The following is a 72089-nucleotide window of genomic DNA, read 5'->3' as shown; positions in this document are numbered from 1 at the left end:
GCAGGAATATACTGAAAGGGGGAGGGGGACAATTGTTTCTGTAGTAATAGGTGAATGCCAAAAAATTCTCCAAAATAGAACATTTTCATCAGGGTTTTTTGCTTCCTTTCTCCTGTGCTAAGTTGCAGTGAGAGAAGTGACTGTAGGATCTGTAAAGCATGGACTTCACTGTAGGAAATGCATCTATTTATCACTTCTAACCAAATCTAGGCGAGCTGTATGGATTTTTTAGTAACACCTAGAAAATAATTTGTTTTGGGAATCTTAAATCTACTAAATGTTTGCTGAATGAAAAAAGAATCCTAGACAGGCAGAAGCATGTGTAACATTTTGCCTCACACTAGGATAATGGCTGCAAATTTCTAGAGCTTCAGCTGTTTAATAAGGCATTCCCTAACTCAGCCCAACAGCCAGAGCCAAGAACAGAAAAAGTGCATGTTCCCGTGATGCTTTCTCCTTTGCTTTCTCAGCCTGTTCCCTCAAAACGCTCTCCTGCTCGCTGGGCTCTAATTTAGCTCAGTGCCCATACTTCTGCAGCATGCACTGGGGCTGAGCAAGGACCTATCTGTAGGAGGCTGTTTGCTCTATGGTTAGAAAATAAGAGAAATCCCATTCTCTCACTACTAGCTATATATAGATTTTTTTTTTTTCCAAACACAGACTAGACTTGTTATATAGCTCATTATCTAGGTTTTTTTTTGCACATAAACCAAGGGCTAGCATTTAATCCTCATTCAGTACTACAAATATTTCAGTTCACTAACCAGAGAAGAAGTTGCTGAATTTAGATAAAGATGGCAATATTTGACATTGTATTTATCTTAACTTGGAAACAACTAGCACTTTCAGGAATGACTAGAAAAGCTATGTTACATCTTGGCTCTTTCATTATCTTTGAAGGCTCTTCAGTGTTTTTGCCTCTCATAGAAGAGGTTTTTTTGTTTTTTTTTTTTTTTTTAATGGTATGTGCTAGGAGGACAGAATCGGCAGCAGCAGTGATGCAGACTATCTGGAGGACCTTGGTCGGTAAGAAAGAGTAGCAGATGGTCTAAGGAAAATAAATTAAAACAACAAAAGTCCTGAACAGGAGATTTTTGTTGTTGTTGTTGACATTTTACTTTTATGTTGTTTATCGACCTTGTCTGGTTAGATTACAATCTCTTCGGCACAGGACCGAAGTCTTATATGTTTATGCAACGTTAGCACAATGGGGGCCCCATCTTGAAAAAGGGTCTTTTGGATGCTGCTGTTACTCAAATAAATAGTGGTAATAATGATGTTTATGTCTGGTTTTAATTGTTGTGAAGGTTCCTTGAGCAAAAAGAGAGGTGTCTGAAATAGAACAGAAAAATTTTAAGTGAAATGAGTAAAATCCTCATGATCTGTTGCATGTTGGTTTTTTTAATTGTGTGTGTTTTGTAGAACTTTTTTGTACAGCTCCATTTTATCCAAGTGTGTATAACTGCATCAGAGTTTTTACAAGGGTTTGTATCAATGCACATTGTGATTTACACTTGGATAGTACAGTTGATGACTACCAGAAGTTTTTTTGATTTATATAATCCTGGCCTTGCAGCCTTGTAATTTACTTGCTGTCTGTTTTGCAGTGCAGGTGAGTGATACAAACTCTGCACACAGAGTCATTTGGTTTTTCCTTCTCTACAAGTCATTGAAGCACATCTGTGTGGGTTGCCACCCACTCCCCTGCATGCATCCCTGCTCATTTTTCCTCTGAGGCACCGATTTGTAGTAGCCTTGTTTCTTCTCGGATTTCAGTGTTACAAATGGAATTGAGGGGCAGGGTAAATAGGGATGAACTTGGTTACGTATGGTATGCTGTGAAAAACGCAGCTTGTTTGTGTCTAGAAATTGGGTCAGATTTTAATTGCATTGTCAGGTAGTTAGTGCTTAAACAGTTTGCTTCTCAGTGTAAAAGGGAACAAAAATGGATCTGCTATTATCTTTTTCTAGCACTTATAAAAATATAGTATGTGTGTGTAAATGTAAAGTGCAATAGGTCTAGAAAGCCCTACAAACCTTTAACTCCTTGCAAGTGCTCTCAGTTTTCTTGACAAAATGAGCTGTGGGGTTTTTTTTGTTTTTGTTTGGTTTTGGGTTTTTTTGGTTTTTGTTTGGTTTTGGGGTTTTTTTGGTTTTTTTTAAACAAAGTATGCTGTGGCATATCTACAGCGAACCTCTTTCTCATCTGAGTGTTGCTATTCTGAATAGACAGACAAGTTTGCTTCACCTGAGGCAGAAAATAACCTTTTTGATATATTTTGAGTAACATCTGTAGGAGTCTAGCAGATTTAGGAGCCGAAGTTAAAGTCCATGATCACTTGACAGTGCTACCTCATTCTTCTGCCTCTGACTGCCTTCCACAGCCTGAGTCACGCTTTTGCCCTCATCTTTACCCACAGAGGTTGTATAAGTGAAACCGTGTCTGTTTTACTTGCTGTACTGCACTGGGTCCTCGGATTTGGCTCTCTTCTTAACGGCGATTCAGGTGAAGGATATGATGGCAAAGGATTTATTGTTTCTGTGGTTATATAATAGAATATTCAGTTATAATAATTTCAATTCAGCTAATATATTAACTGAGTTAATTTGGTTAAAGTCAGTGGAAAGGCAGCTTCCCTGGTGTCTTTGAGGGGGAATAATCTTACCAGGAGATGCACGTGGATTGACTGAGAAGTCTGTGGTTTGTCTGGTGGAAAGCAGCCCTCAGCAGTGGCGTGGAACCTGCGGGATATGCAATAATCGTCCGAAGACATAGTACTTAGAAATTGGGTGTTCTTCATCAGCAGTAGGGGTTAAGTGTCCGTTACTGGCTTGTTCTTTTTCTGTGGTTTGAAGAAGTTTTTGTTTTGGATTTTTTTTGAGTGGTCTGTATGAGCCAGGATTTCCCAGAAAACCACTGGCCTTCATCTCCATAACATATCCAAACATCTAAATTCTATCCCTATGGCTATTAAGATTAATTAAACCACAAAAATCATGTCAAATGTCCTTCCCTCTGTAATGCGAGCTTTGCCTAGGCTAAGTGTAACTCAAAAAGAATTTTAAAATGAAAATAATATTTTCCTTCTGCTGATAGTGTTTGCATGTTTTAAGACAAACTGTTGCAGTAAACTGATTTGGAATAGGAGAAAAATCAAAAGATACGAACTAGGTCTTGACTTGGTGCTGGGCTGATATAAAGCAGGTGGTGTGAGATTGATCACAATGTTACAGCTACAGAAGCAAATTTGCTTATCGATAGCTGGGCTTCAGTTTTTATTCATAGCTATAAGACATGTGGATCCCCATAGCCATTGCTTGAATGAAATTTGCCGATAGTGGAGACTTTCACTTAGCTAGTCAAGCCCACCCTAATCTTGAAAATTTTTAAATGATCTCCTTAAGGTTTAAGTATTTTCCACATACATAAAGGAAAAACCCAGCAGGGGACGGATGGGACCGCGTTCATCTTTTCTTTCTTAACTCCTTTTAAAGTACCTCGCAGCCTTCCTGCATACATGTGTGACAGTTATTAGAAAAAATAAAATGTATAATGGATATAAAAATAGCCCATGTGATGAAGGTGGCTTTGGATCCCAGCTGGCTTTGTATTTTGTTTCTTTTTGCAGCTCTTGTTACCTTTTCTCAGTTTTGACTCCTCTACTTTTTAATAGTTATAGTGTTAAAGTGAATTTTAAGATAAAACGAAAATTTAGGAAATGGAAAAACATAGACAATCCTGTTCCCAGATAGCAAATGATGATCTTAATAATTCAGGATTCTCTTCGCTCCCCATGGATTTAAAGGTGAATCGGCAACGTGCAAAATTAGTTGCAGCTACAATTGATTTCTTTGTACAAATACTTGGTATGCATAAATACATGAGAAATTAAACAGCTGGCACAGGGCCCCTGGTTTTGTGCAAATCTTAAGGCTAGGAGGATGATTATTTTTACGAGAATAAAAGAGCTAGCTGTAGAAGGAAGTTCTGTAAAAGGCGTTATTAGGAGGAGTGTGCTCCTGCAAGCTGATGGAAAGTGATGTGATTTTTATACCAAGAGGAAAGATGAGCAGCAATGATTACTGTTTCCCTTCGAGTCTATCTTTCAGACATTTCTAACTATTCCAAATTAATCAGCTATAAAACTGTAAAATAGACTGTTATCCACCGAAATGTGAGCACAGGTCACCTCTTGTTGAGGAGATGGTGTTCTGTAGTCTTTGAGAGAACTGTTTCTATGTAATCCTTTCTCTATTTCTGTATCCTCTCTGTGGCAGAAACCACGAGTCCCCTCTCAGCAGAAGGCCTGAGGCAATTTAGCGTGTATTGCCAGGGTTTCTCCTGCCAGCTCTCCATCTTCAGTGAACCTCTGCAGGATGCTCTTTTTTTCTGCTTTTTCTGCATATAGTGTCAGGCATCTGGAGAGAGAAAGGGAGGAGAACTGTCTTCAAGGCAAATCACAAAACACAAACCGGAAGAAAACTCAGTGGAATAGGCCATATTCTTTAAAAATGTAACTCACCGCAGTGACTTTTGACCTCCTCTGAAATCCCCAACATGGTCTAGTTTTGCCAGAGAAGTCCTGAATTACATCATTTGCAAAAGCTGCAGAGAAGTGTCCCATGCTGATTGTAGTCTATTTGGTTTTTCCATGGCAGAAGAGAAGCCGGAGAGGCCATAGAGGAACCTCGGCATTTCAGCAGGTAGCCACGTGTAAAGCGCGTCTTCCATCTCGGTGAGCTGGCAGTCACAGGGGGACTTGGTCTGGACCCAGTGCAGTTTTACGCAGGGTATCTTATGCCGGTGCACACACCTCCCCCACTGATTGATAAGACATGTTGTTAAGAGAGGTTGTTTCCCCTTTGTTGGCAACTCTTCCATACGAATACAGTCTAAAGATGGAGTAGTATGTTGTATTGCATTTCACAGTGCACTGTTTCTAGTACTAGCAATCAAAGCTAGTCTCTGGATGGGAAATAATAAAATCAAATCCAAGAACTTCTTACTACCATCTCCTGGACGCTCACTTCTCCCAGCATCACTGCTGCACAGGAACTTTTAAGATACAGCTGTGCCAGTGTCCAACCCAGCTTCATACCAATGAATCACTTCATGCTACTTTTTTTTTTTTTTCTTTCTCTGCGTAGACTTCTATATGGGAAAATATTTGCACCAGATCATGTGATGTAATAAAAACTATTAAAATCTAGTATGACTTTTGTACGTATAGTTGCCTATAATGAAAGTTAGGTGTTAATTTGGGAAGGCATACAATAGGGGTATTGTAATTTAGCAGTGGCTGACGTCTCTCAAAACTCAAAGTAGGTTGTACTATAAATATAGTCTCTTGTTTTGCAATTGACATTTTGCTAGTGGGTGGCTAATTGCTAATTTGAAGGGAAATAGACCAGAGATCTAATATTAATAACTAATTAATAGTTATGTGGATATTTTAAGTCTCTTTTTCGTCTTATTTATAGGCATATATTATTCATCTATGCTGTGTATCCTCCTTTGCATATATGTTTAATTCTGAAACTTTTGCTTCAGTAACATTCACGCTTATGTGCCTTTGCAATCAAAAGCTCAAAAGCAAAGTTGGTCGTATTTCTCAAAACCACTTTCTGAGGATGGTGATTTCAAAGTAATGGCACTTAAAGTATTTTAAGAAAAGCCTCCCTCTTGAACCAAGGCCTAAGAGGAAAGCCAGTGGTGCGTTGTCATTATCACCTTAATTTGAGAGTCCTAAATCAGCATCAGTACTGTATGATTTCCTGTGTATACAGTAAAACATAGGGCAATTTTTAGGCCTCCACTGGAAGTGGGTAGCTCATAGACAAACTGAAGAGGAATAAAATAAGAAGGGGCATCTCACAAGAAGCTTGATCCTTTGGGATCAGAGTGAAACATGCATTCAAGTGCATGTCACTTCTCACAGCACACATGTTACTATACCAAAGACGCATTATGTTCTGGTTTGCTCTGATGGGAAAAATTTCCACATAGATTTGTATCTCTCTTACCTATTCACCTTGCCTCCTGCCTTCCCTCTCCCACTCCCACTCCTCTGTAAATTAACGTGTGTGTGATACTTGTCCTTTTAACGATTTATTGCGTGAATTTATAATAAGGCAGGAGGATTACGTGAGAGATGCATTATACTTTGCATGTGCTTGATATTTTTAGATCGTTTTGTCACATATCCAAACATTTTAAATGCATTCCACTAAACTTGATAGAGCAGTGCTGCGATACCCTGGGCTGTGACTGCCGGCTGTGGAATTTGTGTGCGTCGTCTTTGCATCTCGTCCCTTTTGTGTGAGTAACTTTGCCAGGAGCGCTCAACTCATGGGGAACAAAAATTGTTTCCCCACTATCTATAGAGTTTGTTATTCATTTAGCTAGCGTCCTAGGGGGTTTAAGCTGTCTCCTAGAAAGCGTTTGCTCTTGCTGGATTAAAACGCTGCTGGCTGTTATCTGTGAAAGTCACCTGTTAGTAGAAGCATCAGCGGCACCTTTGACCACGTGCTGCATCTTCTGCATTAAGGTCTTCTCAGCATTTGTTGCAAGCGTGAGGAAAAACCCATATCAGTGCATTAAGGTCTTCTCGGCATTTGTTGCAAGCGTGAGGAAAAACCCGTATCAGTGCCAAAGAACTAACAACAAGCAGATGTACTTTTCTGCCTTTTAATACCCTGTACTTTGGAGGGTAGGGTGCTGCAACTGTTTGCTTGCTGTTGGGCATGGTTATTGACGATAGAGGAAGCATAGTGTGGGGCTTTGAGCTTTCATAGCCCTCCTGGCAACTGCCAGTGTCCTTCCAAAGGTGATGAGCTCTTTGTATTTTATCTCTGCTGCCGGTGTCCCCAAAGCTGCGTCTCTGCGCGTGTTTCAGTGTAGTTCACAGTGTCATAGTTGTGAAAGAAACAATTACGGATAGACAGACTCTTTGCAGCAAGCTTCTTGCTTCCATTTTCTTGCAGATATCCAAAGATTTCAATTTTAAGGTGGTGTGGGTTTTTTTTTCTGGCTCTTACGTACTTCACTGTGCACAGTACAGCTGTGGGCAGGGAACCAACCCAGAACAACTTGTTGTGTTAACTGATACAGTGAACTTAGCTGGAGAGATTGGTGTTTCAGGCATTGCTTGGGATCCAGGCCACTTCAAGAAGTGCTTAAGGCTCAGTTATTCTGCATTGATAAAATGCAGCTGGTGGTGTTTGTGCAATTCACAGTGGTCTGAGGAAGAACTGACGCCACTAAAGCATTCGCCTGCTCCGGTGATGAGAGTTGTATGTGAAGGCAGATAACGAGGCCCGTGTTTAAACTCTGCAGGACACTTGAAGCATGATTTCTCTCATTTCACAGTCAGTTTGAGGCATGCTGGGAGTGCCTGTCAGTGGTTTGTTTTGCAGTTTTTGTCCCTGTGTATTTTTCTGACTCTTCTTGCATGACAGTACTTGTTTTTATTTTCAGTTCCATGTGAGTCGGGGAAATATTGTATCTATGCATGTGCATATTGCATGTAGTCCTGTTGATTTGAATGTAATCATGAGAATCTGTCACAAGGTGCACACTTAATCTGCCAAGATTTATAGACAAATCTGAAGATTCTGTAGTAGTTTCAAAAACACCCCCCTCTAATATGTTAAAAATTTACAAAAATTCTCATGCATTTCAAGTGGCAACTTCAATGTTTTCTCCTCTGCTAAGATGCGTATCTGCCTCCGGGTAATCCTACTTGTCCTTGTAATATTTACTTGCTAATCTTTTCTATCAAAAATAGTAAACAGTATTTGTCAAAGTACTAATATAGCAGGCCACAACACTTTAAGCATCTTAAAAATTACCTGTATGCCAATCCTGGTACTGCAATGAAAGCATCAGTCAAATACCATGCTCTGGGAATATTAAGCAATGATTCCTGTACAAAGTTCTCGTGTTTTGAACCGCTGCCGACCTACCAACAAATTCAAGGAACTTCAAGTGCCCCATGCAGGATTGCAGGCAAGGGCAATAGACAGTTGCATGTGTTGGAAGTAAATAAGTTAAGTTCACGAGTAACTGTCACACCTACATAAGTTTTGAGGTATGGGACTTCTTAAAGCCTGGGTTTATTGTTTGATTTGGATGTGTAGACTTGGAATATATTCTTCCATCTCAATGAATTTTTGATCTTTTTTTCTTGAGTCTGTCTCGTGTACCAGAAGTATCTCAATAGGTGCTTCTTCAGCGTTTACAGGTCTTGAGATGGTATTTTCCTACACAAACACGTAACTTTCTGAATAGCACCAAAAATTAGTGTCCTTGTGCAAACATTTTTTTAATCTCATATTATCAAAGGCCCATTGAGTCTGAAAATTAAGTAACGTAACTTTCCGCAAATATGCATATTTTTCAGTGTAATTGGAAGATGTTTTGGATTACTGTCTTTAGGCCTATGCAGCCAAGAAGTCAATTATAGGCACGGTTAGAAAGCGATAGCGTGCATTAGTCAGATTATAACAAGATTCTAATAATGTAAAATTGCTGCACGACAAATTAGTTTGTATAGATTTTGACAGTTGTTGCCTTTAATAAACTAAATTATTAAGCAATACACAGCTGCAATGTTTCCAAAATTGGAGAAAAATAGACACTTATTTCCTTGTCAAAATCTTTTCCATAGAGCAGCACCGTGGGTGTTGGTAAGCATGATTTGAGTTGTTTGGTTGACTTTGTGAATCCATCTGTCCCAAGATGATTTTTGCCTCATGTAAGTAGATGATACACAGATTGCAAGAGCTACTTTAAAGACTTTGTCAGGCACCTTCTTTTTGCTGTTAGTCCTGACAGGTGCCTTCACAGTCTTTTGGGCTGCCGTTTAGTAAATTAAGGTTTGGGGTTTTTTAATGTAATTTATGAATAAATGGTGACTAGATTAATGCCGCCTGTTTATTTTCACTACAAACCTGAGCCAAGAATTTAACTCAAGTCTCCTGAGAGAGTGCCAGAGCTGTCTATGTTGTAACTCCAGATTATCTGTTGAATTGCAACTCTGAAATCCAAGAACCTGTCTTTCCCTCTACTAAAGTGTTACTACAATGCTATAAAATAAAGCAAAATCTACCTAAATTCTAGAAATCAGGCTATTCAATCAGTGGCTTTATTATGCTTTCATATCTGAGCTGTGTTCCAGCTGCAGGTTTGAGAACCACGGTGGCTGCCAAATGACGTTTGTATCTACATTGGCGAGCCTCTTTTAGTGGTACGGACTTTAATTAGATATGGTATAACCTGCTCTCAGTTCAATTTAGGACCAAGTCCCACTATTTTTACAGGCATACCCAAGCAAATTAACGCCCAGTTTGAGGTGTGTGCTCCATCCCAGAAGTGCCACTTGGTATTTATTTGAAAGGAGCCGAGGCTCCCGCAAGACACGGTCACTGCCCGGCAGTTTGGCTCTTCTCTTCTCACAGTCCAAGAGCAGTGAGGGCAGACCTCATTTCTGAGTGTCCTTGGCTGCTGTTGCTTGCAGTGTTTCAGCTCTTGTACTTTTCTTCTGGGAGAACATGGTGGCACTGACTTAATGGGGGTAAATGGAAAGATGAAGGCTGCTTGTTTTCTCTATTTGTGGTGTGGGTGAACCTTTGGTCATGAATTTAAAGGCAGGCACGAAGTATATAGCAGCCTTCTGCTCTGGGAATGGTGACAGTGATGATGGTTGATGCCATAAGATAAGCTGCTAGGGATTATGTGTGGAATGGCAAGGGGCGAGGGGAAGAGAGATCTATTTACTAAATTTTAAAATGGTAAAATTGAGGTTTTTCAGGAATGAGAAAGACAACCAGTTTTACAATGCTTTTGAGTGGCTTACATTTTGAAGGCTGCTTTTTTAGGAAAGAGATGCAAGCCCCAGAGATCATTTTTAATGAGTATGCGAAGCAGTGCCTGTAGCATTTGCAACACCAGTCATGAAACAATGCTAGTGGAGGCAACCTTTAAAAAATGAAATGCTTCTGCCCTCCAGTTTGGTAAAAATCATTCCTGTGTTTGATTTTTTCACTGATAATATACATATAAAATTTAAAGGCTTTAAGCCAAGCAGTTTGAAATATGATCAGGCCAAAGAATTGGAATCTCTCTCAAATAGAAGGAATGAGAATTTCAGTGTCTTGTTTCCAAAATAGTCTGACCAAGTAACTTTATAGAAAAGTAGTGTCCTGTGGTAGACAGTACATAAGCAATCTATGAAAAAACAGCAATATGCATCAGCTCCTTGGAGATATGCTACAAAATATTAAAGGGGGGGAAAAAAAAGGAAAAAGAGGAAGGAAAAAAGCCTGTCTTCCATGCATGAAGAATACTGGGACAATAGGAAGTGCAAGTCACTTTGCTGCAGTTCTTTAATTCCTGTGTTGTTTTCATGTAGTATTTTAAAGACGTCTCATCTGAAGAATGCACTAAAGCTCAAAAACCTGTCTGCTCAATATATGCGCCAGTCAAAGCTCATAGATGTACATACTGCTTCTTCTTGATGTGCCCTCAGCAGCTAGTCAGGTATAAGACTTTCTGAGTACCATCAATGTACTCTGACAATATCCTCTGCACTGGTAATGTATGACTTCTTAAACGGTTCAAAGGGTGAATTATGGAAACAACAGTGGATAAGGAAGAGAAGAAAAGATGCGTGTTCACTTGGGACATTGCCTTGAGGTAGTCAAAGCAGAACATGAATGTTTTACAGATAAAGATCTTAAACTTCTTATTTTCATTTTCAGAACCTGGAATAACTGTTTTGCTAACAAGTAGTGTTTAATAGTACAGTTACACTTGAAGATGCACTACTGCTGAAGCTTTGCTTGTCTGTAGCATTTTAATCCATGTCTGGTTGTCATCTGCCTGGGGAGCTTTATGGAAAATGTTAGTTGTCTGGGCTGTAAGCTTACAGGATAAAATTTTCCTGGGTTTTTTTCACTTGAGTATGGTTATGACCCAAAGATTTTAAACTTTTGTAATGCTCAAACTTCCCTGCATACATTTTTCAGTATCTGAGTAGTCTCACTTGGAGTCCCTTTTGGTGGGATTAGGGCTGTTCATGGTTTTGGAGTCTTACTCTGCGATGAGTGTGTTTTCTCCTGCAATTACTATGTCTGCTGTTATCAAGGAAATACCATTTTTATCATGTTTACTTTGTGATCATAAATATTATTCAGTGAATTGTGATCTTAAACTTTGGGTGTGATAAATGATTTATTGTCAGTTTAACTTCTGATGCTGTTTGGTTGTGTGTAGACTTCTGAATTACAACAAAGTATTTAGCAATCAGTGCAGTCCTACTTGAAAATGAAACAGATTTACTTACATTTCATAGGGCGATTCTAAGAGGCCACCGTGAATTTTTCAACCCAAGACTTTGGTTTTCTCTAAGCTGCCTCTCCTGTTAGTTGTGTTTTGCTCTCAGGTGTGGCAAAAAGGGTTCTGTGATGCTGTTTGCAGAGTCAAAATGGAAAAGCAAATCTTGTTTTTGTAGATGAACTAACCCTTATTTTGTTAACGCATTACTTGGGTTTCAGTTTCTCTGCTGGTGACATTTGTCGGTTGGATGGTCTTTGAAATAGAGGGATTAGAGGGAATAAGTGGTAGCGAGCAGATCAGATGTCTCGGTGGTAACATTTGGGTTTATGCAAATGGAGAGAGAAGCAGACCAGAAATTATGCTGCGCTCATAGGACAGGCTAAAAATAAGGCCTTATTCATGCATTGAGCTTTCTGAAGATCCCAATGCATGCATTGCTTTAAGTTCAAGAGAGACACTTCCATTTTTATTTAATGTCAGTTTATAGTGAATTCTTTTTCTGTACGCACGTATTTCATCGCCTTAGTAGCGGTCTTTGCTATAGTCATACTCATCATACAGAAGGAAAACAACATCAAATACTATTAACAGGTGGTCCAGTGGGGAAGACAGCAGTAAACAATACTTCCTAAAAGTAGATCATTTCTCTCTCCCCGATGGGCCACATTCAATTTATAAAATGCACATCAGTACTTTTTATGAGCACATAATTTACTTTTTTGTCTTTTTTTTCTGTAACTATATGTGATTTAATATCAAAACGAGCAGAAACCCTAGACAGTCGTTCAAAACAAGAAATGTTACTTGTTTGTTAAAAATCCATTTTTTTAAGCGTCTTTTTTTTAAAAAAAAATTGCATTGACTTAAGAAGTCCCAATCTAATAGTAGTAAGGATTTCGGTTAAAAGTCATCAAAGAGAAGAATCTATAATGGTAATTGCTGCCCAAAAGCTTGGGAGGTTTATGAACAAAGCTGTCCTTTTAAGAGGTTAAGTCGGTCTAGTTTGGATAGCTGTATTCCTTTAATTTAGAGAAGTACAAGATGCACTTTTCCCTGTATTTATTTCAGTTAGCAAAATGAAAAAGGTTGTGGAAAAAAACCCACCCATGAAATGGGTAAATAGGACTCCATGCTGATCAAGGAGCACGCCCTAGTGGCAGGTTAATCCAGCCTGGCCTTCTCGGCTGCCCCGTCTTCCAACTTCACTGATATTTATCAACTACTTCGAGAGTGACATTTTCACAGAATCTTTTTAAATTTACCGTTTCTGTTGCTGTCCTGTGCCAAAACAAGTGCAATATGTTTACATGTGGCATCATCACATGTATTGGTGGTAGTGTGATAAAATTTCTGCTCTGTAATTAATTTTGAAATGGGGAAGTAATGTGTATTTTTGTATACGGTTTTAAATGCATAGATATTTTAAGCTGCAGAGCTCACAATGCACAAATTCTTACGGAGCGTGAGCATTTTAGTAAGACACAGTTGTTAAGTTTGCCAGTTAGCGTCACAGAACATGTTGGGTTCTCAAAATCATCCACATTTTTGCAGTGTTTTCTGTTCTTGTCTTCTCCCTGAGGCTGGTAAATCTCTTTAGCCCTTCCCCTCCTGCTCAACCCCCCCTTTTTTTTTTTTTTTAATGAGAATGTAGGTTTGCAGTTTGATTCTTTTCAGATCCTCTGAAGTATGTGTAGGTAGGCATCTTGTAAGAAAGACAAATAAAAGGCTAAGCATGTAACTACGAAGCAATCCACAGCATTACCACAGAATGAAAGTTTGAAGCGTGGATATAGTAAGGGAAATTCTACCCTGTGATTATAGGCGAGCACCCTGTGATGTGCTTCATTTCATCACATCGCTTGGTAGGAATATAATTAAATGTGAAGTTTTTATCCTACATGCTACAAATTCTATTCACATCACTAACTTATATTTAAAAAAAAAAAAGTGCACACATTCTCTCTGTGTAACGTGTAAGTCTTTGCAGCACACGTAATAAATTTTACTCATTAATTAATTTGAAACAGGATAAAATTGTTTCCAGGATAAATATAATTTAGGGGATTGTGATGCAAGTGACTGCAGAATTAACTGGCTGTTAGGATCCATCTGAAAAATTACTGTTGTTGCTTAGTCATTCTTAAAAGACCTGTTAAGTTGGGCAGTGCATTTAATTCTTGCTGTGCGCTTCTCAGCCCTCTCCATCCCATGGCAAATTAGGTAACTGTAAACAGGTTTCCTGTTGTTGTAGGGAGGGTAATGCAATGATGAATTTCTAGTGTTCTGTGTATGTTGTGTTTTTGTGTATGCTCTGTGGGGAACTGTGGAAAGGAAAGGGATTCCTCTTAAAGCAGCTTCTGTTGAGGGCGTGGTGGTACCATGCTCTCCTGTAGGGCGGTCTGGTTCTCTCTCCTGTTTGACGCCGTTTGGGGGGTAATATCAATTATTTACTTGAAACAGAGTTTACTCTAAATGAATGAAAAATGCTTAATGTAAAAGTAAAACGCACAAAGTTCAAAGCATGTAAGTGTTGAAACATTGCTCCCTCTTGTTTGTTCAACCAGCAGGATCAGCATCCCCTTTTAATGACCTTCTGCACTATCATTCACCTTGGAGTTAAAATTTTATAAGTGTGTTAAACTTTGCTTCTGTGGTTTTTTTTAAATTAAATTTTAGCAATATAGCTGATACATACAATTAGGTTTGCAGAAATGATCAAGGCAGTGCATAATAGCCTAGCAGAGAATTAAAATTAGATTAATATAGGACCAGGACCTTTTCACTTATCTTGTGAGCTACTGTCAGTAAGTGTTGTTACAGAGAAGGACCAGGATGCTTTTTAAGCCCAGGGTGGTGGTACTGGAGTGTTTTTCTTAGAAATGTAGTAATGAATAAACTGACTTTTACTATCAGGAAGCTGGTGCTCTCCAAGTGATGCTTTGTAGCATTTATTACTCGCACCTCTAGGTCATAGCATAGTATTTATATCTTCTTATTCTGAAAAGGAGAACTGTTACTATGTAAATATTAATTAAATATTAATTAAACAAATGCTGTGGTTTCCCTATACATGGAGGAGTGTAGTGCCATCAGTGTTCATGGCATTCTCCCTTCTCTTGCCCAGGACTCTTCCCATAGTTTTGGAGACTAATGTCCACTCAGCTGTTGGGGGCTCTGCAGGAAGGCAGGAGGAGAAGTTTATTTGAATCTCTTGGGAGTTTAAAGACGGAAAATGATTGCTGACCAAAATATTCTGTAGTTCCTCAATCAAAACAAGGAAAAAACATTTTCAAGTCTTATTCAGCTTAGTAACAGACTAAATAGCAGAGGGTTTCTTAGACGTCAATGATTATTTTTAAGATGATGGAAAGTCTTAAATGCTATGTGCTGTTTAAGGCATGTGTTGCCTGCCTTGGTTTTAGTCCTTGTTTTAAGGAGGTGTTTGGGAAGTTTCAGTGTTAGTTGTAATGTATTTTGTGAGCCTTTGTGGCTGGAGTTTAGTATCTAGAAAATAGTCTAGAAAATAGTCCTTAATCCCTTAGTTTACGTAAGATCACTCTCTAATCATTTAATCTGTAATGAATATTGGTGGTAGGAATTGCTATGTTGTACAAATATAGGATCAGTAATTGTTTTGAACACAGGTGTGTAATGTACTTAACTCCTAGGGAGTGATTAAGTTTTGAAGTCGCTTGTGGAAATTAACTCCATGAGGGTATTTTAAGGATTCTTTCATATAACATGTTCTTTTTAATTTGTTGGTGTTAAATTCAGATCCAAAATGGTCAATGTTGAAAACACTGGATGGTTTGATCACGGCCTTGTGATTCCTATTTTTTGTCTTGCTATTGAATCATTTTAGTTGTATGCTTTAGCTAACACTAAAATAAGCTACCGCATCAATACTTTGCCGTTTGTAAACTTTAATCTGGATTCTCATAAAGTTCCCCTTTGTCAATATGGGCAGCCAAAAAGAACAGGAATTCCTTTAAAGCTAATGCTCTATTCTGTTGGTAGGGTTTTGTTTTCAACTAAAAGTGAGAAGAGGATAGAGTTGAAACTGTGCCTGTAATTTTTTAAAATAAATTCTATGTAAGTAATCAAAAGATGGTCTTTAATTTTTGTTCATTTATTTTCTTATCTAAGCATATATTGCAATCAGTAGGAAACTCAATGTTGTTTTAATGCTTTCAGTAAAAAGACTGGTAGAAAAAAGATTTGATCCTTTTTTAATCCTTTAAAATAAATATTGATAGAAACTATCATAATATGGTTTGTGTTACAGGTGGTGTAATACCAAGGGCTGTACTGCTGCCACATCACAATTTTGTGGGGTTTCAGAGAGTAGTTCTGGTAAGGACACTCAATGATTTATCTATTTATTTGTTGTAAAAGTGGACTGATAGTTTGGTACAATTTAGTACTAGTAATTGCAGTTACGTGCATTTACAGTATTTGTTAGGTATCAGTTTCTGCAGTCGGCTGAATCTTTACATTAAGTGTTCTTTTATTCAATGGTCTTTAACAGCTCCTTTTGGAGCTGTTATTGTCTCATGTGTAAATCCATATTAATTTCATTAGAGTTGTTATAACACCTCAATTCACAGCATGGAAATATTAATAAATAGACCTTTTGACAAAACACCTTGTAAAAACTATGTTGTCTGCTTGAAGCGTGGAGTCACTATTGCCTTAGTGTGTATCAGTTTTTCAAAAAAAGGGGAAAAGTTATTGTGTTTTGATTATAGTATTTTTTTTTTTCAAGTACTAAAGTCTTGGCTTCCTAAAGGAAAATATGAATATGTGGTTCAGAGGACAAATATCCAGACTGTGTGCTGTTACTAGTCTCTTCTTAAATTCAATGTGCAGTCAGGATTTTGCAATTGTTTTCTTTAAATGTATGTAACTGCAATCCCTCTAGCATTTCTTTTGATTTTGCATACTTTCCTTAAACATATTTTCTTATCTCTTCTCCATGGCTAGAGTTACAAGGGAGATGAGATTACCTTGCTGCTTCTAATAAAGGGAAAACTCATTCTGAACCAGTCTACCAACACCCATGCTTAAGTATTCTGCAGGAGCACAATTGAGTATTTGTTCTTTCAGCAGTAGATAACTGATACCACATTTGTATCTGTAGAATTTTTAATATATGCTGTAATTTAACAAATGTCTTGTGGGTGTAGCAGATGTTCTTTTTTTAAAATCACAACCCCTTAAAGTTTTTTAGCAAGCTCTATTTGTGTACTGTCTTAGGTCTGTAGAGGGCACTCAAAGACAGAGGGAGTTTTGTTAAAACAAACCTTATCTTGCAAGTAGACCCCCACAAGGTAGAGAAGGATATTGCTGACTGTTCTTTATGGCCGTGCTTTTGCAGGGGACTACTGTACTGGCTCTGCTCCAACAAATCACTTAAGCAATTGAAGTCAATGGGACTAGAACATGTTTAAATATTCTTCTGGATTGATCTGTACCTATGTATACTTTCACAAGCTCTTTTTTTTTGTTTTCTAAAAACAAGGTGGGGTACATAAGAACTTCTTAATGGGATTCTCTAGTCAATGTACGAAACTGGTAGTAGGTGTTTCTGTGTTGGAGATATGGGGGGGGTGGGGCTTGCTGGAGAAGGCTCCGGAGGCTGATAAATTAGGGAAGCAAAAGGATGCTATCTGAAGACACAAGTGAACTGGTGTAAAGACTGACGCTATTTTCCCTGCTGTCAATGCATTTAGATTGGTCTGTCTAAAATACTTGGGCATGGTACTATTCACACTGTATGGTTTCCAGCCCTATAGGTACATAATACCTCGAGCACGCACAAATAATGCATGTAGACTCACATTAGAGTTTCTAAATCTTGGAGTGGAAGAAAATAGGCTTTCAGATTTATATGCGAGAAATGGCATTGTGAAGTTTTGAGTAGCATTACTCAAGAATGTTAAGCGGCAATTCTGCAAAGTAAAGACATCACAGCTTTATAAATATTGTAAGAAAAGAAAGATGATAGGAGCTCTTTGGAGTCTGAGAAATACTGAAAATTTTTCAAAATGTTGCGAGCAATTTGTGCAGTACTTATTAAAGTATAATGTCATCTGGAGAAGTCATGGACTTCTTCCTCTCCATCATCTCTTTATTTTCAAATAATGCTTCTATTACTGGAAATGGGTGAGCAGAATTTTTCATGTGTGGAACCAACCTGCTATTCCAGTGTTTGAGGTAAGGTAAAGATAACCTAACATGGTGGGTTTCTGGTTTTGAAAAGCCATCCTATCTAATTTGTTTAAATCTGAACTAGCAGAAGTAGTTACTGTGATTGCTTAATTCTGCAAAAGATAGAGTGGAGGTCATTTGTGGGACAATTTGACGACCATTTCGGTGCAGCTGCCTGTGTAATAGTAGCCTGCAGTTATAAGACATGGTGTATTTCCATCTCTGCTGATGTTTTAACTTGACTAAGCAAAACGGTTTTCTCTGCACGAAGCTATGATCATGTATCCAGCTGCACCAGTAGAGGAGACTGTTTAATTCAAAATAGCACCTTCTAATGGAGGGGGGGATCCTTATCAGACAGATAATGTATCTTCAGGTTTTGAATAGTTTGCTTTAGAGGGGATTAATTCAAAAATTAGTGAGAACAGATGTCTGATGTTGGCCTAAACATTCAGAAAGAAGAGGAAATGTCCTGGGTTTGAACTTTTTATCTTAATTGGATCCTTTGTGACTTTCAGCCCATTTGAAAAGAGTTTCTTCAGTAGGCTCTCCTGCTTCTACTGTACAAAGCCAACAGTTTTAAATTTTAAGGTTTTTATGTGTGTGTGTAGGCACTCATGCAAGCATTTGCATACAGCTTTGAAGGATGCTTGCCTCACAAAACAAAAACTTTATATACAACAGGCTGCTTTGATGTAGCTTTTTTTTATATATATATCCCATGTGCTGTACAGAAAAGCAAAAATAGTGTTCTTTTAAACCATCTTTTAATATTTTTTTTTAAACTCATTGTGTAACCCTCTACAGGTGTGTTCAGGTTGCTTTTACTAGTCAGCCCCTCTGTGCAGTGCCAAATTAGCAAGAAGAACATTTGCTATGCTTTAATCTTCTAAAATCAACAATGCAATTGCTTCTACAGATACAGGTGACTTTACAATGTGTAGGAGCCGTCTGGGGCTGTGTTATGGCAGGCATGTTCATTGGATCTCTGGGAATTTTTCCTTCACAGTAGTATAAATATGCCTCTAGACTTAAACACTGATGAAGTATCAGAATCTGGCATTCATTCAAAGTTGTCCTTAGTCTAGGATAATTTGAGTTAGGTAAAATATTCCCTTTTCAACAGACAAGGAAAAAGCTTGTTTTTATTTTTCAGGGCATTTTGTAAAAGAAAAGACTGCTCTTGATGATTCAGATATTGGAACAGCTCCCAGTAAAAAAAAAAAAAGGATATGTTGCAGGATATGGAAAATCTGGTCAAGGTTGATGACTGTATTGCCTGTCTTTTCTATGTATTATAGGCATATCACCTTAGCATATATGCTCTTCTTAATATTCTGCCAAAAGACCCTTGATACAACTTCATTGGCGGCGGGGGGGAAGCAGATGCTGAGAGCAGGAAGGGGGACCAACCTAATGTCTAGACAACCTTTGGAGGCATGAGTGAGTTTTTCATTAGATGTATATACTTGAAGGGAAAAATCAGTGATATTTCTTATGGAAATTTGGGCATAGCTAATATAGATGGAGACATTCTCTGCCAAAATACATAGCACTAAGGCCTAGACAGTATGGTTTTTGCTCATGACAACTTAACACAGTCAAACTTTGAGATGTGGTACAGAGCAGGGTGTAGAGATGCGGACATTGAATGTCTGCATTGAAGGTGGTTATTGTAGCAGAGGCTTGGAAGACGATCTGGCCCTTTTTGCAGAGTTACTGGGGGTGAGGTGTTTTTGTCAGAGCTACCCGTGTCCCGGCGAATGCCTTGTGTCTGCAGCTCAACTTCTTGTATAGTTGGGTGTCTGGTCCCACAGTGCAAGCTGGGGCGTGGGCTATGCAAGTCACTTCACTGCCTCTCTCCTTCTTTGGTTATTGCCTCGCTGCCTCCTAGACCATGTGTGGCAGAGGCAATGACAGCCGTGAGAGACCAAAGATGATAGAATGGTGGCCCAGGGATGCCCAATCTTTTCTTTCAGTAAAAGTAAAGCAGTACTCTACCCTCATGACCTACACTAACAGCCTTTATAACCTGCCTCTGGACTGCCATTTCCAGAGCTGTCTCAGGCACACATGCCTGCTTGCCCAGCTGCCTTGGCTGCTGTAGCATCTCTGAGATGTTGCTTGGGTTGCTGTTGCTTTATTTCTCTACTACTTCTTAAAAGATTGCATCTGTATTGCAGATTGTTATATAGTGCAGTGAAAGAAGAAATGAGAATTTTACATTGGTTTCACATTTTTGTTATTTTAGGTTGTAAACAGAAAATAGGACAAGTACGTTGATCATGCTGTGTCACAGCCTAAGACAAATGAATCATGGCATGCTGTCTGTGGCTGCAGTTGGTCGTGTTCATGAGTGGCTGTGCCCAGTCTCCTTAGGAGGGCTAAGATCATGGATATTAAACTCTTACTGTAATACTTGATTTAAATTTAACAGATAAGAAGAGCTTTGACTCTTTGAATACCAAAAATAATGTTTGTCAGATAGTGTGTGTTTATTAAAATTATTTCATGGGTTTTGAGAGATGCATCAACTTGGTCTTAGGAAGTACCCAGAAAAGGCAAGTACTTCACATCCTGTTCTTTGTTAGAAGTCAATTCCAACAAGGCTTCTAAGTGATTTAGGTGCTGCTGGAAAATCTAGCTACCTAATTTTGAAGTCTACCTGAAGTTAAATCTTGAGGTGCTAAACTAAGTATGGTTGGTTTCTGATCCACTTCGGTGGTCCTTTTCCTAAAATAAATTTGTAAGCATTAAATTAATTTTAATTAGTACATCTCTCTTTTCTGAGGAATGCTCTGATTTAATAATTTCTTCCTGCTACTTAGTCTTTAATTAAAAAAAGAAAAGCGCCTAGGTGAAGATGCTTTCATACTGCCCTTTTGCACTTGATCTTGTTTGCATTGGTAACTCATTTCTGTCATTTTTTTTTAAGCTCAGACACTGCAATTTGATTATTCTTGAACAAAAATGTCCTACAGTTCTAAGACAGCTTTTAAAGACTCAGAGCTGTGGTTTGCACTAATACTGTTGTTGCATTTGGTTTTATTTGGGAATAAAAGAAAGTGGTGTTGTAGGTGGTATTGGTGGAGTGGTTATGAGGAAAGGATGTCTTGTTTTGCGGATTAGCAATCTAATAAGGCACGGATAGCGGAGGAGTGTGGGAGTAGACATATCTAACGTAGATTCACACGTTGTTTTTTGCATCTATATGACCAATTGCAGAAACATCTTACCTATTATTTTTAGTTTTGCAAAAGGTGGGGTTTTTTTGGTTTTTTAAGGTCCTGAACTCAATGGTTAATTGCCTGCAGATTCCCACAGGCTCATTTCAGGCTGCTTTAGTAAACAGGGCTGGATGTGAAAATGCTTGGGTAAAGGAGAGTTGAGTTTTTAATCTGAAGGTGAACTTTCTTAAGCCTTCTTTAAAACTCTCTATTCATGCATAATGCTGCAGTCAATCATGAGTTACACGTCTTTAAATCTTTTAGGTGAACATCTTGGGGCTAGAAAGAACTTATCAGTTTACATTTAATTTATTCCAGGCTTTAGGATATTTTTCATGGCTGTAGAGAACTTTGAACAGTAAATATGATGAATGTTAGCACATATATTCAATACCAAATTCTGCTGTCCAACTGCAGTTAGATTCTCAACATGTTTAATATCTGAGTTAATAAAGAAAAACATATCTAAAGCACAGTGTATTTCTACTATTAACATTCACAAGTACCAATCTACCTGTTTGCCATCAGTCCACAACTCGTAATATTGGCCTTGTCCCAAGTAGTCAGAAGTAGTCAGGTTTTTTTATTAAAAAAAAAACCAAACCCAACCCCCAAAAAACCCCAAACACAACAACCCCCTGCATTCTTAGTGTAATTAATTCATTGTTTTCCCTATCCGAAGGGCACTGTTTGCTTTTTCTTCATCCCAATTAAAATAAATCTGGCCTCCTCTTCAGTAAGTAGCAGGTTCTGATGTAGTTGCTCTTGATTAATGGCCATTAAAGCTGGAGATGATATCTTTCCTTGTTAACAGTTTATATTTTCCTGACTTAAAATTTTAACAAATTGTAACTGAAGGATCTGCTCTCTGTCCTGTGAGGTTGTTAGGGTTTGGGGTTTTTTTTTCTCTTTCACCTCATTATGGTTCTCTCTCACAGGGGTTTTACGTTTCATCCTTCATTTTTCAGAAACAATGGACTCGGAGCTGTTAGTATTCAACAAAACAGCTGCCTCAGGAAAAAATTGGCAGCTTTCACGCACTCACAAAGAAATTTCAGAAAAATTATTTGTTATCCCCAAACTAGATGCTGCCAGAGTACATAATTCCAAAACTTATTTTCTCATGGGAAAGGCATATAAGACTAGGCTTAACAATGGAGAAATAAGCTGGGTTTATTTGCATTTAGAATAGATCAAACCCTCTTCACCTACTCTGTGAACAGAGCACCTCGTTACTGTCTCTGTTTCCCCTAATCAAATGGCGTGTTTATATCCCCAACACTGTGGAAGTTATGTGCTATGCCTGATAATCCCAGATCTTTTCCAAAATAATGTAGGAGTTGGGGAAGGCGCTCACACATAGAGAGATCACGCTTTCTCCTGGGTCTTCCACTGCAGGAAATGCTTCTCTTGCTCCATTTATGTGGTTAGCATTATTTATATATAGTTCATATATATATATATGTTATATATATATATATGTTATATATATATGTCAGCTTCTATGCTGAAAATAAAACCTGCACTTGGTATTAGCTTTGTAGGTGCTAAAAAAGCTGAGGTGAGAGTGTTCTGACTCATACACCAAGGGCAGGGCAAATGAGTAAGTAGATCCTTTGTTGGAAAAGGTCATGTTCGTGTAGCTGTATGTCCAGACAGATATAAGTGTGTTTGGTTTTAGTTTGGCTTTGGTTGTTCACTGGGAAAGACGAACCAGGCCCCAAAGACCTGCAGGAATTTAGGATAATTACCTGCGTAATGATAGCATTAATAAACCATAAAACCCTACCATGTCACAAAAAAGACCCAATCCAAAACTATGAGCTAGTGGTGGCCTCTAATGAGTGTTTCAAAACTTAGACTAGCAGAATTCATTGCTCTACAGCCGAATGCTGTCGGATCTCCTAGGCAAGGGCTGCTTGGGTCCTCACAGGCTCAGTCTCGCAAGTACCAGGGCACACCACAGAGAAAGATTTGGGGTCTCTTTGTTTTATTTTTGGTTATGGAAAAATTATGGATGTGCAGTACAGAATGGACTTCAGCAAGGAGGTGTCCAACCTTACGCTAATGTGAGTTGTAGATGTCAGCATGGTGCGGAGGGGTGCCGTGAGAAGATGCTGGTTGGCTCTGGCAGGCGTGCTGTTGTCCCCGTTTCTGCACTCGTTCAGATGCTGCTAACTCCCATCTCTGCTGTGCTTTGTTGCTCTGCGTAGGTATAACTCCAAATCACCTCAATTTGTTGTTGTTATGGCAGCATTAAAAAAAACTTCCTAATCAAGAACGAGGGAACCCGCTGCGGTAAATACACTGAAGCGGGTCAAACAAAGTCCTTTCTCCTGCAGGCACTTCAGGACGTGACTCGGGTCACAAGGCTAAACAAACAAGGACAAATAAAATGAACAGGGCTTAGCGGGAATAGAAATCACTGTTGTTGAAGCTGAATTGAATTTTTTTCAACCACCAGAGTTTATTTGTGCAAAATGTTAGCAACTCATGTGTTGTAATGGAAAGGTAGTGAAAGAAGAACGTAGAAAAAGAAATGACTGAAGGAAGTACAGATAAAGTCAGTGCTCTTGAAAGCGGTTGGAGAAATGAATTCAGGAGTGCAGAGTACGTGTAGGCAGTGCGTGTTGAAGAGGTGAAAATCAGGGCAAATGCGTGACCACAGGCTCAAGATTGCATGTCAGATCAAGAGATGAAAGCCAGAAGATGGATCACCAGCTTGGGAAAGATAGCAAGTACAGCAGATAGAAACTGTAAAAGGGTGATGGTATGGGGGAATGGAAGAGGCGTCCATACACCCGTATGAAAAAATCCCCAGTCAAGACAGGAATGCTATTGTAGGAGTGCAGAGATACCTTTCCGCAGATGCTTGTAAGAACTACATATGCTGTTTTATTACCATCAGGTAGCAATATAAATATATTAATCATAACAAATAGAATCTGTGCCAGGCCACATGGTCACTAATCACCATTCCACAGTAAGATTTCCAGAACAAAAAAAACAACCTAACCCCAAAACCCAAAGCCACAGACGGTTGAAAAGCGACTAAGTATGAAAGTCTGCCCAAACTTCGCTAGTTTTTCATTGACAAGTAAGTAGCATTAGTCCAAGCTCAGATTGAAGCTTTTTTTGTAAGCCATCAGTATGCAGGTCAGCAGCAGGAGCATAGTGAAAAACTGTGTCACTGTTAGTGCACCAATATCCATCAGCTCAAGTGATTGATGTAGATGTAATCACTGTCTCTAATAGAAATAAAGTCAGGGTAATGGAACATTGTCACAGGATCAATGTCTCCTGTTTTGAAAATAAACCCCCTCAGCTTTGCCTTTGCATTTATGTACCAGCAGGCAACCACATCATTCAGTTCAATTGACACAGTCCCTTAGAGCCCTGAATGATCTATTGTGGGAACATCAGGAACAGCGTATTGGAAAAAATGGAATGTTCTTGATCAGACTTCCAGGCCACGTTATTCGGTGGGTTTTCCAGCAGTGAAAATGAGAATAAATCAGCTGAGAGCAGAAACTTAGCACAGTATGGAGATCTTTAACTCCATTTAACTGTTTAATTTCTACACATTCTTGATCAAAAAGTTTGAACCGTAGTGCTTGTGCTTATTTTCAGTGGTGCATGGTCACAAATAGAGACATTTTTTGGGCGTTGCCTCTCCCCTACCTTAGTCTCAGCAGAAGCTCTTGATAGGGCTCATTTTGACCAACTCAAGAGTTCTCCTCAATCAGTTACTTTCTCTGAAATTTTTACACTGTTTGATCCAAGCAAGGATTAATGGGTGTGCTCCCCCATTCATCCATAATTAATTTTTTGCTAAGGCTTTAATGCAGCACAGGAGATTAGCAGTCGTATAGTTGCATGCTTAAAACTGGATGCATGCCGAAGAGGTATATTGCATAGAATTTTAAACAGCATAGCAGATAATGCTGCTTCCAGTTTTCATCTTTCTTGCACTTGATTTCAGCAAGCTACTGCTATTCTATGTCTAGATCCAGCGAATATTAGTACACCATTATTGTAGCACTTAGTAAAGCCATTTAACAATTTTACAAAACCTTCTTGAGATAGGGTCTGTAAGTTTGATTGCAAAAGTCTTAATTTATTTAAATTAGGTATTCCTGAAGGATTGTAACTCTGTTTAAAGGGACATCCTTCTAATGGCCTAAGAATGGAAGCTCTGCAGCTTGCTTGGCATTACCACTGTTCCTGTGATGGCCCCTCCAATAGGAAAATTTTCCCTTTTGGGGGACAGATGCCTCTCCCTGGAGTGATGACAAGCTTTGTCTGGTGCTTCCTGCTCCATTGCAGAGTTAGATGTATTTAGTGTACAGAGCCTACAAGGTAGACTCTGCAGGTCATCTTGTGAGGTAATCTATACTGGCCAAACCTATACTACCGCTTCCCCAGGTAAACGTGCTAATTCTGGTCATCAGTCAGAAGCTATGTGTTTCTAATCAGTTATAGAAATGCCGCATTTCCAATTTTGGTGCTCTAGGCATCTGTCCAGCTTGTGTGCAGGTACGACAGTCTAACCCTGAAGGTCATCCCATCAAGCCACGGGTTCTTCTTCTGAAAAATGCCTTTGGTTTGGATAGGTGTTTGATCAAGGAGAATTTCATAATGTTTGGTTATATTTCCTGGTGTTCTCTGCAAATTATTTAAGTATTGGAAGAGGGTGGTGATTTAACTTTTAAACTACTACTTCTGGACAGTTTTCATTTAATCCTAGTTTGCCTGCATCAGTGGACTTGAGCTCTGTGATGAAAAGCCGTCTCCTTGGCTGCCTTCAGGGGAGCGAGACGGGATGTTTGGGCTTGGGATCTTGTGGGGAGTCGGGGAGGGATGGCTTTCATGAAGTAGTCAAAATTGAGGCAGGACTTTCTGCTGGTGGTTTTACTGGCATATGGGTGCATGTTCTGCACAGCTGGGTTTGGCTTTTAAGTTTTGAAGGAATAACATATTTGCTCCTGAAGAAAGATGTATCAGAACTACCTCCATTTCAACAGGGTTGTAATTACCATGCAGGAAAGTTGTGCCTGGAATGAGATGTCTGTTTTCATTGCTCCCCAAACAGCTCCGCAAAAAGTCTTTAAACTGCTAATATACAATAACCTTTTTGCTATTCTGACACAGGAAATAAGGAGAAAAATCTCCCCCAACCACATAATTTCTTCTTATGTTGCACTGTAACAAGGAAAAAAAGAGATTTAAGAACCTAAAAAGTGTTGAATAAAGTGTCAGTACCAGAAATATCCCTGTTTCTTTAGTCAGTCTAGGGATTTACAAAATATGGCTGCCAAGAATCACTGCAAGATGCCCTATAGCTGTCCAGGAAGATGTATTTTTAACTCCAGAAAGCATAGAAGTTTGCAGCTTTGTAGCCATAGCCCTGGAAATGCGATACTGAATATACTGTCACTAGTGTCTTTGCTGTAACATCCGGAATCCCAGTCTCCTGGGTCACGCAGCATATGACTTTGGGGAGGAGATTCATATAGTTCAGTAATTAAATACTACTTTGCCCTAAGCAAAACCAACAAATGGGCTTCATCTGCAGCTTATTTTGTAATAGTACTCAGGACTGTGCTTGGCGTTTCTGGGGACTGAGTACTCTGATAAGTACACAGTAACTGTTATTTTTAGCTAAGGTTTTGGGTGGTTTCGGGGTTTGTGTGTCTGGGGTGTGTGTGTCTCCTTTCCCTTTCAGGGTTGTAATTCTTTTTCTTCAGAAAATTTCAAACTGGCTTTGTCATCTTGTATGCTTCATACTCAAATTGGCACAGAAAGACAGAGACTGTTGCCATAAATTAGGTCACTAAAGCTGAAGTACAGAATACAAATATTTATTGCCTAAGCTAAGGAAAACAATTCAGATGAGGAAAGGAAAAATTATTTTTTTTAGTATTCGGAAATGAAGCTGTATTCTTGAGATTAAAAGCAAAGCAGCAGAGTTAAAAGATGAACATGAGAAGCATCTCTTGTTTTAAATTGCTAGAAGGAAAACTAGCAAAGCTTGATCATATGGGAAATCAGTAAGAAGGTTCATTAGGTAGAATTACAGATAATTTTTTTTTATGCAAGTTCACATTTGACATAGATTATTGAATCTTAAAATAAAAGAAGGGCACATTTAAATAATAGCAATTTAGAGACACAGGTAAAAGTGCAGAAAATGAAATAACTTGCATTTTGAACTATATTACAACAAAGCTTATGCATTTATTTTAAAAAAAATTTACTTTAAATTCAGAAGGTTGGAAAGAATTCTTAATTGCAGGTTGTCAGATAGTAGGAGAACTTTAATAAGGGCTCATTTGTATTGTGCCCAATACAATATTGGACCCCATCTCTCAAGTGAAGATGTGAAAGAGGAAATAAGAGTGTTTAGAGCAATTAGTGGATACAGTTAAAGAAAACTCAAGCTTTTTTTTTCTTCTTTTTAAAGTATGAGAAAATGTTCTTTGATTGCAATTGAAATTGATGTCTAACAAATTCTTACGCAGAACGACATGCAACATTGGTCATACGCTGCATGCTTGACATACAGGCACCACTAATTTATTTTATGAGTTTTCCTTTATGAACCATTTCTAAAGGGCTACACATAACTCTTCTTTGGATGTAGTCTTACTGAGTTCAGCAGCCATTTGGGGTAGACCCACCATGTCTTGGGGAAGAGCCCTTGGGGAACGCTTTAGTAGAACAGCAGTCACCAGCAACAATGTTTTGTGGAGCCCCGGATGAGAACTCCAGTTCTGCAAGCTACTCACACGGTGGATTTTGTATCTGAATGAAGTCCTGCTGAAACTTCACAAATCCAGGAGTTTGCCTGGTCTGAGTGGCTGGATTTCAATAGCCCCCTTTTCACTTTCTTCAGCACCTCTGAGTTGATAAATCAAAGCAGACTTGGTGGCATTGGTGCCTCACTGTCTTTAATCGACCTGGATGCAGTTGGAGAAGCGGCGGAGTTTAGTGTATCGGCACTTTCCTGGGCTAACGCAGTATTGTCTGTCCCCTGAGCCACCGTGACAGCAATCACGTAGCTGCCAAGTTCAGCAGGTAGGTTTACCAGGCTGAGGGACTCTGTGTTAGTTGCAAAGCATAGGAAGACAAATTGTGTATCACACACAGGACTTCATTTTTATTTTTAAGAGGTAATACAGATATAAAACAGAATTGTAATAAAACTTTCCAAAGGACTTGTACACACCTTCAGGTTTTTTTGTGTGAAATTAAAAAAACTACGCATTCCCAGCTTGAGTCGTATAATTTTCATTTCTTTTTTTTTAACCATCATGGTCATTAAAAAAGGAAGATTCGTAAGCAGTAATTTAAAAAACAAAACAAAAAAATGGTATCACTGTTTATGTGCGCACATGCTGGCAAAATATTTGTCCGGATTTCTTGTGAAAGAGGAAAAAATAAAAGGACTAGTGACAATATTTCTGTTGTAGGAGATTTATTGTTTCTGTAGCCAGGCTTCTGTTTTCCATGGATAAATGTAGCAGTCTGTTTACATCTCTAAGCATTAAACATTTTTCAGAGCTACCCAGAGCATTAGCTGTTCCCTTTAACGTATCATATTTGGTATCAAACTAATGATTAGTATGTTTTGGGGAATTATTATTCACAGCAGCCTGCCACGTTTTTCTGTTATCCTACCTAATTAGGATGTGTTAGAGCCCACCTAAAACTGCAGAAATATTACTTTCTTATGCTGCTGTTTGATGACACAATAAATCTAACTGTAGTAAATCTACTATACGTTATAAAACTGTGATTAAGGGATACAAAATGCTAATCTGATGTATAAACTTTCTGTGCCAGTTCAGGTTTGGGGCTTTTTTTAAAAAAAAAAAAAAAAAAACAAAAAACAAAAAAAAACCCCAAAAAACTATTAGGCTAGGAGCCATATCGAGCGGCATCTGTTCTCTAGCATTTGGCATGAACCTGGAAGAAGAGTACAAAGCTAGCATAAACATGCAGAGTAGAATAATAATTTGTCAGAAATGCAATCAGATTTGTACTGTTGGGCACCCATTAGCCTGCAGATCTGGTGTTCATGATAGTGGAACTTGATCTCGTTATAATGGATTTTACTTGCAAATTTTACCCAAAGGATGAAAGTGTGTGAACGGTCTTCAAGGGGTGGAGAAGCCCGTGTGAGACCCTGCATGCTGGTGTGTCTGAGTTACGGTAGGCATGTTACAGAAATATAGGCGTGTTTTTGCTATGTGGAAGCTATGTCAGAGTTGATATGTTGGGTCTAGGACAAGAAACCTCAATTCCTTTTGAAAAAGTAGTTTCCAAATGACTTTTTGTGTGATTTCTGGCATGGATTCAGAGTGGGAATGAGTGGGTCAGTTTGCCTAAAGCACAGATGTGTGTCTTGTCTGTTCCTGACCCGTGGCACATCTAGTTCTTGAGTAGATCTTGATGCCAGCATCTGTATAGACCTTTGACTCTTATTGTATGGCTGATAAGTTTTACACCTAATAAATTTTGGGAGTTCAGGGACTTTCTGTAGTGACATTAAAAATTACCTGGCATATTGTGATACTGTCGTGATTCTAATTGAACAGTGGTGTTATAAACCATAGGCCCCTCCTTGGGGAAGGGGATCCTACAGATAACCAGTGGCTGTGGCTCGGTGGTTTTGGATGATCGAGGGAGAACAGGGTGGTGGGTTACCTACACTGTAATACAGTTTTGTTGGCCCTACAGCATTGCTGAGCATCGCAGGGACATGTGTAGGTTGAGAGCCTGAGAAGAGGCTGCTGAAGTGGACTTTGTTTTGAGCGGTGAATATCGATCCTGGTGTGGTCCCAGGGACTGGAAGCCCATGAGCAATTTGGGCATAGTTCATAAGCCCTCATATACATCCTGGTTTAACCTGTTGGGTTTCGGTTTGTTTGTGTTTTGGTTTTTTTGTTTTTTTTTTTAAATTTAATCCTAGTTTTACCGTTAAGGAATCTACTTCACATGCACTGCAACTGCTCCAAGGTGCAAAACAAAAGTAGGGGCAAGTGGGAGAGATTTCCTTTAAAAGTGCACTTGGAGCTAAAACAGTAGTGTGGGTGCATTGTATTTTGCCATGTCTCCTGTAAATCCACAGAATGTTTTGAGCAAGGCTTTGAATTTTTATAAGGGCCAGAAAAAAGGGCCTCAAGAATCTTGTTACGTTTTCAGAATGGATTTGGGACATATAGGTGCAAATATCTTGAGATATTTAAATAGCCCTTTGCAAATTAGGCTAGAAATCCAAGACTGGTAGGAATGATGTGGCTCATTTTTCTGCGTCTTTTCAGTTATTTAATTGCTGTATCTAAAATAAAGAGCAGTATTGATATCTGTTAAGTGCCTATCATAAGTAGTTGAGTGCGCGTGGAAATAGTGGATTTTGGGGGAAATAAACTGGCATTAATGAAGTAATTTGTTAGTATGTGGGGTATGTGTGTATGTGCATGGGTACATACATAAAGATAATTTTTTTTCTCCTCTAATTTTCTTCTTTTCAGCCTTTCCTCCTCTATTCATGTTTCCATTTCCATTTACATGATGCCACTTTTAAGAAATCTTCTCTGTCACCTCCCAAACGAGCCCTGGGGCTGTGTTGGGCATTAGGGAAAAAGCAGTTCACGTGGTTTGTAGGTTAGCGGGTTTATTTTCTTTCCCATTACTATTTTTCTTTGGCAGACGTCCTTGGCAAGTTGTAACTTCCAACATGAAGTGAAGGGGTGGCTGTGTATGTCGAGCACAGAGAGCAACATGGTCGGTGGTTTTGGGGTCGGTGGGTCCCCTCTCCATCCCACCTCTGCTTCTTTTCGCTGTCATTCCCTCACTGCTGCTGTCTTGGGTCATTCCCGCTGGTTGCTTCCCAGGAAGCTATGAGCGAGAAGGAGGGAGGCAGCACGGTTCCTAGGGCTGGAAAGAGCAGCAGCTTCCCCATCACACGCAAAGGGCTCACGCAGCTTTGAGCTGGTGCTTCAGCTGTCTGCAAGGTCTGCTCCTGGGGCTGGAGGTGGCCATGCTGCAGAGCCCTTTGCTGGGGGATGTTTGGCTTTGCCCCTGGTTTCGAGGGTTGGCAGCGTAAGACCGGCAGCCAGAATCGAGCCCAGCATCAATTCAAAATTTTTCAAAGAGAAATAATTATTGTATCCTCTCCTATCTGTACTTCTGCTGTATCTTCTCTTTAATGTGATAACTTGCTTTTGGGATGGCAAGGCAGGTGGTTTGGTGTGGCTTGTTCTTCTCCCAATTCCTCACTTCCCTTGACTGTGCAATAGCCGGGTGATGGTTGTGTCCGCGGCGCTGGCTGAGCGACTGGGCCTGTGATTGGGGGGTAAATACAGAAAGGAGTTTTCAGAAAATTTAAATATGCACCAAAAAAACCCCAGATAAAGCAATTTCTTGGTTAAAAAATGGAACCTTTTGCACCCTTTTTAGTTTCATGTCCTCATCAGGCAAGCGGTGTATTTATTGAGTTTGCTGGTTGTTACGGTACAAAAGCCAGTGTTGCACTGCCACCTCTCGATAGCTGGGCAGGACAGCATGTGGCAGTACTTGGCCTTACCAAAGCATCTTGTGGAGAACACGTTGAACCAGCCTTGAAAAATGATACTCATTTGACTTGGGCAGGGTGAATAACACTTTTGACAGACAAGCAAAATGTTAGCTTTTTTTGTTTAGCTATCCAGCTACATAACAGGTGAATTTATGTGGCATCTCCACAACTCTGCTTTGAGTGGGGAGCCCTCTTTATGTTAATAATGCAGGTCTTCTCTATGTAGCAAATAGCACTTGCATCCGATTTCTGCATTTTGATCTATCTTTTTGGATGGTGCAGCAAGATATTAAAAATCAGCAACAGACCCATGAAACACATACTACCGTTTGTGTGTGTAACGTAAAAAGGCTTCTTTACGAGGCTTTTTAAATTTAATTACCTTTTTTTTCTGAAGGAGAATATTGTTCCTCTTCCTACAGAACGTCTCTCTAACAAGCAGTTTTAAATAAAGATGATTCGCACCAGGCATGACAACAAAACATAGCTGAATAAAATTACTGTTTGGTCCTGCACATGGTAGAATTGGTTGCTAATGCATGAAATGGCTAAAAATGACATTAATTTCACACACTGATCAACAAACAAGCCTTCAAAGTATATTCTAATTTGGCAGGTATACCTTGTACATCAGGCATTGCTGGAGGCTGTGGATGGAGTGGGGTAGGTATCAGTTGTAGGTATCAGGGTTGGTATCAGTGTACCTTTAGAAGTTGTGTTGCACTAGCTAGAAGTTATTGTACTGGAGCAATTATTTTTTCCTTTAGAAATTAGAAGGATTTCAGCAGCTCTGCATTTTTATTTATTTTCTTAAGAAACTAAAGCCATCTTCCCCGCTTTGGCAGCGCAGTGTGCTCGAGCTGCTCTATAAGCATGAGATCTGGATTTCGGTGGACATGCCCAGCATCGTGTACAGCCCCCCGTTTCCCATGCAGAATAACCCTGGCTCTCCCACTCGGGTCCCACTGGCCCCAGCTGGGTCCGAGCCCTCCCTGCACAACTCTTGGACTGTGTCATTTCCCCTGTGCCCTCTCCAAACTGAGCGGGCAGTGCGCGCTGCCCTCCTTCCTAACCCCAGCTATTAGCTGGGTGGGTGGCCACGTAGCTGGGGTGGGTTTGGGGGGTGTACATGGGCTCATCAACTCTCCAGGGTTCATGTGTGGTTTCGGGCAAACACACTCCTTTCGATGTCCGAGTTCATCCTGTAGCCTCTCCTCTTCCTGAGTTTAATTGGGTCTTTACAACATTATGGGACTTACAGGAAAGTCACATCTTGGAGACCTCTTCCCACTGTCAAATTTGGTTGCAATTGACTGGTAAAATGCAAAAGTTAGATGATAAGAAAGAGAGTGTGGTCATTTTCTCCTGTTTCCTTGGGAAATCTCGATAGGAAAAGACGCCTAGAAAGAATATGTATGGCAGCCTAATAAAGCCGATCGTCACCTTGTAGTTGTTGCTTACTGCTGTGTTCACCACTTTCCCACTTCGAGCAAGTGGTGAACGCCCTGACCACGCAGCCATGTAGCAAGAACTTTTTATTTTGAACAGTACAAGAAAACCTGTTCTCTAGTCCTTTTTTCATGTCAGATCTAGGTCAAATTTTGCCGAATAACAGTAGGAAAGTCGCTTACTTTCTCAGACTCCAGTTCCATAGAAGAAAACGATGTTGGTGGGCAGTTGGGTAAAAACCTTTGAAGGTCTGCTGATGAAAAGTGGTGGGGGGATACTGGAAACAGGAGATGGACCTTATTTCATACTATATTCTGGAAGCTGATGTTTTTACTTGTTTGCTAGATGTCATGGAAAGATCAGGATTTTTAGATGTTCAGAAGTCATGAGAATGCTCTCAAAAATGAGGCTTAAAGTTAGAAAAAATACTGTATTTGTCTCTTCATCTTTGTGTTTTAAAGACTCTTGTTGCTTCATATTTTCAAAATTTGTCATCAAAAATATATATAGTCTGATACATTGTTTGTCTTGCTAAATATTTACCACTAATAAAATAAAGGGAAAATGATGTATATATATCCATCAGTATTTTTAAAGCATTGATTGCAAGCCTAGAGAAATGTAACTAAAAATCATCTGTTTAAAGTTTGTCACTAATTTCAAGAATTCCTTTTGCAAAGCATAATTGTATGGCTGGGATGTTTTCTAACTTTTAGTGGAAACAGCTGGGCTTTCTTTGAACAGATACAGTGTTGTACCCCATATTGCACCTCTTTACTAGAGCAAGAGTACCTGAAAATTGAAGTAGAAAGTAAAAGTGAGAACTTGCCTGCATACCAACATGAAACCAAGGCCTTTGTTAGCCAGGCAGAGAGAAATCCACATATTGAAAAATGTGTTCCATAGCAATAATGTTGATTAGATGAAGCTCACTTGGTTATTTTTTAAAAACCTGTGAAATTAGGCCTTTTTAGTACTGGTATTAAGCAGCATAGCTCCCCAGTCCATACCAATTTGCATCATTTGAGAATCCAGCCCTTCAATATTTAATTTACTGACCTTTATGTTGTGGTGAGACAAATGACTTTTTAATGACTACAGTAGACTTATTTGCATTATAAAATAAAATCATTGTCTATGCTGCCAGGGAGCTACTTACTTTATAAATATAGCATTTGCCGAGAAATACATATTAGGTACTAAAAACATTTAATTGACCTACTTTTTTACTTTCAGGGTTGTGTCCTTTGTTGTGACCTCATGGTTTAACTGGGAATAAAGATGAGTATAAGCAGTGATGAGGTTAACTTCCTGGTATATAGATACTTGCAAGAGTCAGGTGAGTTTTTACCATTCTGGTTGTTAAACAATGCATAATTTATTTGGTATTCATCTGTAACTGGCTTTAGCAAACACAGACTCATTTAATTATTTTGCCAGTAGGCATGTGCTTCTGTCTGAACTGTTTCTTGGTGTTTCTTCTTAACAAGAGAATGAACTCCTGCCAAGTTACCTTCTGTAACTTAATCAGATTTAGTCATTTGGAGTGTTCAGATGGCAGTCAACCAACCAAGGACTCACTTGATGGCTAGAAATGCATTTTCCTGGAGATCACTTATCTACAGGGTGACAATGACACTTTGCACCATTTTCTTTGGGGCTACCTGAAGAAGAAAAAAGGATGACCACCAAAATACTGGTTTTTTTCCTGTTCTGTCTTGGAGTGATGGTGCTCCTGCGAGCTGGTCTTCTGTGGCAGAATTTCATGCCTGAACGTGACTGTAGGAGGCCAGATGTTGCTGTATTTCAAAGAAGTGGCAACTGTGACCATATGACTTGTATCTTTTGAATCTAAATACAGATGAACAGATTTTTTACAGGAATGACTCTTGGGTTCTCAAAAGACTCCCTCGCTGCAGGACATTTTCTTGGAGGATTTTGTCCTTTGGTGTCAGGCTAGCCAAAGCTGCCTGCTTCTTAGGAGGAAGAGCAAAGACAGACGAATATTGTCAAACTTGAAAACACACTTCACGCTTCTTGAAAATGCATTTGATTGATGCAATGTCTGTGTACTGCTTACATCTACTGCTCGTGGACTTCTCTAATTGAGACAAAGAAACACCAGAAGCAATGGTGGATGTCAGAGCTTTTCAGTCTCTGCTTGTCAGAAGAAAGCAGAAACTCATTGTTCCGCCTGAATTTACTGAAAACTATTATATGTTCTTATTCCAGTTGAGATTGCTTTTGTTACCGAAGCCAAACTTATAAAATTGCTTTATCTTCATCTGAAAGATTGCAGGCAGCTTCCTAGTTACCTCACAGGGGGAAAAAAAAAAAATCAGTAGTTTAAGAAAAATATTCTGTGACAGTGAAGTTAATTTGCTGAAACAACTATTTTTCTGCAGGTTAAATTCACCTTTCCAGGGTGGTCAAATAAATAGCAAGCAACTTCCAGTGCTGCACCATAACATGCTGGCCACTTCTTAATCAGTGCGTAATACTGATGTAGTTCTAAGTGCCAAAACGTACACAGTTATGATGGCACTGTACCATGAATTGAATTCTGTTCTACCTACAGATCCATTTCACTTTCATGGGTAACAAATCAGTGAGTAAAAACAACAAGTGAGTCTTGGTGTCTTGGAGATACATACTTATTTTATATTTTTCTATTTATTCATGCAGAAATGTTTTCTCAATGATACGATAATTAATAATTGCTGTGTTTTTATCTAAACTTAGTTTTTGTCTAAAAAGACAAAAAAAGTACACTTAAACTAGAAACATATAAGAGGGAAACAGCTGTTTTGATGAGGTTTTTTTTTAGTTCATAAGCGTGCTATCATGTTGTATAATTTGCTTAGATTTGTAAACAGAAGATCCTACAGCAGTATGGCAAGTAGCATTGTCTGTCTGTAAATCAATTCTGATTTTTTTGCCTTGTCTCTAGGGTTTTCCCATTCAGCATTTACCTTTGGTATAGAGAGCCATATCAGCCAGTCTAATATAAATGGTGCTCTGGTGCCACCAGCTGCTTTGATTTCCATCATCCAGAAAGGCCTGCAGTATGTAGAGGCAGAAGTCAGTATTAACGAGGTAAGGAGGCTTTGCCTACAGGAGCATTATGTCCTTGCTTGCAGTACATTTAAATGGTAGTATTTTTTCTTAACTTTCTTGTATCCTATTTATCTACTTTTACTTCAGATTCCTTACTGCTGGTGTTCACCATGACTCCAGTGGTGGAACCAGAATGGAGTGACATAACTGGGTAGGGGTTCTGCCCAGTGCAGCCACTCAACACCAGGCATGGTGTTCTGGCTCATGGCTTAAAGGTCCGTTGTCTGTAGAGTTTTTACCCTAATATAATGTTGTGAATCCAGACAAGTGCAATATTAATTGAGACAAGTAACCTCTTAATTTTTATTTTCGTAGACTCGCACTAGGGAGGTGGGAGAGCGCTGTGCAGCTCTCATTTGGGTGATGTGTCGTTATAATGAAGTAATGAGAGCCCAAAGGCAAGCTTTCCAAATAGAGAGAGGGTTTCAATTTGTGGCAGGAAGGATGGAGGTATATGCCAGTTTGCTCTCTGCCTCTGCTGGCTAATTCATCTTGAGCAGGATCTATTAAATTTGGTGTTTAAATGGTTATTCCAGCAGTACAGAAAGCTATGTGTCTTCCTGCCTGATGCTGTAGATACTCACCCTCACTTTCCATTCTCATTTATGCCTGGAAGGTTAGCAGTCTTTGTATATGTCAGTTATATTACAGAAGGAAATGGGTTTTTTCACTAATTCTGCTCACTTTCCAGTCTCCCTTACATCTTCTGTTTACATGTAGCTTTCATAGTCCCAGTGTAGCAAATCTTTTCCCTTAGGAAGCCTCAGAAAAATAAAGCAAGTGGTTGGAATAGAAGAAGGAGACCCTATATTTATCACAAGGAATCCTTCTAGCTCCTAAAAATAGATCCTGACAAAGCCCTAGCATATGTATAAGGGTATTTTTAACTGGGTCTTGTCCATTTCAGGATAAAATTCTTCCTTATTGTTTGAAAGCATGCCAGCACTGTTTAAAAAAAGGAAGAAAACTAGTCAACTCTCCAGATAATGTTTATGGAAAGTATTAGTCTAATAAGATAGAATAACTTCACAAGCCAGTGACCCGACTTGCAATGTTTGCAGCTCTTCAAACAAACCATTAGATTTTGTTGCAGCCACTCATGTTTGAAATCATATTCATAGATAGCTTACAGTATTTTTTGCTTTAGCAGATGATTTTGCAAACTCAAGGCGTAAAAGTTTTGATTCCAGAAGCTCTGCCAGAGGCCTGCGGTGGCTTTTTTTGCGTATTTATGGTGGCCACTTAACTTTAGACTAAAATTCCAATCCTAACTGCAACAATAATGAGATATCACTTCCAGCACCATTTGTAAACTGCTTTATTATATTAAATCAAAACTTTTGCTTTAGTTTTCCTTGGATTTTTTTCCCATAATGTTAATTTGTACTTGGTGTTGTCTTTTTTTTTTTTTTTTCTTTCTCCCTCTGCTGTAATTTAGGATGGTACCTTGTTTGATGGTAGGCCGATAGAGTCTCTCTCACTGATAGATGCAGTAATGCCCGATGTGGTACAGACAAGACAACAGGCCTACAGAGATAAACTTGCACAACAGCAGGCAGCAGCTGCTGCAGCTGCAGCCGCAACTAACCAACAGGGATCAGCGAAAAATGGAGAAAATACTGCAAATGGAGAAGAAAATGGAGCACATACTATAGCAAGTAAGTTGAGACAGAAATGACCTTAACCTATGTTAATGCCACTTCCTTGTCATTTATCAGAGCACAAGCTCATAGTATGAGCTAGCAGACAGTGAGGTAAATGTGTAGAGGTACTAGTAACCCTTAGGCTGGCAGAGAATACCTTTGTCATAGGTGATACTTTGACAGATGGTGTCTCACCTTTGACTGTCCCCAGTTTAATATTTGGAATTGCAGGAGGAGACGCAAACTTCTGAATTCATTAATTCGCAATATTCCATTGACCCGTCTCACTTCCAGTTCTGTTCCTTTCCCACCATCTGAAGGTTTTTCACAGGACCCTCTGAGAGCTCTTGCATAAAGATGAAAGACCAGAAAAAAAAACCCAGAGACAACTCTTTAAATATTGCACCTCCTCAGCTTTGGGCCCTGTACAAGGAATAGGGAGAGGAGTCTGCTAATCCACAGCTGGGTAAAAGTGAGCATTGCTTGGGAAGCTCTGCAAACTACTTTTGACAGGTTCTGCTAACCTCATGAACCGGAGAGCTGTAACCGGCGCTCTGTAGGACAGACTTCCTTGTCATGCTGAGATAATCACTGTTGCTGAGACAAATCCTGTGTCATTTGTCTCCTTTATCAGTATCAGTTTTCATGATTTGCTGTTCAGAATTATTCGATGCAACTGCTTGCAGGTTTGGTTTATTAATTGGTTGCATTTTAGTTGTGACTGGTGAAACAAGTGTTTTATTTGTCATCACTGGTCAAAGGAACATACCTTACAATCAGGCTTAGTATAGAAAAGTTCAGGTCAGGCATTAAAATGTTATTTTGAAAATATTGTTCTGGAAGTCTGAATTATGCATCTGAGAGGGGGAGTTGTAGCTCTTGCTGTAAAAGCACCTAAAGAAAAGAAAATATTGAGAGAATATTCATATCAAGCCATGTACCAGTTTTGCATTTTACAGCTGGATTTTACTAGGTTTTTTCATTATTATGTATGATGAATAAACTGGAAATATAATCTTTGGCTTAAACAAATAAGCTCTCTACTTTGATGCTTTCATTTAAGAATCTCAAAAGAGTATTTACTTTTTAACTGTGAACTGGATAGAGTAAGCAGAAACTTCAGATCTCAGCCACTGTTAAATGTGATATACCAGCAGCCCCTACTGGCTGGTACACCAAATTATACTGGCATTGATTCTCTTTAATTGAAGCAATGTTTTATATGGTGCTCTTTCTTAAAAATATGCATGTTCTAATAGCCTTTTCTGTTTTCTCACACATACAAACAGTGACAGAAACCCTTAATGCTAAATTAAGCAATAGATGTGAAACAGTTTGTTTAACCGCAGTGAATAAATACGGAGCAGGTGAACTGTTCGGCATTTTTTATGTTCTGCATTTACAGTCAGTGTGAATTTGTTTTTAATAATAGAAAATGATTGATGGTAGCTGCCAAGAAAACTGTTTTGTCAGTTGAATTGCCCCCAGTATGTTTTACAGAACAATATGGATTCAACATCACTACCACGCAGAAAGCTATGTATTGCCACAATTCCACAGTAATTGCCGATGCAGTTTAAAAAGCTCTATTATCAGTTTACTGTATCACCAAATGTTATTATATTAATTAAAGCCATTTTGTAAATGAAGTGTCTGAGATGTAGATTTAAAACCTGTTTGACTGCAATTGGTGAAAAGAGAGATTTTTGAAAATGAATGTGTCATAAATGTATTCTTAAAGCACAAGACAGAGTAGTAACATATTGTACTATGCAGTATTGTACCTGAAAAACTGTGAGTGCTTTTAACATCAGCATTTATTTTTTAACATAGTAAAAAATTAACGTTTGGCTTCAATTTTGAAGTTTCACAATTAAATGCATTTGGATGCTGAGGTTTAGAAGGGCTAAGAGCTTTCTCAGGTTTTTTGAAACTCCCCATCTGTTTATAGTACTTCATAAATGGGAACTGGAAAAATAAAGGAACATTACAGCTTTGCAAATTTTGATCCACATAAATTGTGAATTAGTTGTTATGCTCATCCCAGAAGAATATGAACTATACAGTAGTTACAGCGTATTGTCCCAAAATATTAAAATCCACCTCTCTCTACTGTTGTTTCCCATAATGCAGATAATCACACAGATATGATGGAAGTAGATGGAGATGTTGAAATCCCTCCCAACAAGGCAGTGGTGCTGCGTGGCCACGAATCTGAAGTCTTCATCTGTGCCTGGAATCCCATTAGTGACCTTTTGGCCTCAGGGTATGTGCATTGACCGTGTATGTACACAATATCAATGCTCATTGGCATACTTCTGTATGTTGATGGTAACAAGTTAAAATAATATCTGCCCTAACATCCTCTACATCAAATGCCACAACGTTTGCTGTTTCGAAAGGAATACTATTTTAAATGGAATTAATCGGGAGAAGGGGTTACATTCTCATTAACTGTTTTGTAGATCTGGAGATTCGACAGCACGGATATGGAACCTCAGTGAAAACAGCACGAGTGGCTCTACGCAGCTGGTACTTCGACACTGTATACGAGAAGGAGGGCAGGATGTACCCAGCAACAAAGATGTGACATCGCTGGATTGGAACGTAAGTAGAAATGGCAGTGCTCAAAATATTCCCAAGAAAATTGCACCTATAATTTTGCATAGTCAAATTTTAAGTGACAGCAATTGTGCATCCTCTGCTACGGCTCCTTAAATATTTCTGGTTTTGAGTTGCATTGTAATTTCTTGCATTGTACTTCAGGGTCTTCTTTTTAATAAGTTGTAGTCAATGGAATAAATATCATAAATCTTGTGCAGATGTATTCTACCTGAAATTTGCTTTGTGCTCTTTAGCTTTGCGTTATACAGTAAAAATAAATAAATAAAATAACCTTTTTACTGGCAGAGTGAAGGTACACTTCTGGCAACTGGGTCTTACGATGGCTTTGCAAGGATATGGACTAAAGATGGTAAGTAAAATACTTCTAATTTCCAGTATATTTTCCTGTATTGTGGCTCGCAGCATAGTTTTTTATTTTTTTAATGTATTCATATCAATATAAATTTTCAGGTAATCTTGCCAGCACCTTAGGGCAACATAAAGGTCCTATATTTGCGTTAAAATGGAACAAGAAAGGAAACTTCATTTTAAGTGCAGGAGTGGACAAGGTGAGATAATCTTTGGTAAAATTAAAATTCTTTCCTTCACCGTTATAATCTAATTGTAAGCATAATAGCAAAGCTATAGAAAGTAAGTAAATTAAACTAAAGGCATGGGACGTAAATATGTACTTTCAAAGAACTTGTTATGCTAGCTATGTTTCCTTGTGTTTTATGGTAGTTTATTGAGATATTTTAATTTATTAGATTTCAGTGTCCCTGGATCTCTTACCAATTAGGTTAGCATAAGTTGGAAAGTAAGTGCATTGAACGGAGGAACAGTAAAACTGAATCATCTAAAAATTTTATGAAGCACTGTATGCAAAACCTCAGAAAAAAAATCATATTGGAGGAATAGGTTCAGGCCGATTTGGATATCAGTCAAGCCTGAGAATGATTAAAAAGGTTAGAGCTGGGACATAAGAAAAGTCAATATATCTGACTGGGGAGGTGCCAGTAGTGTAATGCCATGAAGCTCATTGTTTAACTGTGTTTTATTTCACATCTCTAAACAAACTTAAAGACTCACAAGGTCTTTAAATTCAAAGCTGCTGTTAGCGTGAGAGATTTTATGAATGGTAGGAAGAGTGCATAGTGATGAAGAATGGACTTAAGACTAATTCAGAGAATAGAATAGACTATTAAAAGAGTAAGAAGAGTTTAATATTTCCTCTAACTAATTCAAGGTGCAGAAGTAAACACGGGCTTTCTCTTAGCGAGACTGGCAAACTGCCAAGCTCAGTAAGACTGCAGGTTCGCAGTACTTAAAACTGGCAGTGTCACTAAAAACTAGTAGATTTTCTCCCTTATTTATTATTTTTTTCCTGGTTTGCTCTAGTGCCCAGCTTTATAAATGCTTGTGCTGGCACAAAGGAACAAAAAGTAAATGTCTCAAAGCATGGAAAGGATGGGTTTCTTCTTTTGGCAGCTGTGATAGCTTATGCCAGTTTTTGAATGTTTGTGGAGGTACAGCTTCAATTTGCAGAAAAATATTCTGGAGGAGATAGAAGCCTCATTTCAGTCAATAAAATTCCTTGACAAAGCAATTGAAGTTATGCTTTGAAAAATATCTGCATTAGCAGAAGGATTGACCCAATCTTGTCCTCCTTTTCCATAAATAATTTGTGTGGTCAGTTCATGCTCCCACTGAATTAGGTGTCAGAATTTTCATTGATCATTGAGGTAGGTCAGGAATATTGGCATATAATAAGGTGATTATAAAATACTAATTTTGGCAGGTAAGATTTATTTCACCAGAAGGATATCAGAAGTATTGGCAGAGAACAACTCAGAACAAAATTACACCCTTAAATCTTTCAGATTCTTAAGTATGAGACTAATTGTTTATATAAAGATCTCCTTAGGGACAAATGAGTATTTGAAATTACAATTTGAATATACAAGTATTTGAAATTAAAATAGGTGTGTGGAGTGGATTACAAGAATATAAATAGGACTAAGGAGATAAAATTATTTAATTTTTATTTATTTTTAAAAAGAAAAAGCCCACGACCCCCTTCTTCCCTTCAGACCCCAAAATGTTGTGATTAAATACCTTTCTAATATTGCAACATACTAAGGTATTCTACTGTTGTCTCTACATCTACTACCATTTCCTTTAGTACTGGGTAAAACACCAGAAATACGTAATTGGGAGCAGGTTTGGGTGATGGGGAGTAGGCTAGCTAGTCTGATACAGGTGAATGGTGGTAGCTGTCGGGAAATTAGCAATTTATACAAGTTTGTTTATTGTTTGTTTATCTGTTTAATACAGACCACAATTATTTGGGATGCCCACACTGGTGAAGCCAAGCAACAGTTTCCTTTTCATTCTGGTAAGTCTTGATTTTTGATCATTCAGGATTGTCATCTAAAAAGACAAAAAAAGTGTAATTTGTTAAAATAAATTAAAAAAAAAATCAGAAGTTTATGGTACTTATTTATGCCATTTTAAAATCTTGCAGGCAGTCTTTGGATACTGACTCTCATATTTGTAGTCTTATTAATTTTGAGTATGTAAACAAAGATAGAATTGTTCTGATTTTACGACTTTATAACTCACAATTTCATTGCAGTTCTATGAAAGTCATAAGAGATAATCCAAATATTACTGACTTTCTGTAGTACAGTGGCAGACAAATCAAGTGGGTGGGCCATGAAGGATTTGTGTTTATCAGCTAAGGACTGCATTTGTCATCTTCCTGCTACAGTAATCCCAGCTCCGCATCCCATTGTTCTGCGCTGCCTGCTGTGCTGTCCCCAGTTTGTTTGGCCACAAACCAGCTGAAAGGCTGTTCACTGGCCAGCTGGGATGAGAGTGCAGCCTCTCAGGAGGTCAGACAAATTGCTTTGTGGGCTGCATGCTGTGCAAGCCTGCCAGAATCAGCTGGAAAATAGAATAGAGAAGATGACGAACATGTCATTGAAGGGCCTTTAAGAAATGTGTCTCATTTCCACTTTTTATTCTGCTCGCACTACGTTTTCAGTGGCATGACAACAATCAAAAACATCAATTCTTGATTTACTCCAAGCAATTCTGTGTGCTATCTGCCATAAATATCTTGGCTTGATCAAATGGAATATGTCACCCATGATTAAGCTTCAAGTTGCCACACCTGATAATGCTGGAATTAAAGAAAGGAAATAAATCATTACCTTGCACTGGCTGCCATCTATCAGCACAAGCATGGACTGTTAGTGGAGATGAGCTCATGCATGATGATGTGTTAAGTTGTGGGAACCTATTCCTTGTGCTGACTCGAGTTTTATTTATAGATGACTTAACTACAGCTTGTTGTCCTGCTGCTATTCTGTATAACTGTTCCATTTCAGATACATTCCATGTTTTAATGACTTCTATTGAATTTTGTTTCATTTCTTTGTGTAAGACTAGTTTGGGCTGCATTTCTCACTGTTCATAGTGTTTGATTATCTTTAGAACTGCTGTAAAATTAATGGTTGCTTCCTGTTGGCATTTGTTCTAAGGTGGTGCATGCTAAATTTGCAAATAGCACTCCTGCAGAATACATACCATAGTTTTAAGTATCTTCCTTTTTCTTTTAGCACCAGCATTAGATGTTGATTGGCAGAGTAACAACACATTTGCCTCTTGCAGTACAGACATGTGTATTCATGTCTGTAAACTAGGACAAGATAGGCCCATCAAAACCTTCCAGGGTCACACAGTAAGTACTGGAAAATTGGGGGTTGCTGTACGATATTTTTATTAGTGAGAGACTGGGGGCCCAGTATACTTGCCGGTATACAGCACGCGTGCAATGGCTGGTCTTTGGCAACAGGCAATAAATATACATATGCAGGTAGCTGTAGTTAAGGTCATATGGTAACTGTAGTCTCTATCATTTTTAGAACAATTCTCACTCCCATGTGCAGCTTTTTTTACTGGTGCCAGGATGGCATAGCAAAAGTAAGCTTTAGAAGAAGAAACGTGGTGACTTTAAGACTTGGCTGTGCACAGGCTATGTTGTGTAAGAGCATGCATGGGAAAATGTGATGAACAGGTAGCAAAATGTTGTTATTGAAGGCAAAGCTAGGAATGAAAATTAAATGTTAAAATACTGACAATTATACAAATAATCATAACTGCTGTCCAGCTTATCGTTCGTAAGCTGTCATTTGTAATGGAAGTGAAGACTCCAACTTAATCTTCCTGTTCAATTTTAGAATGAAGTAAACGCAATCAAATGGGATCCAACTGGTAATCTTCTGGCATCCTGCTCTGATGATATGACTCTGAAGGTAACGGGAGTTCTGGTACTGGCTCTTTGTAGGACTCTGGAACGCACACCGTTAGATCGGACAATCCAGCAGTATCACTGTACTTGCTGTGTCATCTAATATTTGTTCTTTTTTAATATAACAAGATTAGGCAGTGCTAGCAAATCTTTGTTAATCAGAGCCAAGCTTTGGTCTAGAGAACTTGTTACAGGCTGCCACCCTGAGACTTGGAGCATGATTTATTAGGTGCTTTTAGCTGTTTGCAGAAGCAGGTCATTAATCATTAAGCTGTCACACTTGATGGTTCCTTTTGGTTAAAAGGAAGAGTTGGAATGCATGTCGTGTAACACATACAAGAATGGGTAACTAGCTCCTTTCCCAGTTTTCTTCTGTTTTCCCCTTCTTTCTAGTTAAAACCTTTGGCATATTGTTTCCTAAGAGACTGTGTGGACTCCTTGGTTTTTCCAATTCATCAGGAGTCGTTCTACAGTTTTCAATTGCACCTACAATTTTCCTCCAAATAATTCATAGCAACATGCTTTCTTGTAGAACTGAGGCAAACTTGTGAATGCAGGGGATACTGTAACTTATACATATCACTTCAAGGCGCACTAGAGATCCGTACAAAAATACCACCAGGTTAGATGCACTAGAAGAAATGAGGTTGTTCATGCCTGACAGGCCTGTGCTGTTTCCATGTTACAGATGCTTTTCCATTACTCCCATGCTGCTTTATATTTGGTAGGTGTTTAGCACTATGTTTAGTGGAGTTTCAGGATATGTTTGTTTATGTTGACAGTGCTGTCCTACTAGTAGCTCTTGGGACAGTTATTTCCATCTAGCTCACCATTGTTTAATCAGAGACAGGGATCGGCTGAATGAGTAGCCAGATATCCCCTCCTGTGCTGGCACACAGTCAGGCACTTGCAATGGAAATCGCCTTATCTAAATATAAACATTTAAGCATTAAACCTCCAGTCTAAAGCTAGATGTCTAGACATCTTTGGTCAACAGAGTGTCTAGCACCACTGAGGAGCAATTCATCCTTTCCTGAGTTAAATGTTTAAGTCAAGCAGGATGAGTAAACCCCTGAGAGCATCAGTCGTTCTCCATTGGCATTGGAGTCAAAATAGCCAGCTTAAGCTAAATATTTACTACTTAGACAGCTGAAACTCAGGTGAGATTAATTCCAATCTAGATCTCAAGCTGCTGCTGCTGCATCTCAGTGAGTAGAGAGGTGACAACTGGGAACATGTCACCATTTGTGGGCTCAGGCAATTCAGGCAATTAACTTCTTGGTTGCTGTTTTGAAAATTCAGCCCAGCCTGGAAAGAATTTTATCATTTTGTTCAGGAATAACTGGAAGACCAATTGCTTATAGATAAGTCTACACATCCCTAATCACTTGTGGATCACTTACTTTTCAATGGCACTAGGAATGAATGTCAGGTTTTGAAGCATATGGAAGATGCCTATTGATTAATTGATTGATTTTTTTTTTTTTTTCTCCTGTGAGGCCAACTTGCTATACTCTAGGGCAGCTAATATAGACTCTTTTCATCTATACTAGTTTTGGGAAGAAAAGCTAGATTTTGATCCCATCAATTTAAACTGGAAATACAATTTTAATTCTGCCTGCACCATGAAAATCAGTTTCCCCTTCAGTGAGGCACCAGTCCTGAAAAGCATCATTCATTTAAACATACACCTCAATTGCATCTTAAATACAGTTGAGCTTAAATGTGCTGCTGTTACCTTTTTCTGCCAAGAGGTGAGCTAAAAGCACTGCTAAAGCAGATATCATTTAAAAAAAAAAAAAAAAGTATTCAAATGATTAACTACTATATCAAGTTTCACATTTAGGAAATGGTATAAAAGCCTTCCAAAACCCCTACTATATGCAGTGCAAACAGAAGAAAGTTACTTTGTTGTTTGAAGGTTATCATGCAGGAATTGCAGTCCTAAGGAACTCCTCTTTTTTAGGAAGTACTGAACAAACACCTGGCAATGCAAATCCTAATAAGCCAGGAAAATGCCATAATGGTTTTTTGCAGTATGCATCTATGGCTTTGTATGAAAACAGAAAAATTTCTCTACTATCCCTGTATTTCACTCAATCTGTGTAGCAAGAAGTTCAGTTAAAAATAGGACTGTGGTATTTTTGTCACCTCAGATATGAACATATACATATTGCTCTTCTCATTTTAGCATCTGTTATCAACCCTCCACTTTTCAAGGGGCTTGTAGTTTGCACATGCAGATTGGTTTTTATAGGCAGTACCTTTATTACTCATTAACCCCATCGGGTACTTATAACTCAAAGAATGGAGGGTACTGGAATAATACTTGTCATAATTACTCTAGAAACTCAGCAGTCATAGCAAATGTGGCCTAAAAGGTAGCAGTCAGGCTGCAAATAATAAAGAAGAAAGATGTAAAATGCATTTTAGTACAACATTGTGCTAAATGTGTTTGTGTTTTCTTTTGTTTTTATCATAGATCTGGAGTATGAAACAAGACAGTTGTGTCCATGATTTACAAGCACACAACAAAGAAATTTATACTATCAAATGGAGTCCTACAGGACCAGGAACAAATAATCCAAATGCCAATCTTATGTTAGCAAGGTACTATTTAATCCTGTTTTTAAATGCCTGTTCAGCATTATTTTTACTTCACTCTATATATAAATAGCTTCACAGAATGTTTTGAAGCATGTAGGATCCTTTATCGTATTGTGTTTATATTAGAAACAAAAATATGTCCAACTGAGGTGTAATTAATCTGTGTTTTTTCCCTTCACAGTGCATCCTTTGATTCTACTGTTAGGTTATGGGATGTAGACAGAGGAATTTGTATTCATACTTTGACAAAACATCAAGAACCTGTGTACAGTGTAGCTTTCAGTCCTGATGGCAGGTACCTGGCCAGCGGCTCCTTTGATAAATGTGTACACATCTGGAATACACAGGTATAGCTCTTCTGTCTGTTTAGAAGTTTGTGTTTTGGTCTTTTCCATCAGCACCCTTCCAACCTTTGTTGCTTCATTGTGTTTCAGCCACAAAGAGCTCTGCCCTTGCTAGCATGCCGATTCGCTTTCTCTCTGTTCTAAGGTTACTTCTGTTAATGGATGTACATTTAATTTCTCTCTTTGGGTGCTCGCCTATGGTGAAATAATAATTGTCTTTACATTGTCTTTACTTAGGGGGGAAAAAAAACCCCACCAAAAAACCCGAAACACCAAAAAAAAACACCCACCACTAACAACAAAATGTATTCAACAGAGTGTCTCCAATAACATGTTGCATCCAAAAATGGTTTTTGTTAACTCTGAACTTTAGACTCCTGATAAAACAGGTTTGCTGTGAAAAATGATGGCTGGATATAGACAGACAAATCTGATCGCTGTTTCATTGAATTTCACTGAAAAACAAGAGAATGTAAAGTGAGAGAAGACAATGACGACAAAATGTTTCTACAGAACTTTTGAAGAAAGACACTATTACTTGATTTGTATTTCTGGCAAAAAAAAAAAGGGCTGACTGAGAATGAAAGTCTAAAGTCCTTGTTATTAGGCAAGATGTGATCTCTGGCTACTGAGAATTGGATATTAATTTTTGAAAGGCTCACTTCAGTAACTGGAAGTTGTCATGACCATCCCCAGTTTTGCCTGTCAAACACGAGAGCTCAAGATGAGATAATTGTGTTTGTCACATCCTTTAACACAGTGCTGAGATTGTCCACGAGTTTCATCTGGACCATTTCCTCTGAGAATTTCAACTTTTAAAAGCAGTGGGGAAGTTTTACATGTTGTACAAATTTTACTTGTTTGCTTGGTTTTTGTTATATTAATTACATGTTTTGTCCCTTTTTAGACAGGTGCCCTAGTTCACAGTTATCGGGGAACAGGAGGGATTTTTGAGGTTTGCTGGAATGCAGCAGGAGACAAAGTTGGAGCAAGTGCTTCAGATGGTTCAGTAAGTGCAGCTTGACTGGTTTGACATTCTAAAAACAAGCATCTTTTGGAAATCTTTTAAGTAACAATGGAGACAAAGTTTCCTTCTGTAGCTGAAGTTTAATACAGCCAGCTCGCATGTAGATTTTAGCATATAAGGGTGCTGTAATGTTGAAAGGAGAATATGTATTCCAGCTTAATGCATTACTGTTCTAAATCCTCCAAAAATCTCAGGAGGTGAAGATGCCTCTAATTTAAATTTTCTGTCCCTATTGGGGCTTACCATGGAATTGTGTTCATTGTGGCTGGTCTTTTCATTATAGTCTGAAAACAAGTTCATTTTTGCCTCTTTGCCCTTTTAGAGTGAAAATGTTCAGTGTAGGTGATGGTATTGTAATGCATGATAGGAACGAAATATCTTCTGCGTTGCATTCAACAGAAAGAGCAGCAGAACAAAGTACAAATTTCTGAATACTCATAATTTAAAAGTTCCTAAAAATGACAGGAGCTACAGGTAAATACCAGACAGGAGCTGTACATAAAAACCAGTCTGCTTCCATTGCTTAGAAGAAGCAGAGAATAAAATCATATGATTAATCATGAATGCACCCTCTATCACCTCGTAGTGGTGTATTGTAGCATCACCTCCTAGGTCTTCTGACATTGTCCTGCAAAGTACTGCAGTAAAATATTAACATGCAGTTCTTCATAACAAGTACAATAGCTGGTTTTTGCTCGCCTGTCTTTTGCCATGGTCTTAAAAGAAAGGAGAAGAGAGCCTATGGAAAAGCAAAATTAGAATAAGATAAGAGTGATAAAGGGACTGTATTTTGAAGTGCTGTAGCTTAAAGTAAGAAACGTCAGCAAAAAGCAGTCCTGGTAGTCCAAAGTCTCAGGTAGTATCTTAACACGGCCAAAGCGTTCTCCCGTCCTGCATGCTCCATGCTGGTGACTGAGATCGCTTTGTTAGTCTTCAGAACAGAAAACAGGAACTTCTGAATTTTAAGTGGCCTAAATTCAGAGAATTAATTTTGATTGCTCTTTCATATCAATTTAGTCTTATAAGTATAGACAATATCATAAAAGGAGCAAAAGCTCAAGGCATATCCTGAGTAGAAATTCATTATCATTCCACCCTAGATGACCAAAGGTCACATATACATACTGTGTAACCTTTCCAGTCTTCCAGTTAATTTGACCCAAGAGGCTGATTGTACTTGCAACAGATTGGTTTTCACTTAGGTTTTGCTCTTTTAAAAATGTTGGATTTATTTTGTTTTATATTGTTTGCTAGCGAAAGCCCTCCTCATCCCCTCTTGTTTAAAGGTACTTATAGCTTATAATAACTAAGTAAACAGAGGCATATTTGAACTGTTTGGCTAAAAACATGGCTTTTACATGATTCTATTTTACTAGTAGATTTCTATATTTGACAGAACTAGAACATTAACTAGTTGTTAATGTTCTGATAGTAATTACCCTTAGCAGGTCTGGCTGCGTACTCATAACCAAAGCGCTCACCTAGTGATTCCCCCCTGGCCCCCAATCTGTTGTTAGGAGATAGAAGGTGAAGTTTGCACAGTCAGTTTCATAGGTTTTGCTCAGGTATTTCACACAGAATTGTATAAATGTGGAATATTGTGCAATGAGCAATTTCTCTATATATTTCTTTTTCTTACAGGTTTGTGTATTAGACCTACGGAAATAGCGCTACTAGTTGGAAGCCATGGACCGACTATGAATGTGTACATAGCCAAAATGACTGTCCCTGACCCATGTACTGCTATAGTCCCAATTGAACCATGGCCAGTCCACTACAGCCAAACGTAAAATAAATATATACATATACTGTATATAAAAAAAAAAAAAAAAAAAAAGGAAAGAAAAATTACACCCTGAAGAGGATGACAGAGTTTTGTCACAGCTTGTGAATCCTGTTCACCAAGTGCTGGAATCTGCTGTGCCCCAAAATAACATTGAAAGGTTTTGGATATGAAAACCGGAAGAGAGAGCGAGAGAGAGAGAAATATACCGTATACAAGAGCAGACCCATATACATACCAAATGCAGAAGATACTAATGGCAGCCTTCATTACCCCTTCCCCCCTTTAAATCCATTATGACAATGGATTGTGGGGTATTTTTGTTTTCCTTCTCAGTAGTTGAGCAGTTTTGTGTGTACAGAGAAAATGGACTTACAGAAATCTGCAGCAGTAGTTTTTTCTTTGCTTTTAAACATTGGGTTTTCTGTTTTGTTTTGGTTAAGTTTACGGATGCATGAAGTAAGGGAGTGAATTAGCTTCTTGTTTATATTTTTTTTTTCACCTTGGAAAAAAATGTTTCTTTGAAACATATTTTAATGCATTCTTTGAAGAGGTAGATTGAACCTGATAATGTTTGGTACATTTTGTGGCTCCCAGAGCACAATTTTGTGAACAGAGGGAGAGTGGAAAAGGGATTATGGAGAGAGAAGAAAAAAAAAAATCCTTCTTCGAAGCGTGATATTTCACGTCCTGCTCATCTACGAAGTATGACAGGAATGGGTATAATGCTATGTTTTATTTTCTGGTGACATGGCTAAAATGCAGTAGTTTCTTATTTGGGACATAATTCTGCCAAACTTAAGAATAGAAGGGCACAAAAATACAGGGATGCAAAAAAAAAAAAAAAAAAAAGGCAAAAAAAGGAGGACAAAATGCATCTTCTGTTGCTTTAAGACCATAACTAAAATATGGTTAAATTGTGCACTATTGTGAAAAGGAGCAAAGTATAGCTGGGGGATCATTTTTAAGAGGTTAAGATCTTTCTGGACAAGGGTTCATGCCACAGCTTCTCTGAGAGTTGCCCATCATTATTTGTAGGAGCTTAGATGTGTAACTGTAACCAAACTCCAGTATTAAAAGTATCTCATGTAATTTTTCTTTATTAAAATAAAATCTTTGGCATATATTTGATAACACTGCCATTAAGAGGCAAAATGTTTACTACCTTAGATTTAAAAAAAGATCTTAAACAGAGGACTTGCTTCAAGTTTATTTTAATAGCAGTGATTCAGCTTATTTAAAAGATGAATACTTGCACTAATTCCCCTGCTGCTCCAGTCCTGCAGTTTATTGTATCTTGTGACTACATTTTTTTCCAAATATAGGGTAGATGTAAGCTGCTATTTTTTTAATAATCACTACTATATAGTGTCTTTTACTCTGTTTACAATATCAAGTATTTTTCTTACAATGACAGATGTATATGGCAAACCTTTTTCTGCTCATGTGATTAAAAGTATACTGATAGTGATTTTATTTGTAAATGATAGCATGAGGTTATGTTTACGCGTATGTGTAGTCGAAAAGGTTGCATCATGTCTTGCATAAGATTCCAAGAGTGTAAATTTATAAAAAGAGACATTGTCAAATTTATGTCACAGGCATTTTACTTAAGGAATGGTTTATATTACAGAGCTTTGCAAAGTGACCAGTTTTATAACACTATTTCAATCACAAATAATTTTGTGGCTTATGATTGCTAGTCTCTAACCTTTTGTTTTGTTTTGTTTTGGGTTTTTTTCCCCTCCAAGTTAGGTATAAATTGATTTAATTGAGATAATGCAGCTTTGACATTTTAACCATTGTTCTTTAGGCATTGATTTCTGCTATTTCCATGGAATAAACACGACTTGAAGCAAGTCTGAGTTTGGCTAAGGTAGGGTAGCAATTTGCCAGTGGTAAAGAGAAGTCAACAATACATTCTTTATATATACCCCAGCATTATAATACTATCATCCACAGCGTTTAAAACCAACAAAAAGTCATATCCATAAAGGCAGTCATCTGCAGTGGTTCGGTGCCAGCTATTATTAGGATTTTGGAACATATTACAAATGTTTAGAGCAATTACCCTGTGAGCTACAATATGTAGGAAACCTAATATATTGAGTGTCTGGCACTTGAAATATCGCTTTTATTGCTGGAGGTCCATGACTGTGGCTGACCTCTGTCATTTAATGAAAAAAAAGAAAAAAACAAAAAAAATAAAAAAATAAAAAAAATTCTGTGCAATAATTTTAAACTGTGCTCCCAGGAATAGACACAAATGTTTTGAGTATGTTTAAGCTGCATTTTTCGTTTAGCAATGCATTTGTCAATTGCACTGAATTTAAATCTGAAAGTCAGAAGTGATTCTTGATAGTACTTTTGTATTTTAATATGGACAGTTTATTCATTTTCATAAAAGTTATTGGATGATTCTTTCAGCCAATCTAAACAATTGTGGTGGAATTCTGTGACATAGCTGCAAAATCACACAGCCATGTTTTAGGGTATTGCCATTTTCCTCTTTCTCAATCATCAGCTGTTTTGGTTGTAATTCTAGTTGCTTACGCATAGTATCACATACTCAGAAATAGATAAAACAGAGCTTCAGTATCACAGGTCCAGGGTTTTCAGGTGCTTGAAGCACAGCCTAGCAGGAACATCAGATCTGTTGACTTGAGTGCTCTGGACGCGCAGGCTGAGAGCCCCAACCTAGTGTTAATCAGCAGTGCCCCACTGTAGTGGAATGATGCCAGTCTCCACTAGCAAAGGATCTGGCCAATAGGTATTTTATTGTTGTCCTTTACTAGCATGCCACAGTGCTGCTCCTGCTCACACCTCTTCTCGCCTCTTGTTTTATACACTGTTAAATGCATGCATGCAAGGTGTGCTAGGTTCTGTGATTATGTGAAGCAAAAAGAAAAAAAAGAGAACCATGACATTAATTATTATCTTTTATAGCACAAAGACCTTGTATTCAGTAGTGAGGTAGACTATCCAAATTGTTCCTTTAAATTGAGTATGCCAAATGTCAGTAAGACCCTAACTTTGTATAACCGTATGCACATGCTTAGTCTTACATACTGAGTAATTCTGTTGCGCCTGCTTTCCAAGTGTAAAGGCAAACGTGTGCGTAAGCCTTTGCATACGTTACAGTTCCTATTTTTTCCAGTTCAACACGTTAATGGGCAAATATCCAAATAGAGGATAAAAGGAAGGGGAAAAACTGGGCTCAGAATTAATGATGGAATAAGAAATGAACTGCTGTTGAGTTCGCTGTCTTTCTATGCATCCATCTCAGAATCCCTTTTCTCGTTTCTGCATAATTAGGTCCAGGTTTCTGTAGAGTTCCTCTTTTTCTATTTTTACTTTACCTTTTTCTGCATTTTTAAATTGATGTAAAGATTCCCAACCGGTGGACTTCTTAGTGTAGTTAAGAGAAATATCTAGGTCCTCCTAAAAGCTTTTTTAGACTCTTTGTAATGTTGATAAACTCAGTTTATTCTGGGACTACAATTGTGCAGGGTTATTTAGCGTGTCTACTAGATGATTGGAAATCTTATATGAAACACTAAAAGTGCCTCTTTTTCTGGGTTGGGTGGAGGGAGGTAATAGTTACCAGAGTCAGAATGACATGGCATTTTGAAGCATGTTTCTTGATTTCATGACACTTTAATGCATCTTGAGAGAAAGGCCAAAGATTTCTACCAATTTTAATTAATTTTCATTTGAAAAAGCACTCCTTTTTCCTTACACTGCTTACCTCATGCTAGGGTATTTAATGGGACGTTGTACCTTTGAAATGTTCTTTGTGTTTAGGAAGAATAGTAGGTGGCATAGGGCGGTTCTGCTGCTTTGCCTACAGAGCAATCTTAGCAGCCAATGCATTTAGTTCTGCTGAATGAAGGAATTTCGTTAAAATCACAAACTGGGTTTTTCAGCTTGTAAGTAAAAGGTTGTATGTTTTTCGTCCGTTTAGCGAAGAGGAGCCTTGGGACCCGATTTTTCCAATCTTTACTTAACCAGAAATCCCATTGTCTGTCACTTCATGAGAAAACCTTGCCAGAACAAGCATTGGAGGCGTTGGGTCTGTGTGATAGCGTGCAGCGTGCCGCGTGGGTAAAATGAGCCACGTCTCACTCGAGCCAAGACTCCCCTTGGCCACGGTGGGGGTTTTGCCAGAGCAGGGCCTGCCGGATTTAGCCCAGTGTTCCTTTTTCATTGACAAGCATGATAGCTTCTCCCTTCGCAAAGTCCTGTAGAGCCGTTCCCCAGCGGGATCAGTTTGACACTCTCCAGAAGTCTGAAGAAAGCAGAAGCAACATTGTGGCATGTTAGAAGCAAATATGGCTTCGGGAGACAGCAGTAAATCTCCATCAAGATCCCTGACATTTTCCATAGGGAGAGAGCTGTGGAGCAGTCTTCACTTCTCCCTCTAGAGAAAGCTCTGGAATACCACGTTCTGTGAAAAGTGTGGCTGTCTTCACTGTCAGTCTGATGGAAGGCAGACGAACCAGGAAAATCTGCCGTTTCTTGCGGATTGCAGATTTAGTGTTAATAGTGCTTCAGATCAGTAGTTTTGAGTACATAATTCGCTTTCTCTGCCTTTAAGTTTGAAGCTTGACAATAACTTGAGGCATGTTTTTGTTTTGTTTTCTTCTTTAAATAATCATTCATTTTTACTTCATGATGTTTTTTGACATTTGTGGGTAAATACAAGAAAACAGTCTGCATGTTGTTGCTAGTCGAGTGTACTTTGCAATCTTGTCCTCAACAGACTGCAGTGTGCAGAACAGTAATTCTAGAATACAGAAGTAATTTTCTCTCTCTCCTGACATTGACATTGTAGTTGTAATGGTTTCATTTGGAGTTACAAATCCTTTGGGTCTAATTCTGTGAGCCTACCTATAGCACTGGATTAAAATGTCTACATCATTTCTTCAGTTATCCAGTTAAATTACAGCTGTTGTAAAAGTGTAAACCAGCCCATGACAGTTTTTTGTACTTGTTTAAAGGACTTTTATGTTCAGTTTTCATTATTATTGTCTGAAGAAGACTGATATAGATGTTCTATACTGTCCTGGACCATGTTAATTACACTTTATGATGTATTTTGGTTCTACATCACAATGATTTGTCCCCAAGGCCCTTATATCCCTTCTAGGCACATTTTCTGTTGCAGTTTCCCTTTGCATTGTATTGCTTTGACAACTGTAATTTGAATCAGATCTGAAAGAGGTCCAGAATAAAATATATTTTGATATTACCTTGGCTGAATGTAATTTTAAACACTTGGTACAGAAGATTTACAGATTATTATGTTGGGGAAGTGATAGACTGAAACACTATTTTTAATACTTGTTTTGGCACATTTTCATGCAAGACAATATGTAAGAAGCAATGGGACGTAATGCATTGTACAGCTACATGCCCTTTATGAACACACGGTAGATCCTCTGAAAACGGTGAAGCTATCCTCGGCCACCATTTACGCTATGTGTGCGATTTAGACGAACTGCTTTCTCATGTGTGCGTTTTACATGCTTCATCTTCTCCTTACCCATAGACTTGTGGAAGAGAAACTGAGTCTAGTGACATTCGCAGCTACGCTCCAGCTATTTAGAAGACTTTGGAGGCATGGGAGCAGGCTCCTGTATGGTAATGCAATCTCACGACAGAGAGATCCATTCTTACGGAGTGATTCAATTTGATTATGGCAAGGAACGTTATTTGTGTTACTGTACTTCAGACATTTGAAGCCATTTAGATTTACACATGAAATAACATGCAGCCATCTATTCATAATGATGTTTTAATTCCTTTAGAATTGTGGGTCGTGTCACAATCCAAGAGAGTGAACCCAGATGGTTTATTTTCAATGTTACTAGAACATTATGGTGAAATTACTGCTTTTTCATGTAGGCTATTTATTTGCTATAATATGTTCAAAAGTAATAGCTTTCTTATTTCAGTAATGTTATCAAAATCGATTTTTTTTTAATATGTTGAAGCTTGCTGTTGAAAAACATACGTAATGGATTAAAAATGGAGGAGGGACTGTATTTTACAAGTGTAAAACCAGCCTTGGATTCCCTTCACCTGGAGTCTGAGTGCATGTCAGGATTTCTCTGTCATCATTTGAATTTTGAGAGAGCAATACTGAAGCAATTTCATGGTTTTGAGACAGACTGTTTGTACTAACTAATGTCACGATGCAGAAAGTTTGTGTCTTGAAATTTCATTAGCGCAAATGCTCCACCGTAGAGTATGGCCACCCTGAGATGCAGCAACCACAGTGGTGGTTACGCTTGCGTGGTGGTGATGCCCACCTCTGTTCTGTGAGGAGAAGACAGTATTCCAGGTAGGTGCATTATGCCGTTACTGCCCCAATCTCCCCTTTGAAGTTTAGTTATCCTCGTGCTAAAACAATCTGGGTTTTGTAATTCTGTAGGAACTCCTGATCTCGGGTATTCATAAAGTCTCTGTTGCCTGCCGCGTAGGGAAATTATTTCATGGAAATCTAAGCAACATCTTTGGTTCCCTGATGTCAGCACAGGGCAGCTGTAACAGAATAATAATTTAGGAGGAATTTAGGAGGAATATCGATGATTCTGTAGAGAATGATGATGCCCCGGTTAGTACAATTTGTCCTTAAGGAAAGCTTACCCAGGAGATCTGCAGTGCAGAGGCATTCTTGTTTATGTGACTAACTGAAAATTGGTACCATAAAGGATTGTTTGAAGGATTAAAAAAGACACAGGATTTCTTAATAGACGTAATGTGAAAGTGTTCAGGTCCTAGATTCGTTCAGATACCAAGTCAAGATGACAAGAAGCCTCAATAGAGGTCAAGCACTTTGAACAGACTATTTTCTTGTTTCCACAGAGATTTTCTGACTTGTTCTAGATGCTGAGAACCCTGATTTGCTACATTGAGAGCACTGCATTTTGAGCTTTCTGGATTACATGTTCCTGAACATTTCAAGACTTCTTCGCTGGACTGGCGACAGCTTGGATTGAGTGTTCTCCCTTCCCCGTTAGAGAATGAAAGGTCCCTGGCCGCAGCGATGCTGAGGGGAAGTTTCCAATGACTTCAGTGCAAGCAGAGCTAGAGCAGCATTTCTGAAAACGAATGTTGGTGGATGAAAGGGTTTTTTCTGACAAATATTAAAAATCCATCTATTAAAGACCATGTTTCCTGTTCCACTAAATTGAAGCACATCTGTAAGAAATTTAAGGTACCATTTGCTCTTCTTGCGTGTTATCTCAGCCTTGACAGAAAAAATTAAATCTGCAGGCTCCATTTAGTTTAATTTCTACCTTTGTCCCTGCTTGAAATGTCTTCTGTTGACAAGAACATCTGAAGGTGTGGGGTCAACATTTAATAAGTGCCAGGCACAGGGGCGTGGGTAGGGTGTAAGTCACCTGAACGTGGCTCTTGGCTCTCCAAAGCTGTGTTGGGTCTTCACAATACCTTTCTTCCTCACAGAGTTGCGGTGCTGCATCATATGCAATTAGAGAAGCTACCAGGAGCATAATGTCTGCTAGCTGTTACTCTTGAACTGTATTGTGGCTGTGCGCTTTATAAATATGGAAAAAGACTTTTTTACGATATAATAACCATGCATTCCTAATATTTAAATTGGGAGATGCAGTAGATTCTGACATATATCTCTTAATTTCTTGTAAGTGAATAACTCTGCAAGGTAGGAAATTCCTGCCTCAGGAAAATAGTGAAGAATTGCAATTACTGATGCTTAGTTTACTTTTTAAATTGTTATTTGAAAGTTTTGCAGTTCTTTCACTTTCTATGGCCACATATCATCTATCTTCAGTTTGTTCGAATACTGCAGCAAAGTCAGATGCTGATTAGGTGGATAGGAACAAAGTGCTTTCTAGCAAAGTAATTTGAAGCCAGAAGCCAATTCCCAAGGCAAAGAAGTAGGAGTGTGTGTCGTTTGTTGCAATTGCGTTGTTTACCGTCTCGTGCTCAAAACAGTAAATCTTGCTCTGTGTGCTGAATTAAATATTCTATTATTTTATTCTATTAAATAGTTCAGTTCCTGCAGCTAATTTTACAGGAAATCATTCAATAGCTTTTATAGAGAACAAATTATAACTTTGCACTGCGTGTTTTTAAAGCAGGGCAATTTCCTGTCGGGTACCCACTCAAAATGTCAGTTAAATAGAGGTGTAGCTTGTTGCTGTTGCCTGGACAGCGGGTACGCCTCCAAGTTTGGGGTTTAGGTGTGTGATTTCATATCTAGAGCATTCACGTGCAAAATAGTTGTTGACCCATTTATTTATTTATCTCCTGGCTTATTACTGTTTGCTTGGCTGGGTGGATAAATCAACTCAGTGTTTCCATCGGATGCTTTCCTTGTTGCAGGTGAGTTATGCCTCTGAACTGGATAAGAAATCTGTGCCCATAACGCCCTGTTAGTTTGAACATCAGCCCGTTATTTGGCTTTCTGTGTCGTTCGTGGCTGAATCACTTTTTATATGCGTGGATACAGGAATTGGGAGAGTTCTGTCTCTCCACCTTTTCAGCCATTTTATTCCACTTTATTTAGGAGGACTTTTAAATAAGCGGGATCAAATCGAATACTTTTGCTTTTGGAGGTTCTGTTTGAAAATAACGGGGTCATCAAATAATGAGGAAGGCAAGGGGAAATGACTGCGGTTGTAGGTCTCGAAGAGAGCTCAGCAGTCTGGCAGCCAATTTCTGACAGACAGCTGCTAATCTGGTCTCAAAGGCTTTCCTGAGCAATCTATTCCAATACTGTTGGAGTTCCAATAACTTAATGTTAAACCACTTTTCTGTCTAATCAAATCTTCTTTGTTGCAATTAAAAACTTACTATTTTGTCTACCCTGAATGTGGAGGGAACAAAAAAGCTGTTTCTTCATTGTTCACAGCAGCCTTTTGCATATTTGAAATCTGTTGTTGTGTCTTCTTTAGGCTGAACTGTCCTCAGTGCATCTTAATCCATTCATCAACACCAGCTGCTCTTCTTGACAAACAATCTAATGAATACTGAAATAAGAATCTTGTTTATAAGAAATATGGTCTCTGGCATAAGTAAGGAAGAGAGGGGGGAAACTGTGAAAATGAAATACGACTCCCAGCTTTGCAATTCTGATAGAATAAACATCAACAATGGCTCGATAATTTATGGATTTATATAACTGATGTCCCAGCAAAGATGGGACCCCGTTGTTCTTGGAAGTTTTACGTAAACACCTTTTTTCTCTTCTACAAGCCTTTATTTGCGCTGTTTCCCCTTCCGGCTTTTCAGCTAGTGACAGGTTTGTCCAGAGTTGCCCAGCAGGCCGATGGCAAAGCTAGGAATAAAATTCCTTACTCCAAAGGCATTTCCCCCAAAACAGGACGGAGGACCAGGCTGAGGGTGTATCTGCCTGTGGTTTCCACCTGGGACCACCCTCCCAAACCAATACTGCTACAGAAACGTTCCAGAAATAGTGAGAATGGGGAAGGGCACCCTGGGAACTGGAGATGTACGTGATGCTCGTACTGACACAAAACAGGCGAGTGAATTCATAAAATGCTGCAGTGATAGGGTAATACACTTGGTAAGAGTACTAAGAAAGAATTTTTGCTGCTTTATATTAAACATGGTTTCAGGCACTAAATGTTTTTTAATGTGATAAAAATATATTTCAGTCAAGGCTGCTTCTATCTCACAGAGACCTACATATTCCTGATTTCTGACCACACAGATATTTGTCTCCCAAAGAGTTTCTTTGAAATAGACCACTGTCACAAGGATTCAAAAATAACCAAACCTATTGCAAATAAAAAGTTTTAAACACATACCACTCTTTAGAACTGGAGAACCCCAAACACCTGTAAACTAACCGAGGTGTCATTTCTCAGCTGAGACTGCATATAAGTAATTTCAGTCCAAATGGGGATTTTGAGAGAAAAACTCTTAAGTTGTAAAAAGCAAACATCTGAAACTTCTCTCAAGTACTCTGCTTAGCAGTTGGAGCTGGCTGCAGCCCTGACCACTGTGAAACAGCCCTTGGAAGGCCACCGCAGCAGCTGGCTCCAGGTGTATTTCTTAGCTAGCATCTACTGGTCCTAGGTGCGACAGCTTCCATGACGTGTTCATGGGTACAGAAACAGTTAAAAGCTCCCAAAAGGAGCCAGAAGGTTCTCCTCTGGGAGCTGCTTCAGCTCTCTGACCCAGCAGAAAAACACTGGCTGGTTTTATTTTACATTTTTCCCTTTCCAGGGTGGAACAGCAGAGACGGAGGCAGCAGTGGGATCGCCCAGCAGCAGGGTGGGCTGTTAGACCAGCGCAGCTGCCGCATCCACCCATAGCGAATGCCTGATACATGCTGAGATTTCTGGATGCGTTCTCCAGCAAATGGGCACCTGAGGGTGCTCTCGTGTCTATGGATATGCAGGGAATGACTGAAAAAAGGGTGAAGAGGTATAAACTGTACTTCCAGGATGCAGATCACTTCTAGCTCTGAGTTATTACCTGTTCTGCCCTTGCCTGTATTGTGGAGCAACCTGAAGCCTTCCTCTTAGGGGCCTGAGCGCGACTGCTGCTGCTGTGGGGAGTAAGTCAGAAGAAAAGGCATCTCCTTTTTCAGCCCTAATTGAGAGAGAGATTTTAAGGTTCCAAGAGTCGCAGCAGTGCTGGAGGGAGTAGGTGTGTACTGTATTCTCAACTGCTTCCATATCCCCAAGGAGAAGTGGAAACTAGAAGAGGAGGTTTTCTTACTGTTTTATCACTGCCACTGAGCAAGTAGGATGTGTTATTTTCCCATTAGATTTCTGCGGCTCCACTGTTTTCCAAAACTTGCTACTCCAGCTGGGATTGCTGCAGCATTGCTATACTTAGTTCATGATAAGCTGCAAGATTTTGTTTTCTTTTCCTTTCCCTGGTGTTAGGGCAGTAGTTGTGCCTTGTACAGGCTCCTAAGCAGTCACGCTCCTGGGGCAGGAGCAGGAGCTGCTGCAGGGCATCCTGGCAAGACTTGCCCCGTATTGAAGGCCATTTCCAGAAACTCAGATAACAACTTGGTCTGGACTAACAGAGCTGGGGTTTAAGTTTCAGGGTGCAGGCGTGTGACTCTCATTAAGGTATCCTACCACTTCTGAGCTAGAGCATTGCTGCTTGCAACTATCCAGTGTCCAGTTTGTTTAAGCGCAGAGACAGGCTAAAAGAGCAATGTGGTGTTGTAAAGATTTGTGTTATCTGAACTAAACTACAAATAGGAAACAGAAAAGTGCCTTGGAATGGGAGCAAACGTAGTCAGTAAGATTCAGAACATAAGTGGTGTTATTATTTCCCATTTCCTGTAAGCCAATTTACTGTACTTCCAGCCTTCCTTCTCCTCTATACAAAACAGCAGCCAGAGGAGTCATTAAAACAAAGATCGCATCCCAAGATTGCCTATACAGATACTTCAGTGATAGAAAAATGTATAGTTTCAAGAGAAAGCATGTGTGAGTACCAAATCTCACCAAATTGCGGAGATGTTAGTTTGTTCAGACCAACCCCTCTGTGCTTTAGAGGAAACAATTTACTACTTTAGTAAATAAACACAGCTGTTAAGAAGTTAAGATTAGACTGTCAGATTCATCGTCCGCTGAGTAAATGATAGTGTACAGGCCTTTGTTATCTGCAGAAGTGAAGATGCTGGAGTGTGCTGCAAGTATGGAAAAAAGGAGATTGAAAGGCAGATACCACAGATGATGCATTGGGACCACAGTCCTTTCAACTCACGGGTGGATGGAGTGCTCTTCCGAAGCCAAGTCTGCTGTTACAGCAGGCACATGAGGGGGGAGGTGTGTGTATGGAGGCGAAGGAACAAAATGTGGCTGGAAAGCTGCCTGGTGGAAAAGGACCTGGGGGTGCTGGTTGACAGCCGGCTGAACATGAGCCAGCAGTGTGCCCAGGTGGCCAAGAAGGCCAACAGCATCCTGGCTTGTATCAGCAATGGTGTGGCCAGCAGGAGCAGGGAGGTGATTGTTCCCCTGTACTTTGTGCTGGTGAGGCTGCACCTGGAATACTGTGTCCAGTTTTGGGCCCCTCACTACAAGAAAGACATTGAGGTGCTGGAGCGTGTCCAGAGAAGGGCAGGAAAGCTGGTGAAGAAGGGTCTGGAGCACAGGGCTGATGAGGAGCGGCTGAGGGAACTGGGGTTGTTTAGCCTGGAGAAGAGGAGGCTGAGGGGAGACCTTATCGCTCTCTACAACTCCCTGACAGGAGGTTGTAGTGAGGTGGGTGTTGTCTCTTCTCCCATGTAGTTAGCAATAAGACAAGAGGAAATGGGCTCAAGCTGGGCCAGGGAAGGTTTAGATTGGATATTAGGAAAAATTTCTTCATGGAAGGAGTGGTCAAGCCTTGGAACAGGCTGCCCAGAGAGGTGGTGCAGTCACCATCCCTGGAGGTGTTCAAAAAACGTGTAGATGTGGCACTTTGGGACATGGTTTTGTGGGCATGGTGGTGTTGGGTTGATGGTTGGACTGATGATCTTAGAGATCCTTTCCAACTTTAATGATTCCTAGTTTTTACTTTCATTAAAAAATAATCCAGCCACCAAGCCAGGAAACATGAAATTACTACTCTCCCCTTAATTGGCTTAGTGATGGACTTGGTAGTGTTAGGTTAATGGTTGGACTGGATGATCTTAAGGGTCTTTTCCAACCTAAACAATTCTATGATTCTATAAGCTTAGGACTGCATGAAGAGTTCTGTGCTGTCAGCTTTGCAGAATGACAGGGGAACTTCCACAGGCACAGTTGTTGCTGGAGATTGGGGTCTGCTACCATGCACTTCCTTGACCTTCCTCTTGTTTCCTTGCATTAGTTTGTCTTGCAAGACTACTGCCTGTTCCCACTGCTGCAGCTCCCTGGGGCACAGCCCATAGCAATTAGCATTAAATGCAAGATTTAAAGTGACATCTGTATGATTAATATTAGAGGCAGTCTCTTAACCAACAACAGGGAGGGGTATTCGAGCAATGCCACATTTTGCCCTTCTTATCCATAAATGTCATACCCAGGAGGGTAGAAGGAGCTTTCCCTCTCAGTATACAGATATTTCTAGGGTGGCTGACTGCCAGCTCCATGCAAGTCAGTAGCCAAATCTCTGTGAGCTTCAGTACAACAAAATTTTCATCCCTATCTCTGTGACTTTGGCTTTAAAAATTCATTATAGACATTTGGTGACCTGTGCCTCAGACAGCGGTTGCAATTCTTCATTCAAATCTGGTGCTTTCCTGTCATTTTTCAGTGCTGTCCTGCTAAACTCTGCTGCACCTTTTCCTGAAGCCAATGCCATGGTTTAAGTGCATGGTTTAAGTTTTGCTTCATCTATTTTTCATCAGCCCAAGAGACTCTCCACAGGTGCCAGGAGCTGCCCAGTTCCTTCCTCCCCACTCCCTGCCTTCCCCATCAGAGGGTGTGGCAAAAGCTCTGTTGATTTTCCTGTTTGTTGCCTGTCCCTGCACCCTACAGCAATAACATTCTTCACTGGCCTGTTTCTCTGACGGGCCCGTTTCTATTCCTGCATCTTCTGCTGGTTTTGGACAGCTGCTGAGTCAGTGATTCTCTTTTCCAGCTGCCTTGAGAGATGACATTTCTGTACAGCAGTTCATCTCTAGGACTACCTAAATTCTTAATCTTGTGCTTGAAAACACCAACAGCTGTTGCCACAGAGGTGGTTGAAGCCTTAAAACGAGCATCTTTGCAACATGATCAGAAACTCTCCGCAGCACCCTCGTGGCTCTCCGGCACTCCGATGGCTGAGATGTGCTGTTTCGGGAAGCAGCAGCAGCTCAGCCCAGCTGACAGCTCTTGCATATTCTGCTCCTGGGAGAGCTTTCCCCTTGCTCTGTTTGCTTTCCCTCAAAGCTGGTGGTGGAGGCTGAGGGAAGAGGGTGGCTTTACACATGCAGCAAACCCTGACAGCGAGCCACTGCTGGGGCTCACTGCCATCTTCTAGGACATGCTGCAAACACCTGGATTTGCGTGTTTTGGAGCAGGAAGCAGGTGCTGAGAGGATTTGCAGGCATTAATCACACTGGCCGAGCACTGGGTAACCTGTCCAGCGGTACGCCTGTGTTCCTGTACAACGGTAAAGCTGGCGACAGGCCTTTGCATCCACTGGAGGTGTGATTTTTCTTGAAGATACCTATCTCAGTATTCCTACTTCTCTGTCAATTATTAATGCAACCAAGTCCTATCTTTTTTTAATCCCCCTGCTACTAATTGAGGTAGGCCTGTCTGAAATAAGAATTGCATAGCAAGTCAACAGCTTTAGTGAAAACCAAAGAATTAACAAATTCTTTGCATTGAAACAAGCAGTAGCTAAGAAATTAAGGGTGACGCATTGTGCTTTATAATCATTCCTTGTGTTTTTCCCTTGAATAAAGATTTGGGGGGGTTGAGGTTTTGGGGGGTATGAAGGGCTAGCTACTTAATCATGCCAGTTGCTCATTTTTTAATAATAAGTATCAATATAAAAGTGCATAGGATAAACATCCGTGACTAATAGCAATTTAAAACCCAAACTCATCAGATGATTTATCTAAGTGATGCGTGTTGGATTTTTTTGAGATACAAGTTGACTGAGAAAATGAAGTTGTTCTATTTCACTAGAAAATGTAATAGTTACTTATTGGGCTTAATTATTCCATATGTTAATGTATTGTTGCTCTTGCAGCTGCTGGCAGAGAGGGGCTCCTTTCAGGCAATGGCATGCATGCTAATGAACCCCAAGGTTTGTTTTTTCTGGCTTTTATGCTTCTGCTGCCACTCCAGCTGTTTGTGGCCCTGGATAACTACAGCAGAGAATCCCGTATTTAGTGGAAACAACATCTTTTGATCACAAACAATTTTCCTGTTAGATGTCGTAAGGACTGATGTGAATTCACTGTGATGTGAAGACAACCGTGGAGACTTGTTAGAGAAATCAGATGTGCCTTTAAAAAGCTTGGGAGAAGTCCAGACAGTCGATTTAATTTTTTAGTTATTGTCATTCATCATGCCTGCAGGAGATAAAGCTCTGTTCTTCTTCCACTTGAGAGCCTTACAGCTCTAGGAGTCTCAATATGAGTTACCCCTATGGCATCGCTCGTGAGTCCACGCTGACGTTTATGAAGCACTTGTATCTCATAACCCACGTCTTTCTCTTACAGACACAAGTTTTGACTGTAACACTTTGTTCAGGTCTCAGTTTCTGTTGCGTTTATGGCCCCATCATTGTGCCTAATATCTGCTTAAGAGACTATTTCTGTTTTATTTCCGTGCTTTTGTTTAAAGGAGAGCTGCCAGTACGTTCGCTGCCCTGAGTATCAGCGCAGTGTATTTAACAGGTGTCACTTTCCCAGCCTGCGCCGAAGCCTGGGGCTCCGTGGCTCTGCACATCCACCAGCAACCCAGGCTTGTGCCGTGTCCTTACCTACACGCCAGCTCATCTGTCCTGGATAGGGTGTTAGTGCTGTATCACCTCATTTCATGGCTGTTGGCCTTTAAAAGCAAACTACAGAATAATAATTTAAAAAAAAAAGAAAATTAAAAGAAAGGAGAAAAAAAAAAAGAGTGAGAGAGAAAACAAGCCAGGCACTGCTCTTGTTTCTTCCCAAGCCCTATTCAGACCCCATGCATCTTACACAAGTCTTCAGAGGTATATAATTATCTGGCAAAGCCATGTACTTTGCTATCCCTTCTCTGTGCTGAGAGAGAGCTGCTGAGCCTATGTTCTTTTTGAAAATAACAATAATAAAAAAGCCTTTAAAGGAAAAGATGCTGTTCCCATGCAGCGTGTGCTTGTTTGGGCAGTTTGATGTCCTATTTTTATTATGAATAGAATTGAATTTCCAATAGTTACACGCGAACAACTGTCGTTTGGGAATAAAAAGAAGTAGATGTATGCTAACTGAAAGCTCTGATAATTACACAATCTTCAAATTAATTAACGAGCCAAAGGCAGCCAAACATTAGCATTTAGAAAGCGCTTTGCTGCATTAACCACTAATGAGTTCATTTAAATCTATCGTGCAACCTATTTTGGAAAGCATGAGCCATATTTAATCATATTCAATCAGATTTAATAATGAAATCCTTAACACCAGGCATTGTTGATTGTGAAATTACCATAGAATTTTATTTGTTAAATACAGGGGATAAGATATTGGTACTTATTATTAGCTGAATTGTACCTTGAGAGAAATGTGGAAATAAGATACACATATCCAGGTGAGGATATCCTTAAAATAAGTGAGAAGTGGCAAAGGATTTTGTATGTTTTCTTCATTCGTCGTTTTTCATTTCATTAAATGAAAAGAATTTATGTTACTTTTGAGAAATGAATTGGTAATTTCCCAAATATACTTGGGATTTCCATGACAAAAGAAAATATTTTTGCTTCAACTATTTACTATTTTCAGCCTAAGCAATTGTGCTGCTGCTGTCATTGGCACAGCTCTGCTCTCCATCTCGTTCCTTTAGAGCTGGAATAACACAAAAGAAGTCACAGGAGCTTCTCTGCATTTAAATCAGAGTAACTGAGGTGGAACCTCCGTCCATTGCCTTTTCGCAGACAGTCTAATTTCTGGTCCCATTGAAAGTACCGTGTGCTTTGTCATTGGACTTAATAAAGCAGATAAATCACCATCAGCTCAGAAAGAAGTCTTCTTCCACCAAAGTCAGTGGAGTTACTAAACTCAAGACATTCTTTTGGATAAAATATCTTTCTCTACAAAGAGTTTTGTTGAACATTTCAGCCAGATAGAGCTGCTTCAATGGAAAATTTCAACCCAACAGTTTCTTGCATTCGAGACTACACTGGCACGTGCAGCAGCCAAAGGTTAGGTTCCCCATCTGGCATGCGGCAGGCTGCAGTGAGGACACCAGCAGAAAGCTATCCTGGCATGGGATTCTTCCCATTTTTCATGAAAGGTTTTGACAGGGATCAGTTTTGTTCAAATATCCTGAATTTTTATAGTGGTTATTTGGTCCCCAGGACAAGTCAGGACACTGGAGATCAGCACTAGCCCCCCAAGATGGTACTAGTACAGCACAGTCCTGGTACAGTCCCACTGGTGATTAGGTTATCATAAGAGTAACAAATAAGGCTTATAATGCTAAAGAATATGGGACTCTCAAAGGGCCTTGTTCATATCTTTGTCCTTGGGGACAGGTTTATTAAGAAACAGAAGAACAAGAGGCTGAGATTTGAGCAAAATCTGGCAAGAGCTGTCTGCCCAGCTCTCTGCAGGTGTGGGAGAGGAAACCTGATGCTCCTCCAGCTCCCTCTAAGCTACCCGTTGGGATTCCTGCAAGACATCTGGTGTCCCTCTGAGATCTCTGCCGAGTGCAGCGTGATGTTTCTTCGGGTGGTCTCTAACGCTTGTCTGACCTGTCTGTTCATCAAGCTCTGGAAGTGAAGGATCTAGCAGCATGTACATAGAAGGTCAGATTTTCTTTTTTTGTCGAAAAAGTAAAGCTGGAAGATTTTATTAGAAGTTGAGAGGTTTTCAGTCTTTGGGTTTTTCAGTGGAGGTGGTTTAATTTTCTTTCTAAAAAGCTGGAGAGTTCTAGGAAAAAATGTAATCCTCTCCCCAGATAAAAAAGGCTTATTTGAAAACACCTTTAGTAACAATTCAATTCTTTTTAGTTTCCGTGTAAACATCTCTGTTCTACCTCTTATCCAGTGTTGTTAGTTCAAATTCAGCTTCCCATTTTTGTGACTCAGGTCAGGGACAAAGGGATTAATTCATTAACCACCTGTAGACACCAATAAAAGTACTCTTAACGGTGCATTTCACCGGAGAATCTCAAAGAACCTTACCAGCAGTGAAATGCAGGTGAGGGGATAAAATGCCCCAAAAGTCGCCCTTTTATTGAACATGTCTTGACGCACTTCACAATAATTTCTTATCAGTATTACTGTGCATTCAGTGCACAAGGGAATCAAAGTGACTCACTTTGGGGACAGCACATGATGTCTGTCCCACAGCTCAGAAGAAACCCAGGAATCCTAATTGCCAATCTCTTGGTGTAATTATGAAACCTTCCTTAGTCAAGTGTTAGTTGTAGGAGTTGCTCCTTTGCATCCTAATGCATAAATATCCACCAGTTAATGGCAGCATAATGGAATAAATTTGCCAGGACTCATAAAAATACACTGACTAAAGCATTTGATTAGGACTAGTTTAAGACTTCAGAGGACGTCTTTAGCTGCTAGTAAAGATAAAAGCAATCATAAAAACTAAGTGACTCTCAGTTTGAAGCTGTATTCTTAAGCTCTTAAATGCTTTAAAATGAGATTTCTATATTCACACCAGCACATTCCCTCTAATTATCAAGTATTTTTTGGTAGAGCACACTTTACAAGTAACAGGGCAAAGTTTCAGGGTGTTGTGTTTTTGCAGGCTGAAAGCCATCAAGATTTTAGAACTTCTTCACAATGGGAAAATTGCACTGGTGTAAGGAGTGATTTTTCTGTGAGTATAGTTAAACCTGTGCCAGCCAATCTGTGGGTGTTCATTTTTCATTTAAGAACTGTTTATTTTCCCTTAATTTAAATCAATCAAGAATGCATTCAAGTTGAACTAACTATGCAGTCCCTTGAATCCCAAATGCGTACGTCCCTAGAGCTGTTCGTACTGCCTAAACTTTATTGTTGCTGAGGCTGAAGCAAACAAGATTGATGCAACAACCCAGTGCAGACAAAGCCTTACTCAGGAACACCCTGCTCGCCTCTGACTACCCAAATACCGGCGCCTTTCCCAGGCTGATCTTGTAATGTGTTGCTTAAACGAGACCATGAGCATGGGGCATCCCTGACAGGAAGGGTGTGGGGTCCTGCTCCAGGCTCCCCCTCTTTGCTCATTCTGGATGCTGAGTTACGCTAGGGCACGCGAGGAGCCAGCCCGAGAGATGTGCGACGTACGGAAAGGAAAAGACACCACATGTTTAATTATACGGCACTCCAAGGAATGCTCTCATATTTTCAAGGAGGTTTATTTTAAGTGATGTGCAAGACAACCTCACAAGTTGCTCATATAGCAGGCAGTGTGTGTGAAACTGTGCTCTGGAAATAGCCTACTCGTTTGAAATCACGTTTAAGAGTGTGACTACCAAATTAGATAGTTTCTTAAACATTTATTCCTTTTGCAAGGTTTCTCTCTCACTTTTTCCTCTGAAGAGATGATGGAAAATTGCAGGCCTGCTAAGCTGAAGCAGGGAGAGCTAACCTTCCTTTATTTCTAAATCGAGGCAGTTTTCCCTTATTGAGACATAAACGACAGAACAAGAGGATGTGACCAGTGACACCTGATTATTCATGACTCTGCTTGTGATCTTAATTCCCTTATTAACCTGACCGCATAAAATACATTAGACATCAAAATGTCGACAGATGTGACTAGAGCAAAAGCTCCACAGGGTTATGCCCTGAAAGATCCCTTTATACGCTATATACTTTTCCAAGTGTTTGCTAATCTACTGTTAGTGGACAAAGCTGGTTGTCCAATTCTTGCAGGTAACTACATAAATACTCACTAAGCTGCTACCTGCATCTACTGCAAGATTATTAAACTTTCTATTTGCACATTGAAAATAAGCAAAAACAATCCTCGTACCACTCCAGCCTAGCAAAATCCCAGAGCTCAATCCTCCTTTCTGCAGGACCAGCCAGGGTGGCGTGGTGCTGCTGGGCATGGGGCTGCCATCTCTGCAGGAGCGTTTCACTGCGTGCTGCTGACCCACGCTGCTGACCCACACTTAGCACTCGGTGGTCGGGGGTTCTCGTTGCCAGCTGCCCCCATGGCTTTGGCCAGCCCCGTGAGAGCTGCAGGGGCACATTTGAATGTGCCGCTGTTGACCGTTTACACTTCCCTTCCACATTTGTGAAAATGGAACTGGGGACCAGCATCAGCAGCCGTGTTGAGCACCAGACGTTATCCATGTTGAGCAGGTTTGTGGCATGCATGCTGTGTCACTACGATGCTGGCCGCAGAGGGAAAATGATAAACTCCCGAACCTGCATAAGGGCGCTGGGAGGGAGACTGGGAAAGCTGGAGATTTCCCTCACATCTCGCTGTCTGACTGGGGTGAGTAGCATACAGGAAATCTTCATCTAACTCTAATACTTCCCCAGATCTACGTAATATGTTTCTGCTCTCACCTGTTTGAGTGATGTTCTTTAGCTAGGTGTCTAATTTGGTCCTCGGAGTGGTTCATTAAGGCAGGATTCATGGTGCATCACCTCCTGTTCCCATCTGAGACGTCCGTAACATTCAGGCTGCTCCCGTGGCCTGAGCAAGGCTTATGGATTGAGCTCAGGGTGACCTGCGCTAACGCAGATGTGTTAAGCCAGCCTGGGCAAACTTGGTCGCATCTAGCAATATGGGGCCAAAATCCAGGACAGCCCTGCTGCAAGAGTCAAAGCATCAGAGAATGGCACTGCGGTATTGTCATCTTGCAGTAAATGAGTGCTGACTCTGGTGCCCTGCTATACGGTCACATATGTGAAATAGAAGAGTTTAAATCCCTTGCTCTGAGGTGAAAAACTCATGTGTCTTCAAATGCCAGAACTTCAGAGGTGTTTGAAATCCAAATCAGGAGTTCAGTAGCTTAAGCCTCATTCCTAATTGAAATAAGTGAGCGCCTATATTCTTTACTGGTGTTGGTGTCATAAATATCTCCATTAAGTAGCAATTAAGCTGCTGGGATTTGGGCTGTATGCCATTATAAGAGGTAATTATAAAAGAATTGGATTAATTAGTTCCTGAATTATTTATGTAGACATAAATATTGCACATGAGATCAGTATTAAACAGGATACTGGCATGAAGAGAGGAAGGGAATGATACATTGATTTATGCTATTTCTTTAGTTCTTCCTCACTAAAATACTAGAAAAGTTGAAGTTTGTTTAAAACCTAACTATTCCCACTGTTAATGTGCATATATCACCTTATCAGCTTTCATAGAAATATACTCCCCTGATAAAGCCATTCTGTTTGCTTTTGTAATCTCTCCAAGTCACCACAAAAAATAAGCATTGAGGGTTCTCTCTTGTCAATACAATGAAGTCAATCTTCTGTCTGTTGCGGTATAATTTAGAGCTAGGGGAAATGACTGATTTCACAGATATTAACTTTATCGAATATACAAACAACAGATGTATTATAGGGGAAAAAAATTTTGTGTGAGCAGCACAAAGAACTACAGCAATCAGCAAATTCAATCTGCTTTTGACACTACAGCGTTCCCATAGTCTAACGGTGCTTGTCAGCTGTAAAAATAATATAATACAAAGATGTGGCAAAGTGAAAACAAGGCAGGCTATTTAGTATGCAAACAGCCAAGAACCTTAAACAGGAGACATTTATGAAAACAAAAAATACGGTTTGAAATAAAATTGTCATCTCTAAATTTATCTATTTTCATGTTTCAGGGCACAACTTGATGGGGTCAGGAAGAAATTTCCTGAAATGTAAAACACAGTGTTGAGGTAGGAAAAGGCCACACTGCTCCTCACGGGGCAGGCTGAGCAATGGGGAAAGTGTGCCTGGACCTTTGTGGTCCTTCCTACGACCACCCTAGGGCGACCAGACTGGCTGGTAGGAGTAGTTACCTGGTATAAATATATTAATCATGTTTAATGGATCTCTCTCTTGCTGTCTTTCTGTAAGACAGATGGAGAAACCTTCTAATACTGCAGCGGCGGGTTCAGACAGGGGAGGTGGTGCATGCAATGGCTGGCACCCTGGGGAAACCCACAGCCGTGGGAGATAGAAAGTAAAATGTCAAAGAGAGGATCTTTCCCTTGTCAAAATGGTCTGCAGCGGCAGGCGGGGAACTCG

The 72089-nt window shown here is 39.4% G+C and overlaps 1 protein-coding gene across 1 annotated transcript; it reads left to right on the top strand.

Moving 5' to 3' along the window:
* The first annotated feature begins 15651 nt into the window (after nucleotides 1-15651).
* On the top strand, nucleotides 15652-50163 carry TBL1XR1 (TBL1X/Y related 1). Its single transcript, XM_075716461.1, has 15 exons — nucleotides 15652-15691; nucleotides 34043-34145; nucleotides 35757-35902; nucleotides 37362-37581; nucleotides 39700-39832; nucleotides 40032-40173; nucleotides 40477-40540; nucleotides 40642-40739; nucleotides 42505-42565; nucleotides 43794-43915; nucleotides 44415-44489; nucleotides 46968-47095; nucleotides 47274-47439; nucleotides 48344-48445; nucleotides 50105-50163. Exons 2-15 carry the CDS (start codon nucleotides 34088-34090, stop codon nucleotides 50129-50131), a joined length of 1542 nt encoding a protein of 513 aa, XP_075572576.1. The 5' UTR covers nucleotides 15652-15691; nucleotides 34043-34087; the 3' UTR covers nucleotides 50132-50163.
* The last annotated feature ends 21926 nt before the right edge of the window (nucleotides 50164-72089 follow it).

Source organism: Pelecanus crispus, chromosome 9 (genome assembly GCF_030463565.1).
Source record: "Pelecanus crispus isolate bPelCri1 chromosome 9, bPelCri1.pri, whole genome shotgun sequence".
NCBI lineage: Eukaryota > Metazoa > Chordata > Aves > Pelecaniformes > Pelecanidae > Pelecanus > Pelecanus crispus.
The sequence above is the reverse complement of the archived record's forward strand: the minus strand, read 5'-3'. Positions and strand labels throughout refer to the sequence as shown.

Coding starts and splice junctions, on each gene's coding strand:
- TBL1XR1 (XM_075716461.1), top strand. CDS start 34,088: ATGAGTATAAGCAGTGATGAGGTTAACTTCCTGGTATATAGATACTTG. Junction 40,174..40,476: donor TGACATCGCTGGATTGGAAC/GTAAGTAGAAAT, acceptor TTTTACTGGCAG/AGTGAAGGTACACTTCTGGC. Junction 43,916..44,414: donor AAACCTTCCAGGGTCACACA/GTAAGTACTGGA, acceptor GTTCAATTTTAG/AATGAAGTAAACGCAATCAA.